Source organism: Gossypium raimondii, chromosome 8 (assembly GCF_025698545.1).
Source record: "Gossypium raimondii isolate GPD5lz chromosome 8, ASM2569854v1, whole genome shotgun sequence".
NCBI classification, from domain to species: Eukaryota; Viridiplantae; Streptophyta; class Magnoliopsida; order Malvales; family Malvaceae; genus Gossypium; species Gossypium raimondii.
In genome coordinates, this window is record NC_068572.1 from 44,851,008 (window position 1) to 44,923,096 (window position 72,089).

At 32.3% G+C, this 72,089-nt stretch overlaps 3 protein-coding genes across 11 annotated transcripts; 1 reads left to right on the plus strand and 2 right to left on the minus strand.

The window, feature by feature from the left end:
• Positions 1 to 9,496: 9,496 nt before the first annotated feature.
• LOC105793350 (actin-depolymerizing factor) lies at positions 9,497 to 9,994 on the minus strand. Its single transcript, XM_052634134.1, is given in 2 exon segments — positions 9,497 to 9,647; positions 9,720 to 9,994. Coding segments are annotated over 2 exon segments (423 nt in total). The 5' UTR covers positions 9,992 to 9,994.
• A 26,998-nt stretch (positions 9,995 to 36,992) lies between these two features.
• Positions 36,993 to 41,118, plus strand: LOC105791599 (FT-interacting protein 3). Of its 2 annotated transcripts, XM_012619722.2 has the most exons (3): positions 36,993 to 37,138; positions 37,224 to 37,278; positions 37,854 to 41,118. In XM_012619722.2, exon 3 carries the CDS (start codon positions 37,928 to 37,930, stop codon positions 40,901 to 40,903), a length of 2,976 nt encoding a protein of 991 aa, XP_012475176.2. In that variant the 5' UTR covers positions 36,993 to 37,138; positions 37,224 to 37,278; positions 37,854 to 37,927; the 3' UTR covers positions 40,904 to 41,118. The 2 variants fall into 2 exon arrangements, with proteins under 2 accessions (XP_012475176.2, XP_012475177.2); XM_012619723.2 differs by lacking the exon at positions 37,224 to 37,278.
• A 677-nt stretch (positions 41,119 to 41,795) lies between these two features.
• On the minus strand, positions 41,796 to 45,643 carry LOC105791600 (AT-hook motif nuclear-localized protein 9). 8 transcript variants are annotated; one of them, XM_012619737.2, is made up of 7 exons: positions 44,867 to 45,190; positions 44,674 to 44,715; positions 44,039 to 44,486; positions 43,445 to 43,512; positions 42,833 to 42,964; positions 42,488 to 42,649; positions 41,796 to 42,367 (listed from the first exon to the last, which is right to left on the minus strand). In XM_012619737.2, exons 3-7 carry the CDS (start codon positions 44,466 to 44,468, stop codon positions 42,137 to 42,139), a joined length of 1,023 nt encoding a protein of 340 aa, XP_012475191.1. In that variant the 5' UTR covers positions 44,469 to 44,486; positions 44,674 to 44,715; positions 44,867 to 45,190; the 3' UTR covers positions 41,796 to 42,136. The 8 variants fall into 8 exon arrangements, with proteins under 8 accessions (XP_012475191.1, XP_012475188.1, XP_012475194.1 ...); XM_012619734.2 differs by having other exon boundaries at positions 44,039 to 44,493; XM_012619740.2 differs by lacking the exons at positions 44,674 to 44,715; positions 44,867 to 45,190 and adding an exon at positions 45,288 to 45,643.
• Between the last annotated feature and the right edge of the window lie 26,446 nt (positions 45,644 to 72,089).

The following is a 72,089-nucleotide window of genomic DNA, read 5'->3' on the forward strand; positions in this document are numbered from 1 at the left end:
TCTTTTGTATTTCCCTTCTCATCTTACTCCCTCGTATGTAAAACAAGTTTCTACATATTGTAATTTGTAAGAGTTGCTGTGGGGTTACCCGAGAAGGAAGATGGGCCAACCAGTGTGGACTGATAGCTTGAAAATCGGCTTACACCTTTAGGTTTCCTTTTGGTTCTCCCATTGGCTTGGGTTGCGCCACCTTAGTTTATGGGCTATAACTATTGCATTTATTTATTGCTTTATTCATGTATGAGATGCTATGGATGTCTAAAGCATGCTAAATTTTAACCATGTTAAAATTTGATAATATTGAACCACATTAATTGATGAGATCAATTAAATGGCTAAATGGACTAATGTAAACCATAATTGGTGAGATGGAACGATTTCAATAAAATCCCTCTATTAAAATATTAAGTCAACATAGCCTTCCAATTTTGCCCTCGTTAAGGCCTCGATCAATACTGTGTAGGTTCTGCTAAAACGAAGTACTAGTATTTATCTTGGTTAAACGCGAAGAATAAACAAGTGATATTTGCTAGTTAAAATTAGTTAATGACTTAACTAAGTTATTCTAATAGGATTAGAAACCTAGAGGCGAGTAGTTTGGATAAATTATAAGATGATTAGAACAAGAGTTGTTCACCAAACTTTAGGAGTTACATATGATGTAATTAGCAAAGTGTTGCTTACCTAGATAACCATAATCTTGAGAGTAAAGCCAAAGCTGACTTAAGAGGAGGTGAAATATGGATTCTTAACCCACTTGAAATACTTTTCGAGAAAGTCTTTCTGAAACTAATCTATGAGGGTATTAGTTCTGTAATAAAATAGTGGGAACATCATTTAATTAAGTCCTTTTAATGATTAATATAAATTTGATAAATTTTTCACACGCATAATTTCATTGTTGTAGATATATTATGGCTGCAAACACAAATACACTATCATTACGATCGGTCCTTGAGAAGGACAATTTGAATGGTTTAAATTTTCTTGACTGGTTCCGTAACTTGAGGATTGTCCTCAAACAAGAACGGAAATTATATATCATTGAACAACCAGTTCCTAACAAACCACCCGCTAATGCCTCAAGGGCTGATAGAGATACTTACAAGAAACATCTCGATGACATGGTAGACGTTAGATGTCTTATGCTTGCCACTATGAACCCTGAGCTTCAGAAGCAACATGAGGACATGGTTGCTTATGAAATGATTGAGCACCTGAAAGAACTTTATCAAGGGCAAGCACGGTAAGAGAGGTTCGATATCTCTAAAGCCCTATTCCAATGTAAGCTGGCTGAAGGAAGCCTAGTAGGACCTCATGTCCTTAAGATGATTGGCTATATTGAAAGCCTATCTAAGCTTGGGTTTCCATTGAGCCAAGAGTTGGCCACTAATGTTATTCTGCAATCGTTGCCGGATAGCTATAGCCAGTTTGTCCTCAATTTCAAATGAATGAAATTGATAAGACTCTGCCGCAGTTGCTCAGTATGTTACGAACTGCTGAAGGCAACATGAAAAAGGTTGGACCCAAGCCTATACTGATGGTCCATAATAATAAGGGCAAGGGAAAGGCCAAAGTTCAAACAAAGCCCAAGGGCAAAGGTAGGCCAAAGCCTGGAAAAGTAAAGGCTGCATTGAAACTTAAAGGAGGGGTGGCTAAGGAAGGAAACTGTTTTCATTGTATTGTGACTCGACATTGGAAGCGGAACTGCCCTATCTATCTTGAGGAAGTCAAGAAGGCCAAAATAAGCGGAACGTCTGCTTCAAGTATTTATGTTATTGATATTAATTTATCAACTACTACTTCATGGGTATTAGATACTGGTTGTGGTTCTCACATTTGTACTTCTGTACAGGGACTGCAAAGGAGTAGGACTTTGGCTAGAGGAGATGTGGACCTACGAGTTGGAAATGGAGCAAAAGTTGTTGCATTAGCTATAGGAACATATAATTTATCTTTGCCTAATGGACTTGGTTTATGTTTAGAGGATTGTTATTATGTGCCCAGTTTGACTAAAAACATTATATGATTATTCTTAAAAGATCCTTAGTCAAATATTATTGTTAGATAGGAAAACGATAATGCATTAAGACTAACATGTAGTTGATTGATGATAAAGAGTTATCATTGATATGGAATGTCAGAATCGATGCATGAATGTGTGAGTTAGAGAACAACATATTGGATTGATCCATTATGAGTATGTTTCCTGGATTATTATGTAATTGTCTCGACATTACTCATAGTGATTAATATGTATATGATCCTCAGACTTGAGATCATCATAATCCCAACATCGTGAATAGTATATTTTGATACAGTCAAACGTACACCGTAACTGGTTGTTCTATAAAGGCTGATGTTGGATATACCACAATCGATGTAGAGGGATATGGTTGGTCGATATAGAATAAGTCCCTCCTACATAATGGGAGTAATATCTTGGGCCATTTGATTAAGTGAGACTAGAAATGCATGGCCATGCTCAAATAAGTTGATATGAGATGTCATACTTATTTGTATATTGTAGTCTGCTTAAGGTATCAAGGAACATGGAATGGACTATACAAGTGTGACTATTCCATGACTTGTGTCCAATCCAGAGATAAATGACTTAAGGATTATTGCATAAAAGGTTAATCATAAAAAAAGGTTATGTCGAATCATGATCTCTTGTGACTTAGGCAAGAATGATGCATTGCTAGATGCCACTCATTGTTTGTAACATTGGAATCGTTCTAGTATTATCGCTAACGTTACAAGAACCTCTGTGGTCACACCCTATAGTTGAAATGAACGGAATAAACCATAGTTGGTATTATTTTTGGGTTTAAGCTTGAATTAAATTAATTATAGAATTAATTTAATTCGGTAATCAAATTTCAACACATTATGTACAAGTTTTTTATGCATAATAAGGACATGAATTTGGTTAGCATATGAATTCAAATAAATATATGGTTTACCAAAATTATATTATAATTAATGTAATTATAATTTTCGGTTTTAAATATTATTATATTTATTTAATTCCTAAAAACCCTAAAATAATAGGATATAAGAATCCCGTTTTTCTTTAGTTTTGGGTCTAGCAACCGTCAAAGAAAAATTACTTTCAAAATCGTTTTGGGGATTTCTTCCGTTCGTAGTCAACTGGGTGGATGACGTAGAGGTCGGAGTCTCGATAGATTGCGGCTTGGTTCGATTGTAGATCAGACTACACATTGTTGAGAAGTTGCTGTCTACTCAGAGCAAACATTAGGTAATTTCGTAACCCTTTTCACCTCGATTCATTCCTCACACATGGATCCGTGGTTAGGGTCACCGATTATTAAATTTTTTTGCTGCGCCGTAGGGGTGCCGGCGATCCAACATGGGCTCCTTGTACTTTAAGGGGAAACGGAAAGCTAAGGGAAATAAGAAACCAACTTATTCTTTAGTTCCACATCGCGTGGATAGGAAGAAGACTAAGAACTCAAAAGATCATAAAAAGATCAAATGTTTCTTCTGGAACAGGAAATGACACTTGAGATTAAACTGTAAGGAGTATTTGAATTACTTAGCAGAAAATGGCAAAGATACGAAACTCTTTGTGGTTGAAGCTTGCTTAGTGGAAGAATAAATTGACAACTAGGTTATTGATTCTGGATCCACTAACCATGTATGTGTTTCTTTACAGGGGTTCAGAGAAACGAGAAGTCTACGTGACAGAAGCCTCCCGTTACAAACCGGAGATGAAAGCTATGTTTTAGTCAAAGTAGTAGGAGAAGTTATTTTACATTTTGATAATTTTAGGAAAATTTTTTAAAGGACATGTTTTATATACCTCATTTTAAGAGGAACTTAATTTCTATAGCATGTTTATTTAATGACGGTTATTTCGTGACATTCAATAAAGAGATTACTATTCAAAAAAATTATTTTTTAACCTGTAATGGATGGATGAAAAACAATATCTATTTTATCAAACCAAATAACTACTGGATGCTTCAAGCTGAAATGGTAAATAAGAAGCTGAAAACTTCTCACTCTAATGAGGGGTACCTATGACACTTAAGACTTGGTCATATTAACTAAGAAAGAATCACTATACTCGTGAAAGATGGTCCCTTAAGTATGCTTAAGGAAGTTAGTCTTCTACAATGTGAATATTGCTTGGAACGTAAAATGACTAAGAGGTATTTTAATGCGAAAGGTACAATGGCCAACCAACCTTTAGAACTTGTACACATTGATGTATGTGGTCCCATGAGCATCATGCTCGAGGAGGTTACGATTATTACGTGACTTTTATCAACGACTATTCTCGATATGGATATGTGTATCTAATGCATCACAAAAGAGAAACCTTTGATAAATTTTGGGAGTTTCTTGGGGAAATGGAAAAGTAATTAGGTTTATCTATAAAGAATCTTTGGTCTGACTGAGGTGGGGAATACTTGTCTGGCGAGTTCTTAGGATACCTTATAGATAATGAGATTTTATCCTAGTTGACTGTGTCAGGCACTCCACAGAAAAATGGTGTAATTAAGAGAAAGAACAAAACCTTATGAACAACTTGCTACATTCTGAATGAAACCCACATTCTGCGGATATGTGATACAAACAACTTGCTACATTCTGAATAAGGATGTAAAGAAGTTAGATGCACTGATAGAATTATGAATGTTTGTAGGATATTCGAAAGGAACAAAGGGTGGATTATTTTACAATCCAAAAAATAATACGATTAAATTTTCTACTCATGATACTTTCCTTGAGAAAAGGTAAATGGATAACTTTAAGCCTCGAAGTAAAGTGGTACTCGAGGAACTTTCGAGAGGTGTAGAACAATCACTAAGTTCAGTTTTTGAGAAATTTGTAGAAAGACCTGTAAACAATCAACAATATAGGGGAATATGTCGTAGTGGGAGAGTTTCTAAGAAACCAGACTTCTTCATCTATGATGGTAGTATTTCTAATAAAAAAGACAATTATGAGGATGATGATCCATTCACTTACGATGAGGTTATGTAGGATGTTGATTTCAAGCTTTGAAAATAAGCCATAGATGCCGAGATGGATTCCATAAAATCTAATACGGTATGAGAACTTGTAGATTTACCGGTTGGGATTAAACCCATAGGGTGGAAGTGGATCTACAAAAAGAAGAGAAATGCATAAGGGAAAGTGGAAACACATAAAGCTAGACTTGTAGGGAAATGCTACACACATAAAGAAGGCATCGATTATGATGAGACATTCTCTCCAGTAGTCATGCTCAAGTCTATCCACATACTCTTATCCAATGCCATGACTCTCGATTATGAGATCTGGCAAATGTATGTCAAGATAGCATTCTTAAATGGCTATCTTAATGAAACCATTTACATGGCTCAACCTACTGGCTATGTTGTCAAAGGAAATTAGCAGAAAGTTTGAAAACTACTAAAATCCATTTATGAACTTAAGCAGGCGCCCCGCTCATGGAATAAAATATTTGATCAAATGACCAAGACTTTTGGGTTTGAGAAAAATGCTGATGAACCTTATGTTTATAAGCATATAAATGACATAAAGGTGGTATTCCTAGTTCTGTATGTCGATGATATTCTACTTATCAGAAACGATGTAGGAGAAGTGTCATCGGTTAAACTGTTGTTATCTTAACAGTTTAGCATGAAGGACTTGGGTAAATTTAGTTATATCTTGGAATTCGAATCATTAGGGATTAAAAGAATAAAACGGTAACTCTATCATAAGCCTCATACATTGATAAGGTACTGGAATGGTTTGCAATGACCAATGCGAAGCCAAACGCTTAGCCGACTGCATTAAATTTTGACTTGTCGTTAAATGTAGTAATCAACCCATCGGTAGATCACTTGGAGGTAGTGAACTGTATCCTAAGATACTTAAGAAGGATCCTAGGAAGGGGCTTGTGTTTAGAAAAACAATCAATCAAACAATAGAAGTTTATACTGATGCTAATTGGGCTAGATCTCCTTGTGACCTAAAATTTACATTTGGGTATTTCTTATTTATTTAGGAAATTCTAGTGACATGGTGTCGTAAAAAACAAGTAGTGGTAGCATGTAACAGTGCCCAGGCCGACTTTCGTGCATTAGCCTTAGGCATCTATGAAGGAATTTGGTTACCACAACTACTAGACAAATTTAAGATAGGAACTTCAAATTCTAGCAATATCATGTGTGAAAACTAGTCAATAGTTGTAATTGCCAAAAATCCAATCCATCATTATCGAAATAAGCATGTCACTCATCTATATTCCATCTAGGCAATAGGTAGCAGACATTTTAACCAAAGCTCTATTGTAGCTTGATACCACTAAACTAAGTACTATACTTGGTGTAACACCTCTAGCTTATCCCAATCGTTAGGACTGAGCTATGACATGCTATAGTATAAAATAGAACAGTTATAGACCTTTAATGGATAATTCAAAATGACAATCATGAAAAATCATGTTATAAGCCATTCAAAGAGAATTTTAAACCTTTTTTGAGTTAAAACGAGCTTACGTGAGCTCTAACATTGACTTAGGATTGAATAAGGATCAAATTGTACAGTTTGCAAAATATAGGGTTGTCTTCGTGATAAGGTACTTCCCACGTGGAGACCTCACCAAACAGTTTTTCATGTCAAGATGTTAGACCACTTGACGTTGAGACGTTACAAGCTATTGGCCGACATTGCGATGAAAGAAGCTTGACGTCGGGACGAGAACCTGATTTGGCCAAAATATGTTCATTTAATGCTTGACTCAATTCAACTTACAAATATGCCTATGTATGCTTTTTGAAACATTTAAAACATGTTCAAAACATGCCATTTCCATACCAAATTCTAATCACATAGTCAATTCATAAAATCAATATGCCATATTTGGCACCAAATCACAATAATGATCATAACCATTACCGACCATTCCATAACTATTGAATCCCTTTCATGCCATTCCTTAATTCCATGCCACAAATACATACATGTGATACCTATTGAACATATTCATCCATAATTGCATATGCCAAATACCAAAGCATACTTTACATTACAACTATTTGACAACCCTATGTACATGCCACATATAACCAAGCTTGAAACAATCAAAAGTCTCCTGAATCGGGAGATGAAAGGTGTGAGCTTCTTGTTGATCCGATTGACACATTCCAAACATTCAAAATCTATAAAAAGTAGTAACAACGGGTAAGTATTATAAATAATTAGTAAGCTCATACAATATAAACAAATGGCTTACCTTAATCATTTAACAAATACACAAATCAATTGCATAACATTTCCTTATCATAGCATAACAAAGCAAACATCAAAATAGGTGAGACTTTTGCTTCATAACCATACTTATAACCTTAAATAATACCATATCAATCTCAAGTCAATACATATCACATATCTACTTAATATCCATCAATTCCCAATCTCACTTTCATATTATCACATTTCTTGTCTTTAACTTACCAGATGAGAACTTATAAAAGAGCTCAGTACACAGGTGAAAATAATACCAGATGCTTGTTCGATCTAATTGTATACATCAGTTTCAGGTTACCGGTCTGGGCTAAACCTTTAACGACACACTAAATAGCCCGGTCAGGGCTTAATATACATCTAAGGTTACCCGTCTGGGCTAAACCTATAAAATAACATCAAGTTACTTGTCTGAGCTATAAACTTGTGTCACATGTATCTTCAAATCTGAAAAAAAATTTGGAGCTCAGAATCATTAGACATCAACCTGTAACCTCGTGTACTAGAGTTTTACTAAGTTCATTGGGATTAATTCAACATTTCCCTTTTTGTAACAGTCAATTTCAATTAATTTTAATCCTCAATTTGTGTACTACTCATAATCAATTCAAACATTCAACAGAACACAAATACATATTTAAACATAATACAACATCAACTTAAACTTAGTTATACTGTATGAACTTAACTGGCAAATGGCAATTGTTTAGGTGTCAGGGAATATTCCTTTTCCCCCGTATATCCTCTGATTGGTGAAAATCTTGATCTAAATCATAATTTAACTCAATTATTCATTCCAAATATCAATTAACAACATAATACAATTATGCAATAGTTCAATTTCACCTATGGAACAAATCCTCAATTTTTGCATTTATTTCAATTTAGTCCTTAAAATAAAAATACCATAACTCTTGAATTTGAGCTTCGATTTCGACATCGATCTCAACTCCATCCTTCTACAGTCCATTAAAACCAATATTTACAAAAATTTCATATTAAATTTTGACATATTTACACTTTAGTCCCTATGCTCAAAACTAACAAAAATTCACTTAACAAAATAGTCCTTAAACATCTTCAAGCTTACAAATCTACCATTTTATATAAAAAAACGTCCAAAATTCATCAATGGTAACTTTTACATATTTTAACAATTTTGAAAACGGAGGTTCAATTTAGCTAAATCGATTTACAACAATCTCAAAAACATAAAAATTACAAAAAATGGGCTTAAAATGGACTTACATGCAGGCATCCAAGTTTTGTCGAACCTTAGCTTCAACAATGATGTTTGATGTTTTTATTTTCGATGAAGAAAACCAAATGAGGATGATAATTTTAGTTTTTTTAATGTTTTAACCTTTAATAATAATATTTTAACATTTTATTATTAATTATTTAATTAAAATTTAACAACTAAAAGGACAAAAAGGCTCCACTAACCATCCACCATCTTTGAAAAGGGCCTATTTGCCAAATTAATCCTTAAAAAATTACTAATTAAGCATTTTATCTAATAAATTCAATAACGATTAACTTTTACAATTTTTACGATCTAGTTCTTTTTCCTTAATTAACTATCTAAACACCAAATTTTTTGGACCAAACTTCAATTCACCCATATATTAGCTTTGTAAATACTCAATGGAAATATTTATGAGCTTGGTTTACAAAAATGAGGTCTCGATATCTTATTTTCTAAAACCACTTACTTGAAGACCAAACCACTTGTACTACCACTAATCGTTCTCTTAGCAACATTTACCAGATCAAGTTTCATTATAACAATTTCTTTGAATTGTAAATATTAAATAATAATATTTACAGACTAACTAGTCGAAATTATAGTTCCAAACTTACTATTTCTGACACCACTGAAAAACCAACTATTACACTTGGTTTGGAGAACATTTATCGCATAGCTTGAATAGAAGTGTAGGAAATCAATCTAGGAATGTAATTAGTTGTATCACGTTGTATAGCTAATTATTAGGTGATTAGTTACCTAAAATACTAATATTCTATACTAATTAAGCTTTTGTATTATAGATCCTATTTTATAGGAGTTTATAAAGGCCATGTATAGGCTATTATGTTTAAATATAGGCATTTAACTTCACGTAAATAATTACAAGCATTTTTCACAATTCGCACAAAAAAAGTATCTTTAGGAAAAAAAGACTAAATAGGAAATGCCTTGGAAGGGGAAGTTAAGTTAATGAAATTAGAAAGCTTGAGCTTTGATGATGTCCAAGCTCAACTCACTAGGACCAGTTGTTTGCAACTCAACTTGAACCCCATTTGATTATCGCTTGAATTTATCCTTTGAGCTTGTATAAAGCATCTTACTTCTCACCCTTGACGCATCAAGGACCCTACATATATATACACACAAAAATGAACACCATTTTTTTTGTATATTTAATAGTAGCAAAAAGGACAAAGACAATAGTGTGTGTCATTTAGTTTTGTGTGTAAAGAAGAAAATCTTGCTTTTCTGATAATTCTTGTCAATAATGAAATCATAATCAAAGATGACATAATGACATTCATTGGCAGGCGAGGCGTCGGTGAAATCTTGGTAAGGTTCTTGAGGACTTTCTAATTTTTCTACGACCACCTATTATGTCATTTTGTCAATCTTGTACACAATGAACTAATGGTTTCGTTTGGCTTTTAGTTCCAAGAAATTGAGCTTGCACTCATCACTCATGGTCATTCCAGATGATAAATTTGTCTAATTTAATCATACCACCATAAATATGCATACTAATAAATGCAATATGTGAAATCAACCTCTAATGAAACAAACTATTTTTCTTTGGTATATAAAATTACCAATAGAAAATAAAGTGCTTTGGTTTTTTAAAGAAAGTTTAGAAGTGTCTCTTGAATTTGGTCAAAAGCACAAAGTGATTCCAACACAATTTTCTAAGGTAAATTACTTTGGGCAACCATAAAAACACTAGGACTAGTACTTTTATATTCGAGAGGGCTTAGGTTGAATTCTCACTATTTAACTATCATGCTACTCAACCATTCCTAAAAATATTTAAGAGGGCTTAGTTTCAATAGTTAGAAAACAAAAATTTTGAAAGTGAAATGTTTCTTTAACTATTCCTAAAAAAAATAACATTCTATTTGTGTGGTGCTCAACCTAAAAAAATTATTATCAATGTTAAAGCATATTTTCATATTAATTTTTCCTTTTTTTAGATGTGATTAAACTCTCGCTTCTTTCCCTTTCAATAGAAAGAAAACAGGTATGCTGAGGAAAGTATCCCATTTAATAAATTGGGAGGATACCTTGATTATCGAGCTAAAAGGTGGTATATGTTTACTATGGAACTCTAACATCACCATCAACACTATTGGGAGCACTAAAAAGGAAATACACATGACTGTTAAGGTACATGATAACTCTAGAATATAGAGTTATCTTCAGTACTTTTAGAATAATAATTCATGCAAATTTTGAGTGATTGATAATAAATTTCATAGTTTTTATTATAATTCTGTCTTGTTGGATAATGTTAAGGTAAATTTGTTATCTTGATCATTTTATATGCTAAACACATGATTTTTGCAGTTTTGAAGATAGTTGGTGCACTGGAAGGAAAGATGGGCAAACTCACTTATGGATGCTCAGTGTTGCAACATCTCTGTAGTAAAAACTCTACGGGATTGGGTTAATGTGGCGCCATCTTTGGACACCCCAAATATGTTTAATGAACCTTAGAACTCCTCTTAAACCAACTCTAAAGTGGGTTAACAAATCTGGACAACCCACTAAGGGAGGAAGGAGCCCAGTCGTCCACTTGAGGTGCCCAAACCGTCCACAGGACTTGGTATTCACTTAATTTAACAACCAAATCAGCATAGAGAGAATCAAGGATCTCCCTCCTCCAAAATTAAAGCAACTTTCTCCCCTTGAAACAAGCATGTCGTCCACTCTTTCTCCACAAATCAAGGGTCGGCCACTTACATAGAGAAATTCAAGGGATGACATGCAAAAAATAGGAGGCTTAAATAAGTATAAATAGGGGCAAGAATTTAGGGTTATTCACTTATCAATTAGTCATTCACCTATCATTCGCTCACACCACATTTGAGAGAGAAATTTAGAGGTTTTTTTTAGAGCAGCCAAATTCAGCACTTTAAGGGTAGTCGTGCATAGGAGCAAAGGAGAAGAAATAAGGAAAAGCAACACAAGCAATGCCACGAAAATTCACCATAATTGACTTCAAGTTTATTTCCCTTTAATCTTTTATTTTGTTCAAATTTGATAAACATGATTTCCATTTACTCTTTTGTAACACCCAAAACTCAGCTCGGTTGCCGAGCCCGAGAATAGGATGCTACACCACCATCTCACATCGCATACAACAAAGTCGACACGTTATTAAACATACATCCTTTTGTTTCCTTTATTATTATGGCATTCATACGATATGTAATCATACTTACTTTAGGGTGTATAAAACGTGCTAACATACATTGTACCATCATAAAATAAACACCAAACAGGCATTAGGATCACTTAGCAAAATATCCCAAAATTGTTACATAGGTATCGATACTGGTAGAGTGGTATCGATAATTCTCTCAAGTGGTATCGATACCACTTGGAAAATCGATATCAAATTAGCTTACTATTTCTCATTTTAAAAACCCAACTTTCAAAAAATATCAGTACCATTGAAAAAGTATCGATAATTTTATCCCGAGTATCGATACTCACGACAAAATATCGATACAAATTAGCGAAACTAACTTCTTGCACTTCACAAAATTACAAAGGTATCATTTTTAAAACCCGAATATCGATACCTCTATTCCAAACCTTAAAAATATAACATATATCATCACATAGATCATTCCAAACTAGTTCAAAACACCATGCATCAAATACCACACAAATTTAGCACCAAAATGTCCCAAATATCAGTCTCAACATCATATTTCAATCCCACAATTTCCAAGTATAATAGGCATGCAAACAAATAAAAATCATAGTAAAGCCAACACAACATCTACCACATTGTCTTTTATTCTCAAAACAAAAATAATCAAATAACACCTACTAATGGCAACTAAAGTTTCTGGCTTGGATCACCCCTCGAGACCACACTGCTCACATCGGTACTAGTTATTTGCAATGGTTAAAAATGAGTAGGTGAGCTTAATGAGCTTAGTAAATGCTCAAAACAACCACTACGCAAACAAATCATTATGCATTGACTAAGCAGACATGTCACATATTCATAACATATTTAACTCTAATATCATATTTAACATGTTTAATCATCTTCCAGTTATACTATTACTCATTTATCGCATTAATCACGTGAGTATTTAAGCATATATCACTACACATATAAATCCTATTATATCACAACACATATAAATCCTATTTAATCACATTTAGTCACATTTTATGATAGTTTGGCTCTTGAGGTTATGAAACATAATGTGGACTCTATCACCACACATCATATACATGGATCTCTAACACACCAAAATAACTCAAAAAGTCGAACATGTCTCGTAAATAAAGTGTATAGCTAACACTTTCCAACACACCGAACACGTATCCCGGTGAATAGAGCTTAGCTCACATTCCCTTATCTCTCTGAAAATTGTCCCTGGCCTCAACGCCCCAAAATCATATCAGAAAAGTGATTACTCACAACCCTATAGCATGCCAACTATATCCAACGATCTCATAAAATCACATGGCCAAAATATCCACATTATTATCACATATTCACTTACCGATTTTTCTCACATATTCACTTCATATTCACATTGTTAGTACATTATAATCACTATTACATGGTATGAAAACATACCCACATATTTACTATCACATGGCTTGAATAACATACCCACATATTCACTTTCACAACAATCATCACAAGCTTATGGCACATGTCATAGCATATCATATATGTTCATATTTTCACAATTGCACAAACAAACATATATCACATTTAGTCATAGGCGTGAGAACACTTACACTCAGAATTTAGAGTAGGGGTTTAGACTACCTCTAAATTCCCAATTACACAATGAATCATGTATGAGCGGTGATTCCAAAACACTTACCAAAATATGCTTTCGCCGAAAAGCCGAAAACTTAAACAAGTTTTTCTTTCCCTTTGTCTCTACTCATTGAAGATCCTATTGACTCCAACACTTCAACAAGACAACCACACAAACATACAATCAATAATCAGTCATTAACTTACCTTAAATAGTCAAAAACAATAACTTAAGCTACGTTTCCTTTTAACCAAAATCTTCGACATAAAAAACTTTAAATTTGAATATCTTGGCTTGAACTTAATGTTTTCGCACGAAACAAATTCAGGTCATCTACATTTTCATCTACAACTAATTCCCAACCTTTAAACTACACAAAACTATTCAATTCATGGTATAGACATTTTTCCACAAGTTTTAGCCATTATGACGAAAATTCAATTAAAACTCGATAATTTTTTAACAAAACTTCAAAGTAACTTTAGAAACCTTCTAATCATATTAAAACAAGTTGAAAAACACTTTAAACCACATTTTAATCCACAATCCTGAAATCCACCATTAACAACCAAATTTTTAGCTTTTATTTGAAACATGCGTTTTAATGACTAAGAACTCAGTTTAAGAGACTAGATTTCACTTAAAACTAATAGGAAGACAAATGGTTACCTTTGATAGGAGAAAAATAGACTTTGACGCAAATATGAGAAAACCCACTCTTGAAGAAGATAATAAGATTAGTTAGGTTTTTTAGTGTTTTCTTTGTTTCAATAGAGATTTGTGATTCAAAGAATGTTGGAAATCAAAAGGATTAAGATTTGGAAGTAAAAATCGATTGGGAGAGTTGGGAGAATGGAAGAAATGGAAAAAGCAAGAAGAGGGGCTAGCTATCATGAAACAAACTGGAGAAGGGGGTTTTTAGGTTGACTTTGAAATCTAGTTACATTGCTTCATAAAAACTCTTAATTTTGACCCTTAATTTTGAAATCTAGGTATTTAAAACTTATTTTTAGAAATTGACTTAATTTCCTAATAGCCATTTTCAAAAACATTATCGAAATATCATAACACAAAGTTTCGAACACTCTAAGGATAAAATTCCCAAAATACTCTCAAAACTTCTAGGCTCAATTTTGGGGTATTACACTTTTTCTTTCAATTTAATGATAACGACTTAATTTTGTTGATGCTAGATTGATTGCAATCCATTAGCCTATATTATTAATAGTCTGTTGATGTTGCTATGTGTTTTTGTTGTTTATTCATTTAAATAAAATAATGAACATGTTTACCATTTATAATTAATGTCGGGAAGCATATGAACTAGTTATTTAATCCAAACAAGATGGTAATTAGTAGACACAATGTAACACCCTCTATTTGACTCGAATCACCGAATCCAGATATCGAATGTTACAACACAAAATCTTATCAAAAATTTTTACAGTATACAAATATTTTAAAATATACTTTTTATTTCTTTTACTAATGTTCTTTAATATAAAAGAGTGTAACATTACAACATAAAACTTTTTTAATAGCAGACTCTTCTTGGTGTAGTATACTACATGCCATACTCCTATGATGCCCTTTGTATGCATAATATTGCAACACGCACTACTACCAAGGCACAATCCTGGCTTGACCACTCTTGGCGTACCCACTCTTACACCAGAACCTGAAACATAAACAAACATTTGTAGGTTCAAGCGAACTTAGTGAGTTTGAATCTATATTACCTTGAGGCATTTCTAGTTGAATTCCTCATCTTGAATTTTTTAGATTTCATCTCTTTCTTTGGTGAATACTTTCCTAATATTGGATATATACATATACACAAACTTTCATACTTGAGTAATCCACTCACAAGTCACTATTTGATCTAATTTCAGATTTCACCAGTCGGTACAGATCTCATTTACTTCTTAGAAAGAAAAATGTACTTTCGAGAAGGATATCCATACATAACTTACCTTCAGTGAATTCTCATTCAGACAGATGTAGAATACTTTACCTAGGAGGGTGTTCTCATAGATACTATTATTGGCGGATACTTATACTAATTGATCTTTTAGGTTGACCTTCATACGGATCCTGCCTTTGGCGAACTCTTATACTGTAGTTGGAAACTATCAGAATACCAATAAAATCATATCTTAAAACAATCCCAAACCATAACTTATTCTGATGAATGAAACGATCTAAGTCATCTACAAGAATTCCAGACAACCATGTTATATATATAACGAGAACGCCCATATTGGCGGATAGCTTAGACTTTAGATAACCTCTATACGTAACATGAAAATGCTCAGATTGGCGAATACCATAGAATTTTGATAACTTCCATTCATAGCGTAGACAAATTTAGATATGGCAAACACTTAGACCATTTACGTATACACAAAATTCTCTATATTAACAACTACCATGGCAGATTCACTCTTTAGAAACACAACTAAGAACTATTTCAGGAAATACCCTTAGGTCAATATCAAAATTCATCATAAGGCTATCTAATTAAGATATCCTTAAACTTACTCAGATCCTTACCCCAAGAGTAGTTCTTCAGATTTCGCCTCAAGAGCATTATAGAATACGCCACACAAAGGCATTACAGAATACGCCACAAAGGCGTTACCGAGTACTTTACAAAGGTGTTACAAAATGTGACACAAAGGTTTCATAGAGAGTTACGTATTTACTATCCCGACAGACTAACTCAAAAAGTGTCATAGGTTTCTCCCTCATGGGCTGATACATATCTTCATGCCGTGATTTACCAGTCCGATATACATCTCACCAGAGGCTACACCATGAGTTTCTTCATTGTCACTGTGATCTGCCTATCCAGTTAGCAATGTACCTACTCTACCAAAGGCATCACAAATGGATGTTTTACTTACTTACCACTGAATATAATTACCCAAATTCATTCACTTAGCTGACTAATTCATACTCTACCATACCTAATTTTATAGACATAAATTCCACACATCTTCTTGTCCATGTGGTAACTTATATATTTCATTTGTAAACATGGAGTAACTTTATGATATTTCACACACACTTACACTTACCAAACATTCAGAATGACATCAACATTCGATTTTCCATTGTCAATTAACATGCATGAGTCAGGACGAAGACTCACTTAAAACTCACCTTTACTGTAACTCGAAGTTCTAAATTCAATTGTCATTTTCGAACTAGTAGCAACAACTGCTTAAAAGAACATAGAATCACCATTAAAAACCCATTTACAAACAATTTACCATCATCTTGATTACAAACAACCCTTATGCAGGGCCTCTTATTCATATCTTACTTTTTATATGCTTCTTAACACCCTTTCTCTTTCAAAATCCTAACATGCAGAGTTATTAGATTTACCAGGAGGTTGAAACATCCACTGATTACCCCAAAAACCTCAGCTTTCAGTTAATGAATAAGAAGAAAATATTTAATCTTATGAAAAAATAAAGCGTAAAACGTAAGGAAGAAAACCATCCCAACATTCCTTCCTTACCATATAAATTTCTGGTAATTCTGATAGGTTCTCAGCATACAAAATTTTGGGGCGTAACCCTTCGATTGGTGTACTCTTTGCTTGACGTACTCTTTCTTTAATTGAATAATACTACGAAAATAAATCCTTAGATACTTCTACGGTAGACACTTTACGCCAAACTTTAGTTCACCAGAAGTTTTTAAATTGACGGACTATACTACTATCGTACGCCAAATAAATAACTTCACATCTACACGCCTTCTTCTCGGATCTGCCTAATTTAGGGTGTGACAACAATATTTTAATGGTGCATGTTTGATTTCTTAATGATTAAATTAGTAATAATATTTAGCAATATTGTTACCTTGCATAACTTCTAAATATGATGTCTGCTTATGAAACATTAAAGTTAATTGAACATAGAAGTTAATTGGACATAGAAGTATGCTAAAAAACTTAAAGGGTAAAAAGTATGGCTTCATAACTTATAAATTCGGGTTAGTAAATATCCAAATTGCCATTGTTCTATGTAACATCATTGACACTTGTTTTAACAATTTTAAGTTAAAGAAAACAATTAATCTAGCTTCTTCATGTCATAGTAATTTAATCTTGTGATTTGTTGCTTATTATTTTGTGTTACACTTTCATTTGTTTTAGCATACTTAGTAATTTAATTTAGGTCAATAGTTAACTCAATTCACATTTCCGTATTTCTATCATCAACTTGGCATTTAATAAACTGCACAATATTTGTCTTTCATATATAGTCCTTGTAGAGACGATACTCTATATGTACTAATTTATTACGTATTGACGATTGTGTACACTTGCACATCATTCTATAATGTCACGACAGTACACTCCTCTAACACACATTGGCTTTTATCTACTATTTATGCTAGTCTTAGATTGCATTAAAGATTGTTCTTTAGGATAATTTAACCAAAGTTGCTGAATTTCACTCTACCTTGGCTTATTGTGGGTGACTTTAATGAAGTGTGGTCTTCTTATGATAAAAGAAGGGGTCACCTATTAATGATACTCATATTCAAAAATTTCAAAGTTGTTTGCACTTGTAACCTTACTAATTTGGGCTTCTTCGAGCCTCATTTTACCTAGTCAAATATGTTGGATTGTCCTAATCTTATCCAATAACGATTTGACCTTGCTCTTGCAGACTCTAATTGGAGACTTCTTTCTCCAAGCTATGTTGTCAATCATCTTCCTAGAACACATTTTGATCGCTACTCGATTCTCCTATCTTTTCATACCCCAAGAATCTATTTTGGCTTTAAACCTTTTCAATTCCAACCCATGTGGTTCAATAACCCAACCTTTCCCTCTATTGTTTTGAAAAGTTAGAATACCAACACTTAACCTCTTAATCGTACCATTGTGCAACTCTCTAATGACCTCAAGGATTAGAATAAGAATACCTTTGGCAATTTCTTTGCCCGTAAAAAAAGAATCATTGCTCGCCTTACTGAAATTCAATGTGAACTTGCCTTAAGACCTTGTAACTTCCTTATCAACCTTCACAAAACTCTTTCTCTCTCTCTCTCTCTCTTGCAATTATAATGAGATTTGAAATCAAGAGGAAATATTATGGGAAATGAAGTCAAGAGTTGGTTGGATTCTTAAGGGAGAACAAAATACTAATTTTTTTCACATCTCAACTCTTATCTAAAGAAAAATAATAATTGTATTACCAACCTTGTTGACCAAGTTGGAAATAACATCTTTAACCCTTTCAGTATTGCAAAGTTGATAAATTCTCATTTTATTTCCATCTACAAAACTGAAAAGAACAAAAATGATTGGCTCATTGGTCTTAGTCCCTCACTTTGACCCTTCATTTTACAAGATAATATTCAAGAGCTTTGCTCTCTGATCACTATTCATGAGATTAAGAAAGCACTATGGTTTTTCAAACCACTTAAAGATCGTGGCCTATATGGTTTTCTCCCAATATTCTTCCAAAAGAGTTAGGATATTATCCACCCCAAACTTTGTGCTTCGGTCATGAAAATCTTCTGTTCATGCAACATGCCCAAAGGTTTTAATGATACTCTTATCCCGAAATGCCCAAAGGCCTTCTTCATCACCTAGTTCAAACCAATTAGTCTTTGTAATACTACATATTAGCTCGTTAAAAAGATCATTTCCCTTCACCTATTTATTGACTAATTAGTTTCACCCCTTCAGGCTAGCTTCATCCCTAGTAAGCATGGCTTTGATAATGTTGTCATTGCCCAATAAGCAATTCACTCTATGAGACCTAAGAAAGGAAAACAAGGATCTATGGCTTTTAAAATTGACCTTGAAAAAGCCTTTGACCGTTTGGAGTGAGACTTCATTAGAAAGTGTCTTACTTTTTTTTCAATTTTCCAACGCCATGGATTAATCTCATCATGAGTTGTACCTCTTCCGTTACCATGTCCATTCTTCTCAATAGAGAAAAATTAAACAGTTTCACTTCTACTAGAGGAATTCATCAAGGAGACTCATTATCTCCATATATCTTTATCCTTTGTATGGAATATCTTCATCATCTTATTCATCATGACTACTTCCAAAAAGAAATGGTTTCCCCTCAAATGCTTTCGAGCCAGTCTCAATCTCTCTCAGGTGTTCTTTGCAAACAATATTATACTCTTTGCTCGAGTAAACAAAGAATCAAATAATATTATTAGAGAAATCCTAAACTCCTACTGTGGAGAATCTGGACAAAAAATTAGTCTTCAAAAATAAAAAAATTTATTTCTCACCAAATACTTCTAGCTCCAGAAGATCTTAGATCACAAATCTACTAAGCTTTCAAGAAACTTATAACCTTGGTCATTATCTTGGTTATCCAATCCACCATAAAAGAGCTAACAAAAAGGATTATGTTTTCAATTTCAAATAAAATTGTTAAAAACTTGTTGGATAGAAACCAAATCTTCTCTATTTTTCCAAAAGACTTGTTCTTATAAAATCTACTACGACATCTATCTCCTCCTATTTTATGCAATGCTAAAAAAATGAGGGACTTAAAATTCGCCAAATGAAAGCTCAAAACCAAGCTCATCTTGCTAAATTTTTTTGTCGGGTTTTTCATTCTAACTCTAAATTATGGACTCAAATTCTTTATGGGAAGTACTTTCGAAATGAAAACTCTAAATTTAATTCCTCTGTTACCTGAAAAGGCCTAAAAATTGTGCAATATATTATTGAGAAAGGTATTCAATAGATCATTAAAGATGGCTTCTAAGTTATTTTTTGGCATAATGGTTGAACGGGTTTCAGTTCTATTCATTCTCTTATTCATGGCCCCCTTATGCCAGGTGAAAAAAACTTCTCGATCAAAGATTTCAAGTCTAATTCGTGTTCTTTGTCATTTGAAATCTCTAAATTCTTTTGGGATAGTATTATTTCGCATCCATTATCCATATTGCTTGATGGTCCTAATACCTTGTGTTGGAACACTTCCTCGAATGGTTTTTTCTGTCAAATCGACTTAACTTATTGCGTCAAACCTTATCAACCCTCCCCAACCTGCTTAAGGGATTGGATGTGGATTTGGAAACTAAAACTTCCTCTAAAGCTTCTTTCTTCTTCTGGGAAGTTATTGGTTTTTTCTTCCTACCCACTATTTCCTTTATTCTAGAGGTATGAAAATTAACATTAATTTTTCATTTTGCAACAATCACCCTGACACCATTGAACACATTCTTAGAGATTATTCCTTTACTTATCATCTCTAGAGCCTCTTCCTTTTTCCCCCTTAGCGGCGGGCCTTACTTGACTTCCTTTTTTAATTTGGTTTAAAAAGAATTTGACTTTGAAATTGACCTTCCACAACCGCTGCATCCCTTGGCCTACTTTATCTGCCTTCATCCTAAGTAACATTTGGATTGCTAGAAATGCAATCATCTCTGACAGTCCTATGAATGAGGATGATATCAAATCCAAAATTATTTCTCTTTTTTTGGAATATTTTGCTCTTTAAAATGGATCTAAATTCTATGGTTATCCCTCCTCTTTTCAAATCAAATGGACTCCCCCCTCCCCGCGGGCATGGTTGGTGCAAAGTCAACTATGATGGCTCCTCCTTGGGTAATCTAGGTCTTATAGGCGCAGGAGCTATTATATGAGATCATAATGTTTATTGGATTGCTTGATGTCATCATTACCTTGGAAAAACTACCAACATTATGGCTGAACTCTGTGCTCTTTGTGATAGCCTTTTTCTTGCGCAAAAAATGAATATTACTAATGTTATTGTTGAACTTGATGCCAAGTCTATTATTGATCTTTTAAATCATTCATCTTTGATAATGTTTTCCTCAGACCTCTAATTCATGATTGAGGACTTTGCTGATGCAATTTCTAAGCAATCGTCTCTACCATACCGTTCGAGAAGGAAATCACTATGATGATGCTTTAGATAGAGTTGGAAGGCATGTAAATCCTAGCCTTTTGTCTAATACTAGGACCCCTGATGATCTTTATGGTATATCAAGGATTTTATGTGTTCTTTAGCACTAATTTCAATTAAAAAACTTTTATGGCAAGATAAAAATAAAAAGAACACCGATATAATTGTCAATGTATATTGGAATCGATTTCTTATGCGTATGATTATTTTAAATTATCTTCATACAATTAAAAATTTAACTATTAGAATAGTTCTTTATCAATTTCATCTCATTTATCAAAAAAATTATTTCCATTATCCACGTTGTAATAGCCTGAATTTACCGGGCCCAAATCAGAGATAAATAAGCAATAAATATAAAACCAAAATTAAGTGTCCAAAATAGTCCTTTTACATTAGGCCCAAACTAAACACAACCTACTACCCAAAATCAAACCCGAATTACCCAATACATCCCAGCCCAATAACCAATGCCCTAAACCTAAACCCTAGCAGCCTCCAAGTCAGAATCGCCAAGGCCTTCGTCCCAGTGCCAAGCCTCTTGCACGTCGGCGGCCAGCATCGCCACCACCGCTTTTTTTGGCCTCCGTACACGCCACGTTAGTCTCTGCCCTTGTACCGCAAAATACACACGGAAATACGCAGAGAAGGATAGCAGAATAGGGGAAACAGATGGGATTTTGATGGGAACATTTTTCTTTTCTTTTTTTTTATTTTGACTTTGTAAAAGCGGGCCATAAAAGGCCATAAAAAATGATGTAAGGGGTGATTGGGGGGATACCAAAAAAAGGAGAAACACAGTGTATACAGAAAAGATTCAAGCCGCGATAACTGGGGCACCTAGTTCTTAGTGTATTGAATGTGTTAATACATTTTTCCCCTTTTTATTAATATACACATTCTCAATCAACTTCTTTGTTATTATTTCACCATTGTCGATATTTTATCTCTTTCGAGCTATGCTCTGAACCAACATTTATCCATAATCATAATCTTTCAGCAAACATGTTGCATTGGAATAATGATTAATGGACTACTAAAACTTTCACAAAGTTTTGCACATTACTTTGAAAATTTTCTAAATAATACAGTAATCTGAAACAGGACTATTTTTTAGAATGAACCAGGTTTCAAGGTCAGAAATCTAAGAAAAAGTCTGATTTTAAACAATCCCTTCGGATTTCGTTGACGGAAGCATCAATTGAATGAAATGTCAGCAATAATTATGAGTTAGAAAAGAGAGATCTCATTGGAGGAAAATTCTTTATGCACAAGCATTTAATATGGCATTTTGAGAGTGGTATACCAAAGATTTACACGTTTGGTATCGTTCAATTGTAATGGAAATATGAAGAAAAGACCAGAGCTCCCCACTTTTTTGAGTTGCATATTGAACACAACCCAATGAATCGAGCTTGAAGGCTTACAGCAGGGCAATTTAATGTTTTGTTGAGGGCACCAGCCAGGAAGGAGGGTGTCAAAGCACAGTTTTGATAAAAGCTTTAATAAGATTTTGAGTAATACGACAGCATCTTGCATTCATGTAAATATCATTCACTCATGGCTAGTTAGGAGCATTAAATTCATTCTGATCGTGTCATCCTAACCATTAGGCATAATTAGATTCATTACACATGACATGTTCCCTAGAGAACAAATCAGTAAAAATTGCAGATCTTATCTCCCTAAGCAGTAGCGGAGCAGATCGAAGATGGCGAATCTTATTGTCCCCAGGAGTAGGGAAATAGATTTAAGTCACAAGTCCTATGTCCCTAACCAGCAGTGGAATAGGTTGGAAATGGCAGATCTTATCTCCCTAAGCAGTAGAAGAGTAGATCGAAGATGGCGAATCTTATCGTCCCCAGGAGTAGGGAAACAGATTTAAGCCACAAGTCCTATGTCCCTGACCAGCAGTGGAATAGGTTAGAAATGGCAGATCTTATCTCCCTAAGAAGTAGCGGAGCAAATCGAAGATGGTGAATCTTATCGTCCCCAGGAGTAGGGAAACAGATTTAAGCCACAAGTCCTATGTCCCTGACCAGCAGTGGAATAGGTTGGAAATGGCAGATCTTACCTCCCTGAGCAGTAGCGAAGCAGATCGAAGATGGCGAATCTTATCTTCCCCAGGAGTAGGGAAACAGATTTAAGCCACAAGTCCTGTGACCCTGACCAGTAGTGGGATAGGTTGGAAATTGTAGATCTTGTCTCCTTAAGCAGTAGCGGAGTAGATCGAATACGGCGAATCTGATCTCCCTGAGATTACAGCAGAGCAGGTTGAAGCCAGTAATCCTATCTCCCCAACGTTGCGGTGGAGTGAGTTGGAGCAGCAATTACAATACCTCTGAAGATGCAGTAAGATGGAATGAGGCAACTCAAAGAATAAGAGCACCAAAGTCCAAGCTCGGCCGGGCAAAATTGGCCAATGTTTTAGTCTTTGCCTCATTCCCGTTACACGACAAATGAGCAAAGAGGGGCAGCTGTAATAGCCCAAATTTACCCGGCCCAAATCAGAGATAAATAAGCAATAAATATAAAACTAAAATTAAGTGTCCAAAATAGTCCTTTTACATTAGGCCCAAACTAAACACAACCCACTACCCAAAATCAAACCCGAATTACCCAATACATCCCAGCCCAATAACCAATGCCCTAAACTTAAACCCTAGCAGCCTCCACGCCGTAACCGCCCAGGGCCTTCGTCCCCACGTGCCGAGCCTCTGCCAGCATGCGCGCCTTCGCACATGCGCCACCACCGCTCGTTTTGGCCTCCGTACACGCCACGTTGGTCTCTGCCCTTGTACCTTCAAAATACACACGAAAATACGCAGAGAAGGATAGCAAAATAGGGGCAATAGAGGGTATCTTGGGGGGAACATTTTTCTTTTATTTTTTCTTTTTATTTTCACTTTGTAAAAGCGGGCCATGAAAGGCCATAAAAAAATGCTATAAGGGGTGATTGCGGGGATACCAAAAAAAGGAGAAACACAGTGTATATAGAAAGGATTCAAAGAGAAATCAAAAGAAAATTTTGAAAAGGTGATCTTTTTTTCAGTGATATTCTCAATTTTTTTAGGGAGATTCGTTTTTTATTATTGTAAGAAAGGGGGTGAGAGAGAAAAGGAGAGGGAATACTTACCTCGGAGGTGGGAGCACCGCATCTCGGCTCACTCCGCCGCAATCAGAGTCTAGGCTGGAGGCAGGGTGCTGAAGCGACATGCCGTTTGAGTGGAGAGGTTTATTTTTTTTAGGTTTTTTTCTTTTCTGCTTAGGGTAATATGCCTTTAATGTGGGTTAAATGGGAACTCGTGAAACGACACTGTTCGGGCCAGATTCAACGGCCCTGAAACGATGCCATTTTGGCCGTGACCCGATGACCCGACCCAGGCGCGGCTAGATCCGCATTTCTAGCGTAGGGAGGGATATTTGCGCGGCCAACCCCTTCCGTTTTCTAGTGCTTTCGAATCAAGTGTTTTCTTTTTTTTTTGATTTGGTCTCATATTATGTTTTTGTTTCATTTTGGTTCAGCGTGCAACGCCGCATTTTGGAGGGTGGGGAATATTCCCCTTTTGGTCCCCCATGTCATTCGCGCTTTGCGATTTGGACCCATTCTTTTATTTGTTTTAGATTTCTCCCTTGCATTACTACTTTATTGATAATTCCGTCCTTTGTTTATTATTATTGCTAAGGATCATTTAATTTGTTATTTTACTATTGTTATTATTGTTATTAATATTATCTTGACATACATAGTTGCTTATTTTTACATATATACGCACATACATTATTTTATTTCATTACACATTGTTATTTTATTTTTATATTCTAATATATTAGCACATATTTGATGTTAATTATTATTTATATATTTTATAATACGTTTTAAATGTTTATTCATATACTTTTGCGCTTAAAATTAGTAATGCCCTTATAATCCTATTTTATATACATATGTATATATAATTTATATCAAATATGTTTATCTTGCGTATGAATGTATATTATTGATTTTATTATTGTATTTTCTACTTATACTTAAAACATACATAATTTATTCCAAAACTCCTTAGTGTATTTCATTTATTTCATTTTATGTATTATATGTCATTACCCTTTTTTATAAATATTATTTATTTAAATTAATAAATATATGTTATTTTTAAATTAATTATGATATTTTTATTTATTCGGTATTATTATTCCATTTGACAACTTTTTAACTATAATTGTGATTTATTTCAAATTCTTATATATAATATTTATTTTCAATTTATTTGAATTATAATCCCTTTTTCATACATCTTAAACTATTTTAAAAATTGTACATTTTCATGTGCATTAATTATAATTTAATGTTTTGATGGACTTTAAATTTATTAGTTTTAAATGTTAACATAATATATATGATGTAGGAATTGCTCTTGGGTGTATTGTATTGTTTGTTTGTATTTGTTAATTAGTTGTAGATCATTAGATTGCATTTTGTTTACAAATGACTACTTAATATTGAACATTATTCCATCGAGTTTCTTTTATTAAAATTTTGCGTTTAATATGGTTCAAGTTTCGAAGTCCCTTTTAGATGTTATAATACTCGACATTCATAATTCACGAGAGAATTGTGCCCTAACTTACAGGGCTTCAATTTTTTTGATGAATTCGGGTAATTAAACATCTCTATGGTAATAAAAAACCTCATGGTTTCTACAATAAAATTCTTAAGATTTCAAAATGTTGGATCCTAACTTACTAGATACGACATTTTGTTATCTCAATTTTAAAGTAAAGGCAATGTTCGATGTTTAAGAATTTCGAGAAAATTGACCCCTAACTTATTGGGTTCGGACTTCCCGATCGACTTAAATAATCGAATATCCTTCTTCGAATACATGATTTTCTTAAAAAGGGGTACACATTTAATTCCAAAGATCGAATTGTTGCACACTAACTCACTGAGTGTAGCAATTTATTTTTCACAATGAGTCCGTCTTATTATTCAATTTGGTTTACTCAAATTTAAACTTCAAAGATAGTATTTTAAAATCTTTTCAAAGTTTCGACATTAAGACATTAAACATTCAATTCGGTACCAATTTTGGGCGTTACGAGGGTGCTAACCCTTCCTCGTACGTAACCGACTCTCGGACCTATTTTCTCAAATCTCTTAGACCTAAAATTTATTTTTAATGGTGAACCGATTACACCTTAATAAAAGGTCGGTGGCGACTCCCCTTTTATTTTAAAATCGATCCCCATTTTCCAAAGTATATAAAAAAGTGGTTTCGACGCAAGTCCTTTTCATTAACAGTAGTATTATAAAAGATAATTGAAAGAGGAAGGTTTGGGAAATACATTTTGTTCAATGATGATGGAGCCTGGCGTCACAATTGGTTTGGTCGGTATCTCTTCTTCGTGTTTTTCTTTTCTTTTCTTTTTTTTCCTTACAAATTTTCTAGGGGAAAGAAAAGACAAAGAAAGCAAGGTAGGGGATAAGAGATCTTTTGGGGGGAAATTAATGGGTTAATTAGAATTCCGTTGTCAGTTTGTCACGTTGTATGGTGCAAACTTTTTTATCTAATTTTAAAATTTATCCTTCCACTTTATAAAAATTGAAAAATTAGTCTCTTTATTTTATTTTGTTATAATATTTTATGAATATTAAAAATTAGTCCAGTTAAGTAATATTGTTAAATTAGCAATTCGACAATTTATATATAATAAATTAGCAAATGCTAGCAAGTTAACGTTTTATACTCAACGAATTATCAAAATCAATGATTTAAGTTCCTGTGTTTACCAACAAATGGAGTAACTTCTATGTTTTCATAAAGTATAATAATTAAATTATGATAAATTAAAGTAGAGAAACTAACTTCTCAAATTTTCATAAAGTAGAATAATGAAATTTATGATTAGACTCTTTGAATGTCATCCATCTATTCTATGAAAACTAATAGAAGTTAATCCCTTTACTTTAATTTGTCATAATTTTATATTAAGAAGTCAATTCAATTAGGTAACTTTATTAAATCTTTATCGTTAAATAGTTCAACCATTTATATGAAAAAGAAAATTAGAAACTCAACAATTTATATACAATAAATTAGTAAAAACAGTAGTTCAAATTGTGTGTTTATCTATAACTAGATTAAATTTTTAATTTTTATAAAGTACGAGGACCATATTTTGATAAATTAAAATAGAGAGACCTGCTTCACAATTTTGTAAAGTTGAGAGATGACATTCTAAATTATACTTTTAAAAGAATAAATTATTCTTATTAAATAAAAAATGTCTCAATAACTTCACCAATAATTAAGTCAACTTATTCAAATGTAAATTAAATTGGATTAGTTAATCTATAAGGTAATTTACTAATATAAATGCATACAGTACAAACTTATGTCCCCGGGAGAAGAAAAAGAAAAGAAATCATTACAAGCTTGAATGCCATCAATAATGAAATTATTTATAAACTACTTGTCACCTATTAATTTAGTCAATAAAATAAAGCTCTGGTTTAATTAGATAAAAGAATTATGTAATTTGCTTTAATTTTTATGTATAATTAATCATTTTATCTTCAAATATATATATATATATATATATATATATATATATTGTTAAACTCTCAAAAGATTTTATATTACGAAATAATCATATACCAATTTAGTTATTTAAAATTATAAATAAAAAATTATTATAGAAATTTAATTTATTAATAAATTTAAAATAAGTAATTTATTTTTTAAAATAAAATAATCTGGTGCAGTTTTTTCCCAAAACTGTTTACATTTTGTTTAAATTATCATTGTTTTGATTTTTATTATTCAATCATATAGTGAAACCATATTTTGGTTATTACTATAAATAATTTATATATAAATTGTTAATCTACCTTGATTAAAAACAAACAAAACTAATAATGCTAAAAACAATGCTAGCTCCTGATTTTGGAAGAAGAACAATAAATTATTATTTTTCTACTTCAAAATGTATGAAAACCATTTTGTGTCATGTTTAAATTTATTAATAATATATAAAATAAAGTTAGGAGTTAGTCATTTCCATCCTTCTTTCTTATTTCTCAATTCTCACCAAACCAAACATAATGAAAATATGGAACCTAATTGATCAAACCACCTAACACATGCGCTGTTACTTCTGAGTATTAATTCTAATATTGTAACAGATTTTAGGAATTACCGTAGTGTTTTGAAAAGTGGTTTAATAATTGGATATGAATAAAATTGTTTGTAATTATACAAGAATAATATGTTTGAGTAATTATTGTAATTGGTAAGTTTCATTGAATTTGGTGTAATTGGAGCGTCTCAATTATATTTTCTAATTCTTAAGAGAAGGGTGAGAATTTGAGTAATTATACACGTAATTACACTCATATTCAATTTTAGAAATTATTTTTATACAAATTGTAAAGAATTATTATAAGCACGAGTATGCATGACTGTTTGAGATGGTTATGTACAAAATTTCTTATATTTTTAATGTATCACGAAACTAACTAAAAATACGACAAAAGCAAGTGCACCTATCGATAAATAGTATAGTTATTGTGGGTAGAGATATCGTATCCACGAGGACTAAAAGTATTAGTAATTATTATTTTTCTATTATTTAGCCGACAATTTGGAGTGATGGGTTTTAAACTAAAATTACTAAACTAATTTAACTAAGAATGCAACAGAGAATGAATCAGGAAAATAATCGAATAATAACCAATGAAAGAGACAATACCAAGAAAGAATCTGCCTAAACTTCATCTATTATTATGAATCTGAATTTAAACGATTTATTCACTTGGTGTCTTGATCCGTAGAAATCCCTAAATTATGCTAATATCTTTTTCGAGAGTAAGAGCAACTGACTCTAGGTTAATTAATTAAAATTTCTTTCTAATTAAAACCCCTATTATTGCATTAACTCGATTTATGGATTCCCCTATTAGATTTGGCTCTAATCCGGTAGATTTATGTCATCCTATTTCTAGGACTACATGCAACTCCACTCAATTATGCTAGATCTACTCTTAAACATGGACTTTTGCTCCCTGATTTAAGCACATTAAACATGAATTAATATCCAGGAACTAAAATAAGAAATAAGCACACATAATTGAGAATAAGAATCAAGTATTTATCATGTAAAACATAAATCAAATAATAGAATTCATCATAGGGTGTATCTTCCCTAGGTATCTAGGGAATTAGTTCATAATTCAGAATAAAAACATCTCAAATTTAGGAAAACTACAAGAAACAAAGAAACTCATGAAAACTTCAAAAGAAATTAAAAGAAGGTCTTCGATCTTGATGAAAATCTACTTTAAAGTTGACTCCAATGGTATTCTTCGAGTTGTTTTTTTCAATATTCTCCGATGGCTCCCATATCTCTTTTTCTATTTTGTATTTATAGACCTTAGAATGCTCAGAAAGCCTAAAAATAGTGTTTTTTCATGTGTTTTGGAAGCGAATTGCGAAATCGACACGGGCTGGCACATGGACGTGTGTCTAGCCCGTGTGGCTCACATGTTATTATAAAAATTCTAAAAAAATTCTAAATTTATGGCCAAAAATTTTATTATAAAAAATAATTTACATGTTATAATATATATTTATAAAAAGCTATGATCAAGAAGTATGAACATAACTTATTTATATGTCCATGCTATATATTATAAAAACAATATACTTATTCATTAAATTTTGTTATAGGTTTTTTCTTATCATAACTTATTTAAAAAAATAACTTTTTAAAGTCATGGTAAAAAGTTATATTATTTATAAGAAAGGTTATAAAAGTTTTGGACAATTTATAAAAATTTTCTATAAATGTTATGTATTATAATTTTTATATTATTTTTACTTAATTTATGCGTTATAAAAAAGATATAACCTAGCCTAAGTCTTTCTCCGAATTAAGTTTATATAGTTTTATAATTTATTAAAGATACAAGCTATTTGAACTGTTAACACAAATATTATAAGGTTGTTACTAGTTATGTAAATAGAAAAATTTTCTTACACAATATCATAGGTATAATACCATTTGAGAGAATGACACTAGACAAAAGGACCACAAACAGCTAGTAGACTCTTTAATGTGAAACATTCAATGCTTCAAAATGTGTTTGAGAAGACATTTTTCATTTTAAAAATATATCTCTATATTAACAACATCACTTTAGTATAACATAAAAAAAAGTTGGATCGTACTAGCATTTTGCATATTTCATAACTTCAATCCTAGGTGGAATTGAGATGATCCATACTTCGAAGAGTGTAGAACTAACATTGATAATGACAATATAGAACGATCGCAAAGCAAAAAAAGAAAGAAAAAATAAAAACACACAGATTTTATGTGAAAACCCTTTCGGGGAAAAAACTACAGGTAGAAGAGAAGAAAATTCACTAATGTCGAATTCGAATGATACAAGAGGAGTTTAGACTACATTTATTTATAGGTTGAAAAAACCTTATTCTAATCAATGTCAAATAGATGAAGTGTAGTCAGGTTGAAAAACCTTATTCTAATCAATGTAAAATAAAAGAAGTATAGTTCTATATGGATTTTACTTTTATTTTATTTTATCACTGTATTTTATTTTAACAAGGATTTGAGTCACTCAACTCTAACAATCTCCACCCTGCCACGAATTATCAATGAATAAGTTCTTAACCACGAACTCTTAATGAACAAGTTTTCCACCTCTTCTATGAAAGCCCTTAAAGGGTGTTCTTCAACAATAAACACTAAACAAGTCCAAACAATGCTCAAACTTGGTTATAGGAAGTGACTTAGTCATCATATCTACAGAATTTTCATGAGTACTAACTTTGCTCACAACAATATCTCCACGAGCAATAATATCACACACAAAATGATACCGAACATCAATGTGCTTTGTTCTCTCATGAAACATTTGATCTTTCGTAAGGAAGATGGCACTCTAACTATCACAAAACACTGTACTGATCTGAAGGTCTTTACTGAGTTCACCAAAGAGTCCCTTTAATAAAATAGCTTCTTTACAAGCCTTAATAATCGCCATGTACTCAGCTTCAGTAGAAGAAAAAACAATTGTAGTTTGCAAAGTGGCTTTCCAACTGATTGCGCAACCCCCAATAATAAAGACATACCTTGTGAGAGATCTTATTTTATCAAGGTCTCCAAAAAAATCAGAATCAACATACCCAATGACTCTATCTCTAGTTCTTCCAAACTGTAAGCAAACATCAGTCGTACCTCGTAAGTATCTGAAAATCCACTAAACCACTTTCCAGTGTTCTTTGCTGGGATTCTCCATGTATCTACTAACTGCACTAACTGTATATGATAAATTTGGACGTGAACAAATCATAGCATACATGAGAGATCCCACTGCAGTAGAATATGGAACACGTGACATGTTGTCATCTAATTGTGGAGACAAAGCCGATGAAAGTCTGAAGTGGGCTACTAATAGAGTACTAACAAGCTTGGCATTCTGCATATTGAACCTGTAAAGAAATTTCTCAATGTACCATTTCTGAATTAGGTACAATTTACATGTTTTTCAATCTCTGAGAATCTTCATCCCAAGTATCTTCTTTGCTGCTCTCAAATCCTTCATCTCAATTTTTTTACTAAATTGGGTTTTGACCTTTCTTATCTCTCCTTAATCTTTGGCTGCTATCAACATGTCATCAATATAGAGGAGTAGATACACAAAAGAACCATCATTGTTTTTCTTAAAATAAATACAACTGTCAAAGCTACTTCTTTTGAAATCATGAGTAGTCATAAAATAATCAAACATCTTATACCACTGCCTTGGTGACTGTTTCAAGCCATAAAGGGACTTTTTTAGTAAACAAACATAGTCCTCCTTTTCTGAGACTATAAAACCCTCTAATTGTTGCATGTAAATATCTCCCTCAAGTTCTCCATACAATAACATTATTTTTACATCTAACTGCTTAAGTTCCAAATCATACATGACCACATTTCCAAGCAAGGCTTAAATCAAACTATACTTCACAACTAGAGAAAACACATCTATGAAGTCAACACCTAGAATCTGACTATAATCTTTGACAACCAGCTTTGCTTTATATCTGGGTTATTCAACTCTTAGAGTCCATTCTTTCTTCTTGAATACCCATTTACAACAAACAACCTTTTTACCTTTAGGAAGCTTCACTAGATCCCATGTTTTGTTCTTATGTAGCGATTCCATCTCTTCTTCCATGATAATTATCCACTTTTTTAAATCTTCACGCTAACTGCCTCGGAATAAGTAGATGGCTCTTGATTTGCATCTATAACTTTAGCCACGTTTAAAGCATAAGCAACTAGATCAGCCTCAGCGTACCTCTTTAAAGGTTTAATTTCTCTTCTAGGTTTGTTCTTGGTAATAGAATATTGTGGTGCTGACTGTAGTAAAGAAGCAACTCTATTCTGAGTTTCTGTTTTAACCTGATAAGTAGACTCTGTTGTAGATCCTGAACCAATCTGAAGCTCCACCTACTTCACATGTGTGTTTGAACTTTTCTGGTATTTATTGAAAGAGTCTTTAAGAGGTAAGTTAGGCAGCATAGCAGTTTCATCAAAAATAACATCTCTACTAATTACAACTTTCATCATTTCAAGACACCATAACTTATATCCTTTAACATCAGCCTTATAACTAAGAAAAACACATTTAATAAATCTAGGCTCTAATTTCCCATTATCAACATGAACATACGCGAGACACCAAAAAAAATCTTCAAATCAGAATAATCAGTAGGAGTACTAGATCATACCTCTCTTGGAGTTTTTTTTTTCTCAATGGCAATAGAAAGAGATTAATTAATCAAAAAACATGTTGTAGAGGTCGTTTTAGCCTAAAACAAGTTCAGTAAATGAGCATTCGATAACATGCATCGAACCCTTTCCATGATTTTTCTATTCATTCGTTCTGCAATACCGTTTTCCTGTGGAGTATGATGAACTGTTAAATGTTTCATGATCCCTTCTGATTTGCATAATTTATTCAACTCATCAGAACATAATTCCAAACCATTATCTGTGCGGAGGTGTTTTATCTATTTTCCTGTATGCTTCTCAATCATAGTTTTCCAATTCTTAAACATGGACAACACATCACTTTTTTGCTTTAAGAAAAATGCCCAAACTTTTTTGGAAAAATCATCAATGATCAACATATAATTAGCTCCACCGCTCGAAGGCACTTTAGATGATTCTTAAATATCAGAATAAATATTCCAGCGTTCTCTTCGTGTTATGGATTCCTCTAGTGAACCGAACTCTCTTTTGCTTCCCAAAAACGCAGTGCTCGCAGAACTTCAGTTTACTAATGCCTTTTCTATCAAGAAGTTATCTTTTACTTAATTTTGCTATATCGTTCTCACTCATATGCCCTAGACGCATATGCCAAAGTCTAGTAACATCATCATCTAACAAGGAAGAGGAAACAATGGTTGCATCACCAGTAACAGCTGAACCTTACAACACATATAACTTGGCAGTCTTTCTCTGCCCTTTCATCACAATGAGGAAACCCTTGCTAATCTTCAAAACTCCACTTTCAGGTATGTTCTTGTGCCCTTTTAAATTAAAAGTACTTAACGAAATCAAATTCCTCTTCAATTCTAGTACATGTCGTATGCCAGCAACTGTTCTGACAATTCCACTGAACATATTAATTTTGATAGTGCCAATACCTGCGATTTTACATTAAGCATTATTTCCTATCAAAATAACACATTCAGACACAGTTCCGTATGTTGTAAACCAATTTCGATTAGGACTCATATGGAACGTACAACCAAAATCGAGGATCCACTCCTCGCTCACTTTATAGTTGTTGATAGAAGCAACGAGAAGTTCACCATCACTGTAGTTTTCTACTACATCAACTTCACCGGATTGTTCTAATTGTTTTCCCTTTTGATTCACAGCCTCCCTTTTGATCTTATTATGCAACTTATAGCACTCAGACTTAATGTGTCCTTTCTTCTTGTAGAAGTTATAGGTTTTACCTCTATTTGAAAATCTCGATCTCCTCTTAGATTTACTGCGATGATTTTGTTCCTGTGTCCTCTCACGATTATCATCAGCATTTCGTTCTTGTCTCCCATAAATAATGAGACCCCCTCCCTAAGAGTTAAATCCAACCACAAGATGTTTCATCTTGTCATTCGAGGTTAAGAAAGCATAGACTTCATCAACTATGAAAGATTCTCGACTATACAAAATTGTATCTCTAAAGGTTGAATAAGATGGGGGCAACAAACAAAGTAGAATTAACTATAAATCTTCTTTATCATACTGAACCTCTATGACCTCTAGGTCTGAGATAATTTCTTTAAACACGGTTAAGTGTTAGTGTACAAACGCACCTTCCTCCAAACGATGAGCATAAAGACGCCGCTTCATATGCAACTTACTAATTAGGGTTTTCGACAAACATAGTTGCTCAAGCTTCTTCCATAATACAACGGCGGTCTTCTCCTTCAACATGCCCTATAAAATTTCATTCGACAGATGCAGTTGTAATTGCATTAAAACCTTTCGATCTTTACATCTCTTCTATTCATCTGTTCATATTGAAGGCATCTTATCTAACCCTAGTAGGGCATCCTCCAAATCTATTTGCTCAAGAACTACCTATATCTTTACCTGTCACAATGTAAATTTGGTATTGCGATCCAACAGCGGAATATCATACTTCATTGTCACCATTACCGTGATCGAGACAAGCAACCCAAAAAACTCTGATACTAGTTTGTAGAACTAACATCGATAATGGAAATATAGAACGATCGCAAAATAAAAAAAGAAAAAAGAAAAAATAAGAACACACAGATTTTACGTGGAAACCCTTTCGGGAAAAGAACCACAAGTAGAGGAGAAGAAATTCACTAATGTCGAATTCGAATGATACAAAAGGAGTTTATTTATAGGTTGAAAAACATTATTCTAATCAATGTCAAATAAATGAAGTGTAGTAAGGTTGGAAAATGTTATTCTAATCAATGCAAAATAATAAAAAAAAAGTATAGTTCTATATGAATTTTACTTTTATTTTATTTTAACAAGGCTTCGAGTTACTCAACTCTAGCAAATAGTATTTGGAAGAAGGAAATCTTGATAATCTTAATGATGTAGATTCAAGTTGAAATGATAATAAGGAGCACATATTAAATATTAAAAAGGAATAATCCAACAAATATGCACTAGAACAGTTAGATAAAGTTATATATAATGTTTATTTTCTTGCTATTTTATTAATAATCGATATCAACTATACATATAAAAATTATAATTAAACCCTCATTCAACTATTCTGTACATATTTAAATATGCAAAAAAAATCCTAATTAATTTTACATGAGAACAATTTTACTCATTTAAGTTGTTTTGTACATATAAAATCAAGTTTGAGTAATTTAGGAATTTCTTTTGATAGAATACTAAGTTACGAATTTCAAATTTGTTTTCATCTTTTACTGTAAATAATTGTATTTTATTTCCCAAAACTAATTAGCTGGTGTTATTAAATGTTAGCACACAAACTAATAGTTTTTTTTTTGGAATAAGGAAAGCATGAATACTAGTCTGGGATGAGTCCTTGGACCAAAAAGTTTTGCTTTATTTTCTTGGTCTTTTTATTCTATTTTGCTTTTTAATTTCCTGTTGATCACAGAAATAAAATGTGGAAAATGAATGGAGGAGGAAAGCCCACAATAAAATTCACTTTTTTTTTTTATAATTTTTATTACTAAAACCATTTATCTGGCCTATTCATAAATTATTTTTAATTGATACCTAACTATACCCCTAAAGTTTAATAAAACATCTTAATTTCTAACCGTAATGAGACCAAGAGTTTCACTTTTCATTTCGTATTTTAATTACTGTTTCTTTTTTCCACCAATCATCTAATTTTCAGTTAAGTTGTCAAAATAATTTGAAAAACACGCAAAATTAAATTAAAGAACAGTCAACTAAAGACGACATCCACACGCAATTTGAAAATAATTACCACACGTGTCAATAAAGTACAGCGCGTGCCATTAGCGAGCACATTCAAGAGTGTTGAAATTGTAAAAAAAAAACGTCAACACCCGCATCGTTGCCGTATAAGATTAGAAGTGCAAGAAAAGGTCGATATTTCTTGAAAGTCCCTGCTTTATACCATTTTTCATTTTTAGTCCTTCTATTGTAAATTGATCCTTTCTGATCCTATATTTTCGAAATAGGTGGTTATTTTTTGTTAATTTTGTCAGATACTTTGGAATGGTTTAATTTTAAAAAAATATGATGATTTGGCATATAAATTTTGATATTTTTTATATGGTAACAATTTTTTACACGTTTAAAGAAAAGAGAAAACTGTATAATATTTATCCAAAACTAAAATAAAAATGCAAAGTATATATGCTGCAGCACATATATTTTAAAAATAATCCAAGTGAAATTATTTAATAAAATTAACAAATACACATTTTGAAAAAGCAAAGAGGTTAAAATGAGCAAATTTTAGCACATAAACTAAATTTCCCCGAAATGTTACAGGGACTTTCGTGAAATTTAACCAAAAGGGAAAGTTGGAAACTGATAATTAAATTTAAACAGTGAATCCCTTCTTATTTCGTTTTGATTTTCTTTAATTTTTCTTCATCATCTTCAAAAAAAAAAAAAACATTTCATTTTACTCGTTTTAGACGGCTCTCTAATATTCTCTCGGTCAACTGTATTTTATTTCTAATTTTTTAAATTAATCTCCTTCTCTCCTAAGTTTCATAGATGCTATCATATACAGTCCTTTCAAGCTTCCTTTCACTTTCCTAACAGAGCTTTCAGCTTTTAAAACAGAGGTCAGTTGTTTTTAATCTCTTTAAATTCCCTTAAATCCTTTTCTTCTTGTTCGATTATTTTATTTTATTTTTATTGTGTATTCAGGGTTTTTTCTACTCTTGATATCTGATTGTTGGGTGTTCTTTGAAACCTGAAAAAAGTAAGTTGATTCTTCCTTTTCTTTCTTCAAACTTTAAAAAAAAAAAAATAGACGCTTTTCATAGAGGAAAGTTTTTGCTATAAGTTTCTTAAATAACCAAAAAAAAAAAAAACCCAGTAATTGTTTCCCAGAAGGAAACATAGACTGAGCTTTTATCTTGTAAAAGGATCAAAATAGATTCTATGTGTGTGTATATATATATTCTGATGTGAACCAAAAGTATGGTATCTTTCTCTCAGAATCTTGCTTTAGTATGAGAAAAAAATTCATGGAATTATTTCCCCTTTTTAATCTCTGGCTGGAATCTCAACTTTCGTTTTTCATAATTTTACATGATAAAATTACAGATTATATACTGCTTGATTGGCAAGAATTTGGATAATTTAAATTGAAAAAAATAGTTATTTATATATAACAAAATTCATTGCAGTTTCATGCTAGTTCTCATTATACTGGGTTCTTGTTGTTTTCATTTGTTGTGTTTTGCGCCTTTTTGCATTTTCAGTGCTTAAATCCTTTCGATATTGCTTGCTTATTTGTTCATGGAGGGACTGAAATTCATCTTTTTATTTCAGGTATTATTTTGATCGACTCAAATTACCGATAGTCAATAAAGTGATTTCCGGTTCCGCTTTGATTGATACAAACTATGAGTAGTCTCAAGTTGGGGGTGGAGGTGGTGGGGGCGCATGACCTGTTAGCCAAAGATGGACAGGGATCATTCTGTCCCTTTGTGGAGCTCGAGTTTGATGGCCAGAGATGCCGGACCACTACTAAAGAGAAAGATCTCAGTCCGGTATGGAACGAGAGTTTCTATTTCAACGTATCGGATCCAAACAAGTTGTCCAGCCTCCCACTTGAAGCTTTTGTTTACAACCATAACAAAGCAAACAACGCGAAGACTTGTCTTGGGAAGGTTCGACTCACTGCACCATCGTTCGTGAATTACTCTGATGCGGTTGTTTTGCACTACCCTCTTGAGAAACGAAGCATTCTCTCCCGTGCGAAAGGAGAGCTTGGTTTGAAAGTGTTTGTTACTGATGATCCTTCGATAAAACCCTCGAATCCACTTCCAGCCATGGATCCGGATGTAGTCCCGAAGTCAATTCCCAAAGAGAAAAATGGTAAAAGACACACATTTTTTCATCTTCCAAATGCAAAGCAGCCACAACAGCAGCAGCAAAAAGTTACCCCAGCACCACCCCAACAACAAATGAATTATGGAGTACATGAGATGAAATCCGGACCACAGGCATCGAAAGTTGTCAACATGTTCCCGGGTTCATCATCTCAACCATTTGATTATGCTCTTAAAGAGACAAGTCCATTTCTTGGAGGAGGACGAATTGTTGGAGGCCGAGTCATACGAGGAGACAGACCAACCAGCACCTATGACCTTGTTGAGCAGATGAGATTCCTTTTCGTACGAGTGGTGAAAGCCCGAGATCTTCCTTCAAAAGATGCGACAGGCAGCCTCGATCCGTATGTTGAAGTGAAAGTAGGAAACTACAAAGGAATCACGAAGCATTATGAAAAGAAACAAAATCCAGAATGGAATCAGGTGTTTGCCTTTTCAAGGGAAACAGTGCAGTCATCTGTGCTAGAAGTTGTTGTGAAGGATAAGGCTTTAGTGAAAGATGACTCTGTTGGGTTTGTGCGCATTGATCTCCACGAGGTTCCTACAAGGGTTCCACCTGATAGTCCGTTGGCTGCGGAATGGTATCGGTTAGAAGATAAGAAAGGAGAGAAAAAGAAAGGAGAACTGATGCTTGCAGTTTGGTATGGCACACAGGCTGATGAGGCTTTTCCCGATGCTTGGCATTCGGATGCTATTGCTCCAGGTGATAGCACTTCAGTTTCCCTGACATATATCCGCTCAAAAGTTTATCACTCTCCGAGACTGTGGTATGTCCGTGTCAATGTTATCGAGGCTCAAGACCTTGTTCCAGCTGACAAGAGCAGGTTTCCTGATGCATATGTTAAGGTTCAGATTGGTAACCAGATCTTAAAGACAAAATCAGTCCAAACTCGAAATATGAATCCAATCTGGAACGAAGAGTTTATGTTTGTTGCTGCCGAACCCTTTGAAGATCATCTGACTTTTACAGTTGAAGATCATGCAGGTCCTAATAAGGATGAGACCATTGGAAGGACTGTAATAGCATTGAACTCCATTGATAGGCGTGCTGATGATCGCTTTGTCCGTACCCGGTGGTACAACCTGGAGAAATCTTTATCCGATGCCATGGACAGTGATCGTGCAAAGAAGGATAAATTTCATAGTAGGCTCCATGTTCGTCTTTGTCTTGATGGAGGATACCATGTTCTCGATGAATCAACTCAGTATAGCAGTGATCTCCGGCCAACAGCAAAGCAGCTCTGGAAATCGTCAATTGGTGTTTTAGAACTCGGAATTTTGAATGCCGACGGGCTCCAGCCAATGAAAACTAGAGACGGAAAAGGTGCATCTGATACATATTGTGTTGCTAAGTATGGCCATAAATGGGTTCGAACTCGAACCATAGTAAATAGCTTGAATCCGAAATATAATGAGCAGTACACCTGGGAAGTTTATGATACAGCCACGGTTCTCACGGTGGGGGTCTTTGATAACTCTCAGATTGGAGGTTCCGATAATACCAGAGATAACAAAATCGGAAAGGTACGGATTCGCATATCTACACTGGAAACTGGTCGTGTTTACACACACTGTTACCCGCTGCTGGTTCTTCACCCTTCTGGTGTCAAGAAATTGGGTGAACTCCACTTAGCAATACGATTTTCATCGACATCGATGGTTAATATGATGTCTCAGTACTCGCGTCCTCTTCTGCCAAAGATGCACTACAAAAGGCCGTTGAGCGTGATACAGCAAGACATTCTGCGACATCAGGCCGTGAATATCGTGGCAGCTCGGCTTGGTCGGGCTGAACCTCCTCTCAGGAGAGAAGTAGTCGAATATATGTCCGATGCAAATGCTCACCTTTGGAGCATGAGGCGCAGCAAGGCAAACTTTTTGCGACTGACATCAGTCTTCTCGGGGTTATTTTCGGCTGGAAAATGGTTCGGTGAAGTTTGCACGTGGAAGAAACCTATTACAACAGTGCTGGTTCATATCCTATTCGCAATGCTAGTTTGTTTCCCAGAGCTGATTTTACCAACGGTTTTCTTATACATGTTCCTTACAGGGGTTTGGAACTATCGTTATCGACCTAGGTACCCTCCTCATATGAACACTAGTCTTTCTTGTGCCGATGCAGTTTCTCCTGATGAGCTAGATGAAGAATTTGAGTCCTTTCCTGCATCGAAAAGCTCAGATATAGTTCGGATGAGGTATGATCGTTTGAGGAGTGTTGCAGGGCGAATTCAGACTGTTGTTGGTGACATAGCTACACAAGGCGAGCGGCTTCAGGCACTCCTAAGCTGGCGGGATCCTCGTGCCACAACAATATTTGTGTTATTATGTCTGGTGGCTGCCATTGTTTTGTATGTCACACCTTTTCAGATGATTGCTCTTCTTGCTGGGTTTTATGTTATGAGGCATCCCAGGTTTCGCCACAAGACACCTTCGGCACCGATCAATTTCTTCCGTCGTCTGCCTGCAAGGACAGATAGTATGCTGTAAATAGGTTGTGGGGTTTTCTGGGAACTGTGGACTTAACTTCGGGTTGTAAAAACATCGATTGCAGCTGTTGCCTGACATGTTTTGGTGAATGTAAGTACTACTTTATCTTTATGCATCCAATGTTAGCCGATATAAAATCCCTAGTTTGGCTACTGTATGCAAGGAAATGCAACCATATTTGTTACAATGATGACCTGTTTATGAGTTCTGCACTATCCCCTGGCAAAAAATTCCGATCTTATAGAGGTGATTTTTTCTTTCTTTTTTTTTAATTTTCTAAAACCGGAGCATGTTCAAATATAAATATACATAAAAATCGAGTCAGTTCCAAATTTTTCGTATATATGAGATAGAAAAATATTTAACAAACTAAATGGTTTCAATTATTTAGCAAAATAGATGTTTTGTTGAGAATTCGATTTTATAGTCGACACCTCCAAATTCTAATCCACCTTCAAAGTTGGATGCCAGAGGTTAAAAGTAATATTCTCATAAAATGATCCCTGAAATTTTTCAAATTTCATAGTCGATACCTCCAAATTGCATCTTCTATTTTTCATATTTTAAAAACAATTGCATTTCAATACTTCAATTTTTAAATTCTTGAAATAATTTTTAATTTAAATTAAAAATATCAAATAGCATGCTATTTTTAAACATAATTTTAAAGTTGGAAATCTAAAGATTAAACTTCCAAGTTACTATTTTAAGATGGGCTAAAGTGAAATTTTATAAATTATTAGCCCTTTTATGATATTATTTCTTTTAGATTCGAGCATGAAAAATTTGAGGTCGGAATTTATTAATTATAAATTGTTAAAGTGATATGCTTTGCTTTGTAATATTGCGGCATTTGTACAACTCTTTTTTAAATTATATACATGGTATCCTGTAGAGAACATTTCTTTTATATATTGTAACGCCTCGTAGAGGCTTAAAGCCGACAAGTTCGTGGTACATAAATGTCAATAATGTCGAAAAATAAAATAGAGATAACTAAAAACCACTGAAGCATGTCTAACTTAAAACTGGTTCAAATTGGAGAAATGAAATGGTACCGATGGGATCAGTAGAAATCGTGAGTTCTAACTGTCTATCAAAGCTACAAATATCGGACCAAACCGCCGCTCTTGTCGACGAGTAAAATCAAGTGAGATTCCGTCAAGCTGAAAATCAGGCTGCCTGCAGCAGCAAACTTTGTACATTGCTTGTGAAACTATTAGAGGAAACGAGTCAACCGCGCATTAGATCGATGTCAACATGAGTGTTACGCATATCCATTGTTCGTGAACCAGGCCATACACCTGCTGGGGAAGGTGGAATCAGATTTTGACTCGGTGAAATGCCAGACGGAGATACTAGATTGTCGACACTCTGATTATCCGAGTCATTTAGACATTCTTGACCTTCCGGCTTCTTGTTCTTTGCCTTTGGACCACCCCATTGAAAACTTCCGACAATCACCTAGTTCATTCATAAAAGGATGATTCAAACAGAAGTTCAATGACAAGTTGAATTAATTATAGGTAACTTAGAAAAGAAAATTATTATAAACCATAGATATCACAGCAACTGCAGAGTTACCTGAACTGGGCTTGCTGCAATAAGCATCCCTCCGACACCTCCACCAATGACGCGGCCATCAGGAGTGGCAAGGGAAACACTAAGAGCACCACTTCGGCTGCAAGAGCCATTGTTGCTGATCAGCAGGTAAGAGCCTGATAGACATAATATCTCGAATCGCCCCTACAGATATCAAAACCAGACAAGAAATAATATATATACATTCTTTTCAAAAGAGTTTCCAAGAGGGAAAAAGATCTAAAATGTCGGAATATTGAATAGCAAATATAGGTAATATATGCAATCCAAGTGTGTTTCGTGTAGAAAAAACAAGAAATTGAGAACCGGGTTATTGAGTGCCCAAACCTCATATGTAACAGTGCCACCTGAAGATGATGGCTGAAGAAGAGTTACAGTAGAGACAGCCCCGTTGGCTGACAAAATGCATACTGCTCTAGGCCCTTGCTGTGAAAACGACATTATCTTTGTTGCAATGTCCTGCACGAAAAAGTTTTAAAAAGTTTAAAGGCAAAGGAACTTTCTTCTGGTTATACGATAACCTGCCGAACAATATTGTACCACATTTAAAGAATTTATACCTCAAAAAATGCTTCAGAACACAATATCGACTTTCATTACAGAAAAAAGAAAACACCTTAATGCACTTTTATGCCTCTGTTAGTTCCTTATAAATGCCAAACTTCATTTCAATTTTATGAGAAGAGGTAGTGAAACAAAGGAAACTACTGTTCATAATATATTTTCATATATTTTCTAGCAACGTCTACTAGATCTGCATCATCATCATACTTTAAAATGAACAAATCTGGGTCACTTCCAAGCAAATGCATATCACAGTACAGATTGCCTGTTGGCTGCTGCCAGACACGGCACTGAATCCTGATTTCACATGTATTTAACTTAGTGGCTATAAACCCAGGTACCAATTTATAAAGTCAAGAAAAGAAAATAACATACTTCTCCTACTGCAACGGTGATGACATGTGGAGTAAAACCCATCCCAGCTGAACCGGACAGCCAGTCACCTATCAAAACAATTAGATATTTGCAACATCATTGACATAGCAGGAACAAGAAAATACCCGAATTAAGCACCAAATAGCTCAAGGTAGCCCTTAAAAAGGCTTATGAATCCAGCTAGCAAGCAGTGATATGAGATTACATCTTAAAATACCAAGGAGAATGAAATTTCAGCCGACAAGCTGTTAGTTACGAAAATTCTGCATTTATGTCACTTGCACATTTTTTAATCTAAAATTTCATGGATTATAGTGAGGCCAACAAGCTCTTAATGTATTAGTTAAGTTATTTCTAGCCAAAGCAGCTTCTGACCCTACTCAGCTTGCATTTTAAATCAAATTAGAAAAAACCTAGGGAGCAGATCAGTTGGCAATATTACACAATCAAATTACTAAAATATGTGGACACTACAAAATCCTTTTTAAAATATGCCAAAAAGGTTTATTCCACCAAGTTGAACTGCCACTTCAAGCTACATTCCCCCTAATCATGCTCTACACATTTATAGAAGAGATAGGCCAAATGTCTTACCAAGGGAAGCTAACTGTTGCTTCCTTCCGGTACCCGGTGGCCGCCCTCTTCCTCGTTTTTGGCCCGGTGTTGTGGTCACCGGATGAGGAGCTGATGCAGGAGTCAGCGCCAACGAAACAGTCCCATCAGGACCGTACTTTCGGGGCCTTCCTCTTTTCCGTTTCACTGTCTCACTAGATGGCTGTGCTGAAGGTGTGCCTACATTGACACTATGAGGGGCAATTCCTGATGGAGACTCCATAGCTAAGGTTGATCCCACAGTAGTGACTGGAATACTTGATTGGTATTGTACATTTGGACTAGAGAACGGATGAATGCCTGGAGATCCGTGTATCCCAGACTCCGGTTCGGACCCTGACCCGGTTATTCCTCTTTGTTGCATATAGTAAGATGCAGACCCTGATAATGCCATGGCATCCCTTCGATCCATGCATTCACCTCCAATAACCTATACACTTGAATGATGCCTTCAAAATCAACTTTCAAACAAAAAATTTTAACCAAAAAAGAGCTCCAAATTGGGTGAAAATAAACCAGCTGAAAAGCATATAGATCTTAGAACATATTTTATGGTTTTCCAAGTTAAAATTCAAAGATGCATGCAAAAGATCAGGGAATTGAGCCAGAAAACAAACCAAGGAGATGCATTTAGCGTTTACAAGCAAAGCACTTTGAATCTAGACATGAAAAAAATGAAGCGCCATAGTTAGAGAAAGTAAGTAGCGAAAACAGCAACGAAGAAATTACAAAGATTAAGAGTGGAAAATTGGGAAGAGGTGAGAAGTTGAAAGGAAAAGAGACAAAATTGCAAGCTGTTTTAGAGCTTACCAAACCACGGGAAACGAAGAAAAAGGCGTCATGTTAAAGATATAAAGGAGATGGGAAACTAAAAACCAGGTCCACACACTCACCAACCTTTAAGACAAAGCATCTTCCACAGCTAAAACCCAGACCTTAACACTTCAAAAATCACAACCCAAAGAAAGCGATTTGCACACTAACATAATTATGTAAAAAATAATAATAATAATAATAATAATAAAGAAAGAAGCAGACAAAAGTTGAAGCCAATGCCATAAAATAAAGTCAAACTAAGTTGAAAAGAAGAACTAAGAGAAACAAAGCAGAAATGGTTGAACTTTTTGCTCCTTTATTTTTTCCTCCAAAAAAAGTAACTTACATTAGTAAACTAGGGTTAAAGGTTCAGACTTTTGAAAGTAGGAAGCTGCGAAGAAGATGGGTTTTTTACCTTGTTTTCAAAAAGGAAAGATTGACGGAGGTTAAGGGAATTAAAAGCAGAGAGAGAAATGAAGAAGAGAGGCCATTTTTCGAGTGAAGAAGGTGAGAAGAAAGGCGATTATTTATTCCTTACAGTACAGAAAAGAAAGAAAGAAAAAAAAGCTCCTTCCCTTTGCAAACAGAGGTACGTATCGGGATGCATAAGTATTTCTAGGGCAGAGCTTTCTCTTTCTCCTTAAATCTCTCTCTCTCCTCCATTATAAAAGCTGTTTCTTTCCTTTTTGTTCTTGGTTTCTCTTTCTTGCTATCAAAAAAGTTTCTTTTATCTTTGCTTTGCTCTCTACAGTGCGAGGAAGGGAGTTGCTGTAATTGGTGTTGGATGTGTGAGAAGTTACACGCCACTTTTAATCATACCATTCAATTCAAATTCGAATTTTCAAAATCACTATTACAATTGTCACGAATTTCGAAATCATTATTATTCATAAATAATTAAACAGACATAAAATACATCACGTCTGCGGACATTTGTCTAGGATCGTAATTCGGTTTAGCTTTGATTTAGGGCCTATTTCGAATTTAATAAAAGTATAGTTTTAGACGAAGTAATTACAAAAACAATTACGCATAAAGGTGTATAAAGCCCTTCAATTTTTTCAAAAAAAACCTTTTTTTTTCACTTGAATTTTCACAATGCATTAAAAAGACTTTTAAATTTTTTCCAAAAAAATAATTAAGCCTCTACTTTTTTTTCTACTCAATTAGATAATAGAACTTTTAAAACGTATCAAAAAAGCCCTCAAACTTTTTTAAAAAAGCAATTAAGCCCCCTTTTTTTTTACTCAATTGGATGCTTAAACCATCCCTAATTTTTTTCAGTTAAAGCCACCGCCACATGTCACATTGTGTTGTGACACATGATAGCTTTAACTGAAAAAAATAATGAGTCGTTAATTTAACAGTCAAGGGTTAAAGTTAACGGTTAAAAGGTTTTTTTGATGCATTTTATATTTTTTATGATTATTATAAAATTCTACAATATTTTATAAATTTTTTTTCAATTTTTATAATTTTTTTCTAATTTTTAATAAAACTTAAATATTTTTATATTTTTTATTAAAATTTAATAATTTATATGATTTTTATTTTTTATAATTTTTTGCCACATGTCACGCCGGGGTTGTGACACGAGGTGACTTTAGCTGAAAAAAATTAGTGTAGTTAACTTTAACGGTCAACTGTTAAAGTTAACGGCCAAAGAGCATTTTTGATGCATTTTACAGTTCAATTACCTAATTAAGTGCGAAAAAAATTAAAGGCTTAATTGCTTTTTCAAAAAAAAATTTGAAGGTCGTTTTAATGCATTTTGAAAGTTCAAGTACCCAATTGAGTGTAAAAAAAAAAGCAGGGGCTTAATTGTTTTTTTTTTAAGTTTGAGAGACTTTTTGGTGCATTTTGAAATTTAAAGTACCCAAGTAAGTACCAAAAAAAAAACAGGGGCTTAATTGCCCTTTTTGAAAAAGTTTGAGGGATATTTACACCCTTAAGCCAAAAAATTATAATTTTTTATATGTATTTGGTTGACATAGTGTAATTACGTTGTAATTTCATAGGTCATGTTTAGTAATAGAAATTATAGTTACTATAGAAATATTATTAATATGATAAAAATAATTTCTATACAAGTAAAATAAAATTAAAATAAAATCATCATATGTATTATGTTAGCCTAAAAGAGTAGTTGATAATACAATTACTATTACAAGTAACAAGAAAAATAAAAATCATATGTAATTTTATCTAATTGTTTCCTAATGCATATTTTTCAAATTATTCTCTTTAATATTTAAGATATGCTTTTTATCATTATTTGTTGGTCATTGACCAAGTTCATCATCATCATCATCATCATCATCATCATCTAATTTTGAATATGCATCATTATGATTGTTAAGATCTCCTTCTTCCATGTAGTTTTTGAACTATAGATCATTCCAATTCTATCTATGGTTGAAGTTATGAAATATGCAACATGTTAATACGATTCAACCTTATTTTTTTATGTTATACTAAGGTGACGTTGTTAATATGATAAATATATTTTTAGAACAACCAATATCTGCTCAACCATATTTTGAAGCATTGAATGTCTCAAATAAAAGAGTTTGTGAGCTACCTGTGGTGCTTGTATCTAGCATCAGTCTCTCAAAAGGTATCATATCCTACAATATGGTGCAAGAATATCTTTTGTTTTTGCATAATTAACATCAACCTTATAATATTTGAGTTCACAGTCTAAATAATCTGTAGCGTTAATTATAAAAGAACTTATATAAATTTGATCGGGAGAACGACTTATGCTATGTTATATCTTTTTTATAATACGTAAATTAAGTAAAAATAATATAATACTTATAATATATAACCTTCATAAATAAGGTTTTATAAATTATTTAATAATTTTCATAATAGGTGAAATACTTAAAAATATCGATTTTTTTTAAATTACCGGGTGGGCCGGTTTTTCGAAAAATTATGGGCCTAGGTCGAAATAATGAAAACGCTTCTAGCTGGAAGCATTTTTCATAACGGTTACCCCTCCCAACAGCTACCCCTCCCAACGGCTATTTAAATAGTCGTCGAAACCCCTCCACTAATAGCTTTTTTTTTCTATATAAACCCCTAATTCTTTTCTTTTTTTTTTCAATTCAATCTCAACTATCTATATCTCATATTCTCAAATCTTTCTCAAATTTCTCTTAATTCCTTCATAATTTCTCACTCAATTTTTATTCTCTCAACTCTTTTTTTAATTAAAATTGTATTAAGGTTTTTTAATTATTTTTTATATTACAATTTATTTTTTGTTTTTCGAAATTAGTAATGGCAAAATCTCTAATCCATTTGAATGGCAAAATCTCAAATCAAAATCACTAACTGAGTGTCGTGTCGGGGTCTAGTATTTTGTATTATCACCAAACCTCAATTGCTGGATGTTCTGTCTACCACGATTGAAATCTAGGGTTGAAACCGGTGAGTGTCTTCCCATTGATGATTCTGGGATATCATAATAGGAACTTTCTAACAAAGTAGTGACCCACCGCACAACTGTGTTAATGAAATCTCGGTTTCTTCTTTCATTTCGGCCTCTCGAACTAGAACATATGTCAACCTCCAAGCGCCTTCATCTATGTTTGAAAAATCTATATATAACTCGAGTATTGGTGATCCACTAGCAATATGCATCTGCACCATCGCCTCCAACCCCCTTGTGCCTATGATATCAAAAGCGTCATATTTGATGAGGTCGACTGAAGCATAAAATTGATATTTCAGTGACAATACTCTCATCTGGTTGGATCAAATGATTTTTCACCTAATTTTTCCACGCAGCTCCGGCAATTGTATATTCAAGTTAAAAGCTAATCGCGTTGTGTTCTCCGATAAAAAAAAAACCCATTCTCAGTGTCACAGACTTCAACGTCGTAATAAAAAATAGTATTAAGTCGTCCACTCATTTTCAACGAAATAACTTATTCCACATGTTCGAAACAAAAACATTATGTAGAAAAATAGTGTTGTAATTATATATGAACAACAAAAATTGATCCTTACTTAATGCAATTGCATGGTTGCTCCAAATTATACCTTATGAAATGCCTTGCGAACTTCCTCTTTTTTCGATTCTTCTTGCAATTTTGTTTGCTCAGAATTGCCTTATGCCACTCAATGCTGAAAGCCATCCTTTTCTAGAGCTAGGGTGAGTGACAATTGATTCAAAAAAATTTCCCAGAAGAGTGGGAAGTTTGCATGCATTGAATTTGGTAAATGGAAAACGCTCCATATAGGACGTGCCTTCAGTGCACTATCAAAAAATAGCATTCAAAACACGACCAACTGGACACGGTTTCAACTGACATGGCACGAAAACATGTCCAGCTGGACACGCTTTCAATGCATTTTTCTGACAGTGCACTGAAAACGCATCCTACGTGGAGCATTTCCCCTCTACCACTTTCAACTCCTACAATTTCCCACTCACCCATCAGATATCACGGGATTCTCGGGATAATATTTTTTGAAGAAATCTGATCGACCTCAACCTCTCGTAAAAAAACCTGATCAATATTCAATTGTATTTGGAAAAAAATTACAAACTAAGAGTTAATCGAATCGAGTAGATTAAATTTTACAATTCGAATATGCAATTGGTGTAAATACGATTGGTGTAAATATCGAATTAAATAATTATTAACTTTACATCTTAAAAAGTTATAAAAAAATCTAAATCTTATATAAAAAAACTTAAAAAATACAAAAAAAAAACTAAACCCTATAAAACCCTAAACTATAAAACACTAAAACCTATAAAACCTTAATCCTAACCCCAATTTAAAAATCAAAACCCTAACCCTATAAAATCAGACCAAAAGGAAAGCGCTTCTAGCTAGAAGCCTTTTTTTGCCAATCCGTTGAAAACGCTTCCAATTATTTTGGCCTAGTCTGTAAACTTTTTCAAAAACCGGCCTAATTTGGTAATTTTTTTAAAAAATTAGTATATTTGAGAAATTTACTCTTTCATAACACTTCTTATAAATAATATAATTTTTCCATAACTTTAGAAAGTTATTTTTATAGATAAGTTATGGTAAAAAAATATAACATTTTCTTTTGAATAAGTATATTATTTTATAATATATAACATGAACACATAAAATAAGTCATACTCTTGGTCATGATTTTTTATAAATAAATATATTGTATCACTTTTATAACATGTAAATTATTTTTATAATATCTTTTTAGTTGTAACTTTAAAAATTTTAGGATTTAAATAATATATTTTTATTACAATATTATAAAATACACAAATTGTTTTTATAATATAATTTTTAAGATTTATAATATAATAATTTTTTGTCTTAATGATCTCAAACACTAATACACGTTCATGCTTATAATATAATTTTTATAATTTGTATAAAAATAATTTTTTAAAATTGGATTTGAGTGTAATTACCTACATGATTACTCCAATTCTCACCATTCCCTAAGAATTGAAAAGTGTAATTGAGGTGCTCTAATTACACCTAATTCGATGGGACACGCCAACTACAATAGTTAACCAAACATGCCACCGAGTGATTACAAACAATTTCATCTAAATCCAATTATTAGGTAGCTTTCCAACACTACCTTAGTTTGGTTCTCGATTTTTATATTGATTTTGGAATATAGATTTTTAGACTTATTTTAATATGACTTTTAGATATTATTTGGTAAAATTTTAAAGTCTTTTTTCATAAATATTTATATAAATTAAGCTTTCAAATAAATAAAAGTAAGTGTAAACTATAGAATTTGTCACCCAACTATTAACGTCTTTCTGTTTTGGTCACTCAACTATAAAATTTTTCAATTTAGTCACTAACGTTTTAGATCATTTCTATTTTGGTCAATCTCCCTTAAATGGTTAACGGGAGTGATGATGTGATGTTTTTCTAACTAGTATAGTAACACATTTAATCCTCAATACTTACACATTCTATCAATTTGATCCTAATTCTAAATAATTCAATAAATTTAACCCTCCACATTTATAGATTCTATCAATTTGATCCTTAGGCACATATAATTAAATATACTTATAACTATATTTAAACACATAATTAAATCTTGATAAACTTTTATGTAAATTTATGATTTTGATAAACCCAAAAACGCAGAACCCCCAAAACTTAGTAAATTTGTGATTTTTATAAATTTCATTTATGATCTCGCTAATAGCATTTTCAACAGAGGAACTCAAATTTTCCCGTGAAACCTAACAAATAATTAACAAATAGAAAGAAAAACGAAAAAGCTTCCCATAAGCCTTTTCAAATACTCATCTTATGCATTCTTGTCAACTTGAAGAATCATGTAATAATCTACATCCATCTCTAAGCATAAAATTTATTGTAAAATTTATATTCATCTAATTTGTTTGCACTTTATTTTGAAAAAGATGTAAAATTTCTGAGTTTTTGACTTTTCTAACTTGAATTTTAGGATTTTTTTATTTTTATTTTTAGATACATCTATTTTTATATAATTTTTATATTTTAAAAAATATATAATATTTATATGTTTTCTTTTAAAATTTTAAATTTTTTTATAAAAAATAGATTATGAAATCATTAGTGCCACATGTCACAACCTAAGAGTGTCATTTGTCATATATTTAACACTGTTACAAAAAAGTACCAAAAAACCCTTGATAGAATGAAAATTTGAGTACAACTTGGGACAAAAAAATCATAACTACCAACTTGAGAGGTGTCAAGTTCAGGGGGCTAAATGCATATTTGAGCTTTATAGTTATAGTTAAATATAAACACATATAATATAATTTTTATAAATATATAAATAATATTATAATGTGTACTTTTTTCATAATATATAATTTATATTTAATTATATGTGTTTGAGGATCAAATTGATAGAACATGTAAATATTGAGGACTAAATGTGTTATTACGCCAGTTAGAAATCTGTTATGAAGAGTGACTAAAATAGAAATGATCTAAAACATTAAGGATTAAATTGAAAATTTTCATAGTTGGGTGACCAAAACAGAAACACGCTAATAGTTGAGTGACTAATTCTATAGTTTACCCTAAAAATAATCAATACATCTTAATAGTATTTGTTATTAACAATTTTTATATCGTCACCTTTGAAAAACCACTTGATAATTGGTTTTGGGTGAAATTGTTTGTGTCGAAACCACTTTTTTTGAAAACAAAAATTAGTTGTTGACTTAAAAACGAAAATTGGAGTCGCCACCGATTTTTTATTGAGGTGTGACCAGATCACCTTGAAAATAATTTTGGTCTACGTGTTTCAGAAAAAATGAGTTCGAGAGTCAGTTATGTACGAAGAAGGGTTAGCACCCTCGTAACGCCCAAAATTGGTACCTAATTGATCATTTAATGTCTTAAGGTCGAATGTTGATAAAAAGATTAGAAAGCAATTCCCCTTTTCAAGATTTTTATTGAAATTTATTATTTTGAAAACTATAAAGTTTGTTCATCTTGTTTCAATGAAGAAATCGAAACCCAGTAAGTTAGGGTACGATTCTTTGAAGTTCCGATGACAACACACGAATTTTTTTTATTAAAAACCTTGTCTCGAGATATCAATATGTCATAACCAGTGAGTTAGGGCATAACATTTCGAATTCCTGAGATAAGCTTCGGTTTGAAATTTTTCGCTTTAATTGAAGAAGAAATACTCGATTACTTAAATTCAACGAGGAAAATTGAAGCCCAGTAAGTTAGGGCACAACCTTCTCGAGAATCTTGGATACCGAATATATTGAAAAACTTATGGATAGAATTTTTTTTAAATATTTTAATAAAACATAACCTTTTAAACGAACGTATTGCAATTGAATGATAACGCATACAATGCAAAAGGATAATTCAAAATAAAATATACTTTAATGAGCAATGAATAATCAATAAATAAGTACAAACAAATATAGCAACAATAATCTCAATTGTACATTATGCCAATATCAATATCAACATTCAAAAGCTAAAAAAAGAGCCCATTAATGCAAATGCAAACCAAATGTACGAGTTTTGAAATAACTAAAAAAAGCAAATGGCATGAAGGAAATGGAAATTGTAAATCAATAAAATATATGTACAAAATTTAAAATAAATAATATATATGAGTTTGTGATAGATTCAAAATAAAGTTAATAAAATAAACACTACATAAATAATAGTATTTAGATGAATTTTGAATCGAATATTATACAAAATTAAAATTAAAATATATAAAATAATATACATATATTAATTTAAGATAAGTAATACATAGGAGTGAAAAACTTCATGTAAGTAATAATATATAATAATATGCAAAAGTGAAATAAACTGAATATATGTGGATATTTAAAAGAAGTAAAGTATCCATATATAGCAATAGGTATAAAAATATATATAGTTTAAAATTAAATAATATATATTACGTATGTACATATATGTATAATAAAAACAGTTTAAAAATAATAGTAAATAATAAAGTAATATATATATATATATAAATAGGAAAAGAGAAATATAATCAAATATAATAATATCAATAACAGTAATAAATAGTAATAAAAATAATAATAAATTAATTGATAGCAAAAATATCAATCAGGACTAAATTGGAATGAAAAAAAATTCGGGGGAAAATATGCAATAAATAAAAATGAAAACGGACCGAATCGAGTGCGCGAATAACAAAGAGGGAGTAAAGTAGAAAATATCCCTGCCCTCGAAAACGCTGTGTTGCGGCATGGACTAAAATAAAACGAAAATCAAATTAAAGGGCGAAAATTAAAAAAGAAAGGAATCGATTTGAACACGCCACAAAAGAGAGAGGATCATTTGCGCAAATCGCCCAACAGAGGCCAAAACGCGCGGATCCCCCCGGGTCGGGTCACCGCACGGGTAATGGACAATACAACACCATTTTGGAGCCACTAAAACAGGCCCCAAACGGTGCCGTTTTATATGTTGTATATAAGCCAATACTTAAAAATCCTAATGGCAGCCACTGCTTCATTTTTTCAAAACAAAATAAATAATAAATAAAAAAGAACCCAAACATTCTCTCTTCTAGCACCGCCTCAACCAGCCGAAACTCTGTCCGACTCCGATTCGAGCGGAGTGAACGGAGCTTCTACGGCGTCTTAGCGAAGGTACAAACCTCTCTCTTTTCTCTTTTATTTTATCGCGTATATCTATAAAACTTAAAATAAAACAGATTGAGAAAATAAAAATTCGAGAATCACCTTCAAGCAAAAACTGGTATTTGATTTCTCTTTTCTTTTCTTTTTTTATTTAGAATGCATGTAAAAAAATACAAAGGGCTTTTTCTCTATGTTTAAAGCCCCACCTTCAAAATGAAAATGAAAAAAAAATAAAGGAAAATACAATCTTTTTTTTGCCTCTGTTGCGTTGTTTCTGTTCTATTTGTAGGTACTGCGTACGGAGGTGATGGACGTGGTGTGTACGGATGCCAGCTGGAGGTGCGTGGAAGCGTTACGCATAGGGGGGCTGGAGGTGCTGCGACGCTGGAGAAGTAGTGGCTGCTACTGCTCTAAGGCTAGGGTTTTTGTGTTTTGGGCCTGTAATTGGTTATTGGGCTGGGTTTTATAATTTGGGTTATCGGGCTAGGGTGTACTGGGTTAGTGAGTTTGGGCTGGGGTTAAGGTTTACAAATCAGACTTGAACTTTGGGTAATTTGGGTTTAGGCCTGCTATTGTAAAAACTGGACTGCTATTGGACTTTAATAATTATTTTTTACTTAATTTTTATTATCTATATTGGGCCGGGCAAATTGGGTATTATAGTTTGTAATTACACACTTGTGGCATGTTTGGGTAACCACTGTTCTAACGGCCCGATTTTAAGTGGTGTCGAAAAATGCAGTTTTAGAACACCATTTTCGTAAACTGAGTCCATAATAATGAAATATAAAGATTAATGAAGTTAGCGTGAAAATATATTGAAGGTCGATAAAATAAGTAATTTAACAGAGAAAATAGTTAATTAAAGCTCAGAGACTAAATTGTAAAAGTCCAATTGCTATTGAATTTTAATTTAAAAAATGCATGAGGACCTAGATAGCAATTATCCAAAGGGCCTAAATGCTTATTAAACCATTATTTTTCATATTGTTAGGGATATGATGATTGTCATTAATTTATATAATTAAGATTAATAGAATATAAAAATAATTAACTAAAAATTAAACTTGATTAATTAAGGTTAATTAAAACTTAAACTAGGTATAAATATCAACATTAGTGGGGATGAAAATATTGTCATCTTTTCCCTTAGCCAACCGTCTAATAAGAAAGAAAAACACCAAGCTTTCATTCAAGCATTTGTCCACCAAAATTACAAAGGTAACAAAGCTAAATTCATAATTTTTTTTATAGATTTATCATAATGAGAGCTTGATTTAGCGAGCTCATGTATCAATTTATTCAATTGTTAAGTTTTTATCAAGTTACCATTATAGATAAATTGATGAAGTAGACTTGAATTTGATAGTTAATAACCTTAGATCATGATAAAGACTAAATTGTAAAGCTAATTAAGCTTGCTAGATAACTTTGTAACATTATGGACTAAATTGAATAAATTAAAACTATTATGAAATTATGTTATAGATAGGAAGTATAAGGTCCCTAATGAAAGAATGTGAAATTGAATTTTAATATGATGTTAGATATTGAAAAATATGAGTATCCCGGATATAAGAACTAAATTGAATAAAATGCAAAATATGTTTGGCTATGTATTTGAATGTTAATTGGATGTAAACTGATGTTGTTTTTATTATTGAATTATTGAACATAGCTAAAGAAGATGTCGAGTCATCGCGAGAGAAGAGAAAGACGAAAGTCATAGATGAGTGACAAACATTTCGGTTTGTACTTTTATAATTCGAGATCATTTCATTTATATACATATACATGTTTTTTTTGCATATTAACTATTAAAGTAAGATTACTACTTGTCTTGAATTGAATTATGTGACGGTATTAAATGCTGAGATTGTGAACTGGATTGAGCATAGTAGAAACGAGTATGATATGAATTACTAAATGACATGTGATATGTGATATGAATTGCTGATGAAATGACATGTAAATCGGTTATTGATATGTCATTGAACATTGGTTACCTATTAGCTATTCAGGAAAAGTCGAATAGAGTTGGCATGATATAGGGTCAGGTATAATTATTAGAAACCATTGTTGTCGGACAACCCAGGGTGGTAGAATGTACATATGCTAGTAGTCATCATTACCGAGCAACCCAGGGTGATAGTATGTACATGTTCTATTAGTCATCATTGTCGGGCAACTTGGGATGACAAAGTAATAGATCCATGTATCCCTCTTGAGCCTGTGTCTAGTTAATAGGGGTTATAAAACTTGAATTTGCTAAATGATGGGTGCTATGAAATGATGACGAAAATGATACATTATGCATACTTATGAAATGTGATATGTGATAACGTGTGAAAGATCACGCGAACATGTTAAAAATGAGACCTAAGGCTGATTTGAATATAAACGAGCCAATAGGCTTGAGAGTGAATAGGTTAGCAAAATGAAATTGAGCATCAAATTGATATATGTCTATATACATATATATATGTATTTATGTATCTATATGATGAAATGAATAAGTAGGATTGGCAATAAATGGAAATGATTATGTATGTATTAGCAAGTATGGTATGAAACATTTACATGAATTGGTAAGGTTAGGGTTTTTTTAGAAGAAAATGAATATAAACAAAAAGTGAAAATTGAGGAAATTTTTTGCCCAATTTGTTCCTAGTGATGGCAGTGGAACAAATGGCGATTAAGGTTTGCTAAGGGACAAGAGAGTGAAGAAAAATAAAAATAAAGAGAAATGATAAAATAAAGAAAGGGAAAAAATGTAAGGGGGAATAAAGGAAAACAAAGAAAGAGAAAAATGATTAAAAATTAAAACCAAATGTGTTTAAATTATATGGTGATGACAAGGAAGCCATATCGACGTTCAACGAATCAATTCCATCCACATGAGATTTCCGCAAGACCATTAAGGTTAGGTACCAATAGTGGCCAAAATTTTACAAATTGATAACGTTAGTGATCATTTCGCAACAAATTATAGTTCAATGACTAAAACATAATTTAAATCATACATAAGTGACAATTTTTTTAGTTTTCCTTTTAAAACTAAAATGTTTATTTTAAATCATAAAATTTAAAATTAAAGAAAAATAATTTTGATTCAATTTGATTCGGTTAACCGAGAATTTTTAACTTGTATTTCATAAATTATTCAAACAACTCGATTTGAATCATTTTTCGTTTTTGTTTTTCCTAGCCTAATTGAAAGCTTCTTTTATTTTTTGAAAATAGTTTACAAATACAACAAAATTATAAGTAATAAATAGACTTAAAATTGGAATGTATTTAAATATAAACTAGAAAAAAAATCTAGACAAAGTTTGCACATTTTAGGATTTAAACCCAAAATAATTTGAAGAGAACCCACAAATGAAATTTACGCATGTGAAACTTGAAGCTAAACCCTCAAAATACTAAACCTCAATATTTACTAACACTATCAAGCCCTTATTAATATGTGACCACGTCTTGGTATGCGTGCATCGAGGTAAAGAATCAACACAAAATTATTAGAATTAAAGCGACTTATCTACAATTGTGACAGGTTAGTTGTAATATTTGTAAGTGTTACAATGAAACACTTCGAATATTTTAAGGATCGAACCCAAGGGATTGTCAAATTGGTAAATGTGTTTTTCAAATTAATTATAAGCTAGCAATTACTAATCTAATCAAGTTGGAAACTATTAGTGCAAAATCAAATATAAATTGTTTATAAACTAAATTTAAACTATAAATTAAACAAGCTAAGCTAAACTTTCTTCCTATTGTTTTAGATAATGCAAATGATATAACGACAGTTAATTGATTAGTCGATTGTTAGTTAAACTAATAACCTGTCTTGATTATATTACTTTCCACTCCTAACTAGGAATCTCCTCTCAGTTTCATCCTAATTTGGAATTACTAAGTTCTCCTCTTGGTCTCACGACCCGATACAAGTATACTGAACTATCAAGGATAAACTTTGGTTTCGATCTCGTTTATCTAGATTTTCCACTAGAGACATCAATTCTAGCATATTAAGCATTTTAATATAATCGAACAATCAATTAATCAATAAATAACATTAACTTAAACTAAGAAATAACTAATCAACCAACCATCAACTCATTTAGCACATAATCAAGCTTAAATTTCAAACAAGCATTTTATCAAACACATGGTAGACATAAAATAAAAGTAAAGGGTTTAAGAAAATGTTCATTTAATTTATGGAAATCCAATGAAGCCCATGAGTTTAATCATTTTTCTTTTGCATAGTCATCAACAAAAAAATAGAAAACAACAAATATTAAAGTCTATTTTAAAAGAATAAGAGAAGAAAACCTAATCTAAAAATGAGAAGAGAAAAAAAGAAAAAGAAAAGAAACCTAATCTAAAAAATATAGAAAGTAAAGAGAAATGTTCAACCACCAAAAATCTACTCCCAAAAGCTTATAAAGTAGTATTTATAGTCTAATAATATTTAACTTAAGAAAAATAGTTATGCCCTCACATAAAATCTAACTTAAGCCTTGTTGGACTACAAAATGCCCTTCAAAATTTTGGCCTCGTCAAAGTCGGTGTTGGGATACCCACATATTGGTGTCACGTCATCAGTAGTAGATTACTTTAAGGATGATTTTGGGCTTTAGTGTCGATACAATAGCCCTTTATTGTTGCGACATTGTCGTTAGGCAACTTGACTTCTTCATCTGCGACCTTAAGGGCTATGGTTGGTCTTGCGACCTTAGGAGCTGGTGTCGCGACACCAACACCTTGGTGTTGAGACTTCAAAGAGAGTCCACTCGTATATGCAATTTGGTGAAGTCCAACTCCTCGATTGATGGCAAAGGCGTTGGTGTCGCAACTTTAGCTCTAATTTAGGCTCTTCTCCTCATTTTTCATATGAACCAAGTGCTTGAAACACTCATAACTCAAAGATTAAGTTCCTAATGGCATAAACTTGTCATTTTATTCCAAATAGCATAAAAACACAATGAAAACTAAAATTAAACATAAAATCTAATCATCATAAACAAATAGTAAAATAAGGTACAAAATACTCAAGAATAAACTCGTTAAGTTTTAAATAGCTTAATTTTGCATATATAAATACGATAGATCAACATGTCAATCAAACTAGTTAAATATATGCATTATAATCATTGATTTTGATACTTTACAAACATAATCCATTTTTATTTCTAATTTATATTAAAATTTATAAGAATTGAAGAAAAATAAATTTGATTGAGCATGAAAATAAAAATTAATTGAATAAATCCAAACAATTTAACTTTTATCTCTTACCGAACTTAAATGTTAAATATGAAAGCTAATTTAATTCAAATTGATTTTAATTTTCTTTGTGAAAAAAACATAAAATTTCATGTGAAATAAGTTCTTTTGTCACATTGTTTTTTTACTCCTCTCATTTTTTAGCTTTCTTGTGGTTGTAAAGACTAAAGGCTTCATTAGAGAAGTATAGTTGTTCAAGGATCAACATTCCAATATGGAACTTCTACGCACCAGTGGCTAAACGCCTTTAAGTTAGGCTCAATTCCTTTATGCTTCCTCCATGTAAGGCATTGGTTGTAGTCACAGCCTATGGATCCTTGTTGATTCTCTTCATAGAGGATGTTTGATGCTGATTTTAACTTGTGAGTTGTTAGTTAACCCTTGTAACCTTGATGTTCTTTTGTAGAAAGTGTAGGTTCGTTTGCCATGTCTCTTGGTGTAACAACAATAAGACATCGAGGGGAGCTGGTGTTAACACTCATTGTTTGTCTTGTCATCATATACCGACCCTCTCAGTATATGGGAGTTTCTTCCACAACATGAGGAGATGTTAGGTGTTTATAAATTCTTCAAGATATTTCTTTTTGCCCTAGAAGTACATTATGATACGCAATAAGTTAGGAACTTCTTTTTTCTCTACATTGGACTATTCTGACTCCCACCAAACTTGTTGCTCCTCCATTGGCAGAATCTTCTATGTACTTGTAGTATCATCACCTTAGTCAAGAGGAGATTTTGTTGATAAGGTTTAGAAGTCGGACCCCTAATGAGGTTGCTCTTTCTCTAGATTAGGTGAATGAGATTGTAAACAAAGTTAGCTTAGTTGTTTCATCGTTGGCACACTCTTAATAGTTGTACTAGAGTGATAATTACTTGGTGATGCTAATGTTGGGTAGAAAAGAGGAAATTATGGATTTTACTTATTGTTACATGTGCCAACATCTATAATAAAGGCTTTAGCTGCTAGGATTGATGAAAGAGAAATTGCTGACAGGTGAGGCCATAAAGCTGTGAAAGATGCTAGTATGTTCTGTTTCTAGTTTTGACTTGTGAGTTGTTAGTTGGACCTTGTAACCTTGGTATTATTTTGTAGAGAGTGTAAGTTTATTTACCAAGTCAAGTGATGTATTACAATAAGACCATCAGATGGAGCCAGCACTAATACTCATCTTTTTCCCATTTTCAAAAAGGAAAAGACTTTATGGTTTGCCCTCTTCTCGGGTGTGGACTTTTAACGAGCTGTAACACCTTGTACTCGACCAAATCGTCAGGTTCGAGCTACAATGTTCCACATTTGTTGCTGAAGTAACTACGATCAAATTAAATACAATTCATATCATTATAAATGCAAATACAAGTAATATAAGGAAGTGATACGATAAATAATCATTCCCAGGCTAACCTGAGATCCATTTAGGATTAAATTGTAAAGAATTCAAATTACAGGGTTGATGTCGCAACGTGAGGGAGTTCCTCATGACACCGTGACATACTATTTTGTCCTTGTCGAGACGAAGGAGTCTCTCATCGCACTGTGACAGTATAGATCATTTCTCGTCGCGACGACATACGTTCAACGTCATGACATCACATATTGTTTCTGCAATTTCTCTTTGTTTAACAACCGTTAATTTTCCAAACCAATTCCTAAACATATAACCATTATAATCATCTTATATTTGCAACATATTAACATCAAATTATGCAAACCAATGCCTTTTCTAACATTAGGCCAATACCCTATCACCTACAAGCCATTTACTCAATGCAAGCCATTTAAATCATTTACATACTTACCTATTTCACCAAGTTCATATGTATATATATTTGCAACATCTCATACCATTTCAAACTACCTTTAACTCCATTACAAACTATATACATTTAATCAAATTCAAACATTAAACATTATACCATAAGTGCATATACACATAACTTTGTATACCAAATTTAACTGAACCTAGGTACATGCCTTCAAACATTATCGAGTCTAGGATCTTGATTGGATGTTGAAATCAATGCTTGGGATCTCGTTTGGGACCTATCTGCGCACAGAAAAACAAACGCACGCTGAGTGATAAAACTCAGTGGTATTTTTATAATTCAATATAATGTAAATGTTATTCAAATGCAAATAATCAATTCAAATATATTTTTCAACTGATTAGTGCACCAAATTTTAACATAGACTTAGTAATCAATTCATTTGGTTATTTCAACTCAGTGGTATTTTTATAATTCAATATAATGTAAATATTATTCAAATGCAAATAATCAATTCAAATATATTTTTCAACTAATTAGTATACCAAATTTTAACATAGACTTAGTAATCAACACCTACCTAACCACTTTCCATAAATTACACTTCATAAATACTTGATCATTTCATATCACCACTTATAAAATATACTCATATATATACACATTCATCAATTCATATATTCAATTGCATTTCATCGATTCAATCATTTTCGAGTCTGTTGGCTCATAAATACACAATCAGCCCCCAGGGCTCATTTCTAGCCAATTCGCATGGTCTTTCACGTGCTATCAAATATCACAATCATATGTGAGCAATTATACTAAATCAATTCATATTTCATTTCAATCTACTATATAACCTAGCCAAATCATGTTTACATAATCCTATTGACTTTACTCGGATTTCAAGATGGATATACGAATTAACCAACCTGCATCCCAATGTAGCACTGTATCAATTCATATACAAACAATATATACTTACCTCATGACTAAATCAATTCATATTTCATTTCAATCTACTATATAACCAAGCCAAATCATGTTTATATAATCCTATTGACTTTACTCAAATTTCAAGATGGATATACGAATTAACCAACCTGCATGCCAATCTAGCACTATAATGCATCATCAGATAAATCGAAGGAAATATAATGGCATACACAGTTCATCATCGGACAAGCCGAAACAATTGTACTGGCACGCGTAGTGCATCATCGGATAAACCAAAGAAAATATACTGGTATACATAGTGCATCATCGGACAAGCCGAAATAATTATACTAACACACATAGTGCATTATCGAAAAAATTGAATTAATTATACTAGCACCCACAGTGCATCATCGAACAAGTCGAAGTAATTATACTGGCACACAGACTACATCATCGGATAAACCGAAGTATAACATGTACATTTAATAGGTAACCAATTTCCAATTCCATTATAAGTTCAATTCACATTCTATCAATCTCAATTTCACAATTGCTTTGCCATTCCAGTATCGAATATAATGAATCTAACTCAATTTCATACCAATTTCATATATCAGGTAAGCCATGCAACTTTTTATTCTATTCAATTTAGTCCTCTTTCTCGGTATACCATATCAGTCATCGCAACTTAACTTAAACAAGCATTATATACTTACCTCATGACTAGATTATGCAATTTAACATAAATAAGCAATAATTAAATTGAATCGGGTTATAGAAATACAAATTGAAAGCTCGTATTACTCGTCGTTAGCTTTTGCCTTTCTTTTCCCTTTCGATGGTCATGTGTCATTTTCTACTACGAATAACAATTCAACAATGCTATAATATCAAATTCCATCAAAATCAAATTCAATTACATACATATTTTGCAATTTATTCAATTTAGTCTCCAAATCCAGAATAAGCATAATTTTTTATTTAGACCCTCGGATTAAAATCCAATTTCACAATTACTAAATAGGGACCTCCTATTTCTTATTTCTACTTTCAATTTTATATTTTATTCAATTTGGTTCTTATAACCAAAACTAACAATTAAAATTTACAATCTATTCCTTTTTCAGACTCAAGCTTAAAATCTATCAATTTAACACCTAAAACTTCAAGAACTCAACAATGGAAACTTTTAAAACTTTAACAGCTTTTACAAATTGGTACATGGGCTAGCTAAATCAAGCTCCCATGATCTCAATAACATAAAAAATACAATAAAATGACTTAGAAATCTCACCAATTAAAGGACCAAATATACAAAACTTCACAAGGTTTCTCCTTCACATTTTCCTTCTTTGGTTTCGGTGGTGGATGGATGAGGAAGAAAGTATTCTCTTTCCTTCCATTATGTTTGTTTTATTTTATACCTTTTATAATTTTAATTATAACCTTTAATAATAATAAAACAAACACAATTCACCAAAATACACAATATTCATTTAAAAATGGTTTATTTGCCATTTTAAACCTTGGATTAATTGCTATATAAGTCCTTAAGCCTTTGGCCAGTTAAAAATCTACAGCGATAGACTTTTACAATTTAGTCTTTATACCTTAATTAAACAATTAATAGATAAAATTGAAGGGAAAAAACTTTAATATTATTTTATACTAAATCCTTAAATATTTTAATTTAATATTTACGGGCCTGTTTTACTGAAACAAGATCCTAAAATTGCATTTCTCGACACCACTAACTTTCAGGTCATTACACGAGCCCTTATCAAATCTTAAGGTGATTTTGGCAAAGAATTGAAAACTAAATGAGGTAAATTGAAGTTTTTCAAATGATTTGGAAATGGTGTTAAGGAAATTAAAAAGGTAACAAAGAGCAAGTCAAACTTTGGAGTAAACGGTTTGTTGAAAAAATCTGATTAAGAAAATGGTTCTTTTTCTTCTTGGTGTGAATGGTGGAAGAAGATGGAAATTTCATCTTTTATCCACTAATTTGCTATTTATACTAAGGTTAATAACTTAATTAAATATTGTAATCATGCTTAGTTAGTTTAATTAAGGCATTTATATTCATTTTTAATTATAAACCAAGGCTAAGTGGGAATCGTCGACATTTTCCACTATTTATATACAAATTTGGTTAAATAACCATTTTTATCCTTCAGATTATAGCTAAGTAGGTCCTTAAACATTTTCTAAATTAAAACTCAATAACGATTGGACTTTTATAATTTAGTCCCTAAGCTTTAATTAACGATTTTCACGATTAAATTACTTAACTGATCTTCAATATAATTTCATATGAACTTTTTTCCATTTTCCTATTTTATATTTGTAACACCCCAATCCTCGGAGGTCGATTGAAGTGTTACACAGATAGAAAACAGACATATGCATAGTTCGATTTTCAATTCAAATGCGAAGCATGTCAACTTAACTAGGCGGAGCCTCACAAAATGTCTTCAAAACACAAGTTTATTTAATAGTATATGCCATAGGATAAAAGTAAATGGGTTTAAATATTTTGATTAATAGGCTTTTTCCTTAAAATACAATACTAGTAGTAATGATTACTTATGAAAATAGATTGGCGTATACAAGAAGGAATCATTTCATGAGTTAAAACTTAATAAACTTTAATAAATCCCTCAAGGGTAACATTCTTATAAAGCTGTAACTGAAAAAGAAAGCTATTTATTACAGAATCGGTTTCATAATAGCGTTACACGCCGGCCCCAAAACATATGCATGTTACAAAACTAACATAATCGAAGCTCACTGCAAAAAAAAAATGCTACTTGTGGCTGAGTCCCTTATACAAGCCTACAACGAAAGATCGCCTGGAAGTAGGAGAAAGGAAAAGGGGTAAGTTCAAAAAAACTTAGTGAGTTCCAGCAAGGAAAACTCCACACTTAAGTGATAACATATTACATTATAAGTTCATAACACAGACTAACATATTGAACTCTACATGTCAAGATACACAATGAATACTCTTATCTCATTGGCGAACATCTAATCACAGCGAATAACTTTTCAGGAGAACTCATTTATATGGCGCGTGCCATCTTTCATAACATTGGGTGTACACATAATCCTTTCCTCCAAAGATAACTGTAGCCTTAACAGAACAGATGCTTCTTCATTAAACACAATTTTTCCTCTTAAGTACCTTAGTATCACAAACCTCTCTTCAGGAGAATTCATACATCTTTCAAAACTTACTAGGGCGAATTCAATATACCAATCCTCAATTCTTAACAAATACAATACGTTACCTTTTCAACGCATCAACAAGAATAAGAAAATACTTCATAATAATTAGTCTTTCTTTTCAATCTACTGATATACGTATCACACAACACTTACATCATCATATTAGGTTATTCCTTTCGATACATTAAATATCATATAACATATATAGAGCCATATTAACTTACTCTTTTCATAACCTTCATTGGGTTGAACCTCAGATTCCATGTATCGGAACTGATTTCACGTATAATATAATTTCAAACATGTACATGTTCCTGTGATTTCATGACTCTTTGCCATGATTAACAACTAACATGTCCTACCGTAGGCAGCACCTATATCGTTAGGCTGGTTAGCAACTAACATGCCCTACTAAACCTAACACTCACGCCACCTGGTTAGTAACTAACATACCCTACCTGTGGCCTCCAAATTGGTTAACAACTATATTGTCCTATCAGTGGCCCAATGCATCTGGATACCAAGTTCATACCCCTAAGGAATTCATATCTATTTCATACCACGATCATGCAGACACACACATAGACAATTACATATAACAGATTTCCAAAGTTTCCAAGTTCCTGTTCTCACCTGGACTCTAACTATGACAACCACACTATAATGTTATACACAAAACATAACAGAACACATAGGAGAATCACAAAGTCTGGATACTCACAAATGATCTCAATGAAGTTTTCTATTCTAACTCTACTGCTGTATACGCAACTTTTTCTTTCTAATCAGTCACTCGTTGCTTCTTCTCCAAAAACAAAATCCTCTTGATAGGATTTAAAGTAAAATAGAAAAAGAAAAGAGAAGAGGAACCCCCACTACAAAGGGTCTTCACTAAAATATATATCTCATAGCTTTCTTACTAAAACTTAACACATGGCTAACATGTAAAGCTAACTCAATTTCTAACATGGCCAACATAATCATTATAGTTTATTATATATTAAAAATAATCATAAAAATTTGGCAAATTTCTAACTGGATCCCAATAAAAACACAACTAAAACTAAACTGAAATTATATATGCATAAATAGATAACATTCAGATCCAAAATCCCACAATCCTTTACTGGTGTATAAAAACGAAAGGACTTAAAGACACAAACATACCAAAAAAAAATTGATTGGTGGTTTCCTCAAGACTACCACGCCAAAACAAAAAGTGAATCATAACTGACTTACCTATAAATCAATCAGTCTGCCACACACATATGGCTCACAATCAATACAAATATCTCACTGGCGGATAGAACATAAATCAGTCTTATCTTGACTTAAATCTTAACTTAGCTTTCAACCCAAACAAATCATCAACAAGACTACGCCAGGTGGGGTATTACAATCTTTAAGGGTTCAGTTTACAGAAATGGGGTTTTGAAGCCGCATTTTTTGACACCAACAAAAGTCGAGTTGTTACATATCTAATGTCTTAGTGCTGACTAATTTATTTTTTTTATTTTGCATGCATAGGAAAAATAAAAATCAAATTCCTTTTAATCTGGAAATTGAAAGAACTGATCAAAATTGAGAGTGATCTAAATAAATATCTAATGTTATTGGTTTTGACTATTTGCATGATATAGAGAACCATTCACAACTCGTTTGTAATATAGTTAATTGACAAAACAATGTGGATTTAGAGTTACTTAATCCACCACAACACCTAACTTATAGGAGTCTTAGAGACTATTTGATGCTAAGAGTTAATGTTAACCAAAGTATGATCAGGATATGATAAACGAAAACGATAGTTTGAGATTAAACTTGTGATCCTAACCAATGTTTAGTATAATGGTTTACCCACTAAGGACCCAAATTTACATTTGTCAAACTTTTAAAAATTTTGTTATATCATTAAGTCACCTTAAGTGTTTGATGAAGCCATTTGGTTAACCATGTTTCCTTTTTCACTCAGGGACAAAGCTAAGTCTTGGTTAATTCTTTACCAACAAGGTCGACTGAAACATGGGACTAACTAGTGAAAAAGTTTTTGTCCAAATATTTTCACCCGGCTTAACTATTAGGATGAGAAATGAAATTATTGGTTTTTGTTGAATATGATAATGAGAGTTTATATGAAGCTAGGAAAAATTTTAAAGATCTTATGAGAAAATATCCACATAATGAAATTCTTGTGTGGATGTAAATTCAAGTATTTTTATTATAATGGTTTGACTCATTTGTGCAGGTCCATTGTTAATGCTACAACGTATGGCTTGTTCATATTAGGTTCACAATTATGTTCAAATTAAGTCATTTTAATTTTTATTACAAAAAGTAGAAAAGTAATATTTCTCATAATATAGAAGTAAAATTTATCTTTCCTAATAATTTTTTTGGGAAAGGGTATCGAGGTCTATGTCAAATTCAAATTCAATTATTTTAGCCCTCTCGAGATTATAAAAGAGAAAAGTAAAGAGAATTTTAACTTATACATCTCCAAATCTCGATTCACATAGGTGTCAAGCTCCTTTAATTTTTTTCTTATTTGTTTACTTTATTTTTCTTGTATATAGGATTTAAGAATTTCCATGCATCTCATTTATTCAATTTTAATTTTTCATATGTACAATTTTAATTTTAAAATATCAATTAAAGAGACATCATAGTTTTTTTGTCCTATATCTAAAGTTAAAACTACTCTACTTGTGTGTATGAAATAATTATCCTAAATATATATAAATAAAAACAAAAATTTTATAATAAAACAAGATCTTTCATGATGTTTCTCCCATGGAAACAACTCTTAAAAGTTTGAGATAATTGGTGAGGGCTTGTCTCTATTTATAGTTGAAATTATAAGCATACACTGCTGAAAATTCAATGTGAGATTATTGAAATATTTAAAGATTTCACTAATAAAAATTGAGGAAGAAGAAAAATTAGTTTCTATAAAAATATAAATATCTTTGTCATGAAATAAATATAAAAAGAGTAAACAACAAAGATAGAGGAGAGAGAAAGATAATTACGTATTTTATTGATCAATAGAGATGTTTACAATGTTTCTATATCAAATTTATCTTGGTCCTGATGAACATCCACTTAACAATAAAATATTCATAATACTCCCATTTATATGTCTATTGGTAGACAATGTGCCTAATTAAAACATTACTACTTCGAAAAAAAATTCCTAAATGAGGAAAAAGAGTATATGATGTGTTTTTCGTGAACTAACTAAAAACACGACTAAGGCAAGCGCACCTATCGAACAATAGTATAGTTATGGTGAGTAAAGATATCATATCCACGATGACTAAAAGTATTAGTAATTACCGTTTTCCTATTATCTAGCTGACAAATTGGAGTGATTGTTTTAAACTAAGATTTACTAAACCAATTTTAACTAAGAACTCAACAGAAAATATATCAGGAAAATAAACAAATAATAACCAATGAGAGAAACAATACCCAAGAAAGAATCCGCCTAGACTTCATATATTATTATGAATCTAATTAAACGATTTATTCACTTGATATCTTGATCTGTAGAAATCCCTAAATTATGCTAATATCTCTTTCAAGAGTAAGAGCAACTGACTCTAGGTTGATTAATTGAAATCTCTTTCTAATTAAAACCCTTATTGTCGCATTAACTCGACCTATGGATTCCCTTATTAGATTTGACTCCAATTCAGTAGATTTATGTCGTCCTATTTCTAGGATTGCATGCAACTGCACTCAATTATGCTAGATCTACTCTTAAACATGACTTTTTCTCCACTGAATTAAGCACATTAAATATGAACTAATATCTCGTAAATATTAAAACAAGAAATAAGCACACATAATTGAGAACGAGAATCAATTATTTATCATGTAAAATAGAAATTAAATAATAGAATTCATCATAGGTTTCATCCTCTCTAGGTATCTAAGGAATTAGTTCATAATTCTGTATAAAAATATCTCAATTTTAGAATAACCACAAGACATAAAGAAACTCATAAAAACTTCAATAGAAATTAAAAGGAGATCTTTGATCTTGATGGAAATCCGCTTTAGAGTTGGCTCCAATGGTATTCTTTGAGTTGTTTTCTTGATATCCTCTGGTGGATCCCTCTTCCCTTCTTCTAATTGGTATTTATAAACTTTAGAATGCTCAGAAAGCCTAAAAATTGTGTTTTTCAGCGCATTTGGGATTCAAGTTGCAAAATCGACACAGGTTGGCACATGACCGTGTGTCCATCCTATGTGGAAAGGCCCAGGCCATGTGGCTCCTGAAAACAGCCCTATTTGTCCAATTTTGGCTCATTTTTCGCTCATTTCCCTCACAAATGCTCTCCTAAGTATAGAAACATGAATTCAAAGGATTAGAAGCATCAAATTCACCAATTTGCATAGTTAATCATCCAAAAATGCATTAAAATATGTTACTTTTATCACTTATCAGTACACATATCTATAATACACATTAGATGTTGTCTAATTAAAAACCTTACCAGGAAAACCCAATGGGACAACCTGGATTAAGGGAAAAAGAGTACAACATGTATTGACTCCCCCTCGTGACAACATCACATAATATCTCAAATTCTATGTATTTCAATCTTGAATGCTAGCTTTTCAAATGATCACTTAAACGAGTTTGTTAAACATTTATATCATCATTCTTCTAAATGTCATGAGTGAAGAAGAATTCTGGGGAAATATATTTTGATTTCTTCATGAGTTTCAATAATAAAATAACAAACTTTGATCATGATCCTTCTATAATAACATATATGTTTAAATCAAATCAATAAAAATTTACGCAAAAGTATTGAACAATTCCCGAAATTTCTATATGCTTTTAGCGTTCTAAATCCTTCAAAGATTTTAATATAAACTTCTACTATATAGTAATTCATATAAAATGTTGTAACAACCATTAGATGCATATCAAATCTTTCATGAACTGCCAGAAAAATAAAATATCTCAACGTTATTTTATCCACCACAAAAGAATATCTTTTCATAATCAATGCCAAAATTTGGCAAAAAACTTCGTATTTCTTATTTCGTTTTCCAAAACTACTTCATTTGTATCCTCTTTGGCTTTATACCTTTAGATATTTTGACGACTAGTCCTTAAATTTTCTCAAATTTATTTCTACTTGAATTGTGTCTTTCCATTTTGGCAAATATTTTTCATGACTATTTTTCTTAAAAAAATTATTTAAGATCCTATTTTTTTCATTATCTCAATAATACTATTGTATGAAAAATCAATGTCAGCAACTTGAATCTCTTCTAGATTTTTCATCATTTTCATATTCAAGTACTTGAATCTCTTCTAGAGTTTTCATAATTAGTTATGTCTTGGGTCTCTTCAGGAGCACCCACTTCCACTATATGACGATCTTGATTAATTATTTTCTTTTATGGTAATTTTTATCTTTGGAACCAATCAAACTACCATGCTTCAGGAATGCATTACTTTCATTTGTTCTAACAAGTTATCCTACTGGACTTCAAAACATCAATTGATACATAATACTTGGTTATTTGCATTAGGTCAGTAAATACATTTGGCAGCTAACTTGCAATAATATGAATTATCTTTTTTGAACTTCTAGCTCAAATTCCATTCTATGAGGATCTAGATAATGATAATTCATTCTAAGTAATTATTTCATACAACTATCATTTTCTTTTCCTAATGTTGGGAAAAGCGCCAAATCAAAATAGTTTTAAACTCATATTATCATTAAATCTTCAATTTGTTCAAAACATCTAATAATACAAGGAGATTCATAATTAATATATTTTCCCAACTTTCTTTGAATACTTATCTTGTGCATTGTGGTGAAACAACTTCAACATATATTACGCATTCAAAAATTCTTAAATGGGTTGTATGTGGCTCTTAACCAAATCTAATTATAATGGAGAGAATTTATCATAACATATGGCATGATGCGACAAGTGTTGATTTATGTAAAATATCATGCCCTTATACATATAGAAAATGTTTATTTTCAAAAGATATGGTTTAGCTATTAATTTGAGGCATTTAATGATTAATTTTGCCAAACCATTTATACATACTATTATGATAGTTACTCGTATAGAAAATCTAACTTATAATAATCATTAGAAGCTTGAGAAATAAACTCACCAACATTAAGAAAAATTGTCTCGATTGCATTATCTGAAAATTTTGTTCTTAAACAAATCATTAAGCAAGTAATATCGCAAACGACAAGTTATGAATTGATAAGTTACATGTGATTATCTTGCAAACAAAATATTTCACTTTTTGAATAAATGAGCTCATATTTCTTTAAAAATGCAAGAGATTCAATCTGCACTTTTGATAATGTGGTATAATAAATTTTCTTTGAAAACAAGCAACATTTAATAAATGAAGAATCTTGGTTCTTTGATAAATATACTTTTAAATTATTATCTTGTCGCATCATTATTGATCGAGATGGTCTAACCAATGATGCCAACTAATTAGTATATTTAAACTAGTAAACTTCTAGTTTACTATGCATGTGATTCAGCATTACTAATGTAAACTTCCGGTTTACCATCGTATGTGATTTAACCATACTAATATATGATAGTACGGATTAGAGGAAAGTGAGGTAATTTTTCACTACAAAATTCTTACCAAAATTTAATAGATTTAATAAATAAAAATTAATCTTCCCCTCATCATAGTCTCAAAACGATATCTGTTACATTAAATATCCTTTTAAAAATAATAATTTATTTTAGACCGACTAGAACATAATGGTGGAAAAATTAAATTTAGAAAACGATTTCTTTCATAGTGGAAAATTAAAATTTTTGAAAACCAAG

Bases quoted from the DNA above. Each gene is read 5' to 3' on its own strand.
- LOC105791599 (XM_012619722.2), top strand. From the start codon at position 37,928: ATGAGTAGTCTCAAGTTGGGGGTGGAGGTGGTGGGGGCGCATGACCTG.
- LOC105791600 (XM_012619740.2), bottom strand. From the start codon at position 44,468: ATGGATCGAAGGGATGCCATGGCATTATCAGGGTCTGCATCTTACTAT. The intron at 43,513-44,038 runs GTAAGACATTTG...TTGTTTTGATAG, and splicing joins GCAACAGTTAGCTTCCCTTG to GTGACTGGCTGTCCGGTTCA. The intron at 42,650-42,832 runs GTTTGGGCACTC...TGATATCTGTAG, and splicing joins GTGGCACTGTTACATATGAG to GGGCGATTCGAGATATTATG.